The following is a 68,440-nucleotide window of genomic DNA, read 5'->3' as shown; positions in this document are numbered from 1 at the left end:
AAATGGTACATTAAACAATGGTTTCACAACCTAACTGTGTTTATAATCAGGCTACAAACTAGAGTAACTCAACTTCAATACAAAATACAACTGTTCATTGTTAATTCATGTTAGTCAATAACAAAATATCGCAGATAAAACTTGTGATTTTAATCATGTATATATTGAGTTGATTTTAAAATTAACATTAAGTATTTTTCATTGTATTTTTCAATTAATGATAACAAACGACACCTTGTTGTAAAGTGTTACCAATAATTATTTATGTTAACTCTAGAAAAACGCTTTGTTTTTCGTGGATATATTTATTATTAATTTATTTTATTATCAAATATCACAGAGAGATGGAAGGAAGTTTAAAGTTTGGCTTTACATCACGTCAAAGTTTCCCAAACTGTATAATAATCTATTTATATAATAAAACACTTACTAAAAAAGATGAAAGATTTTATTTGTTTATCTGGATGTCATGTGACCATCAGAGAACTGTCTGTGAACTTAATTATTAACCCTAAACTCTCCGTAGCTACTTAGCTGATCAAAAATAAATAAAAGTTTGAGAATCCCTGCGCTTTAACAGTCACTAGCAAAGGTTTTTGGACTGTGTGTGTTCTTGCGAAGCCATCAGCCAATCAGTGTTGTTCTGATGTCATTTCCTGTAGCTCCAGAGTGATTAGTTACATGCCATTATGGCTTAAGTGATGGGTTCAAAACTTGGCAGATTTTATACTGTGTATTTATTTCCACATCTCATTGTCACTGTTTTATGTCTTGGCAAGTTAGTGGATAATTTGTATAAATTCTCATTTGTACGTTTTGGTATGATCTGCTTACGTCCCTCTGACGGTAAAGTTTAGGAGCGCCATGCTTCCTTATTTGAAAAATCATACATTTTTATTCAATTCACATTGTAGGAATGCAAATAAAACTGCTGTGAAATTAGGTTGGAATAGTTCTGTCATTACGGACATGGTACTTACGGCTATTTTGCCCAGATCAATGCCGTAGTTTAAAGAGTTCCAGGCGCACTGTTTGAAGTTGGGTTTCCAGGGATCCTCAAACCTCTCGGTCACACACTGTCCCTTCTCGCCCTTCAGTCCGTCTCTCCCAGGGATTCCTGGGGTGCCTGGGATGCCATTTATCCCCGGGTTCCCATCCCTGCCCTGCACTCCAGGTACACCCTGCACACACATCTGGTGCTAATGACAAAAACATGAAGCACAGACGCATGAGACCATTTCTTTTCAGAGATTTTGTGCCGTTAATGAGAATGAGACTGATTCACCGTGATGCACAGACCGCTCTGGGTGGGAAAGTACAATAACCCTGTTCTTTGGGACAGACACGTTTGTGCCAAAACAGCTAAAACAAAGAAAACATTGGAGGGAGAACTGGTGTAAAATCCCCTGACCACAGTCACAGTCTGTTCACCTCATTTAAGCTCTGACACAAGACAAAGAAAAGCAGTACAGAAGTTCTGACAGAAGGAACTTATGGGGTTTAATTACTGTTTATAAAAATAAAATAATATATGATGTATATATGTATATATTGTACAATATTTAAAAAAATCATCAACGAGGCATAAAAGCCACAATGAATCCAAGTGCTGTGGTTTGTTTGCATCCGCTGAAGAAAATTGTGGAAATTACAGTTCTGTGTTTACTTAGATATTACTCAATTGTGGTTGAAAAATGAAAGTCAGCCAACCAAAAGCATCTCAAAAGGCACCAATATTGGGTCAGAGATGCCAAAGAAACATACCGAGTGCAAAGGCCATCATGATCACACTTGGCCAGTGTGGAAATGAACAGAAGATGGATTATAAGATAGATGGATCTTGATTTGCATTACATTTGTTTATTTTACATTTTGTACTGTTCATTTCTATTTTATTATAATCACAAATCATTTGCATATAGCCACAGATGTGATTTGCTAGATTTTTGGATCCGTTTATGACATTTTTAAACACATAACATGTTCACATGTTTTTTCCATTAATTGAAGTAGTGTTCCGTGAAGTCTCGTGCCTTATTTTTTTATACTTAATTAAATCGACTATTGATTTTAACAACTACTTTTCGATTACGTTACATGTGTGCATCAGGTGTTGCATAGTTTAAAGTTAAAGCACGACACACACCTCTGCTAGAATCCATTTAAAAAGTTCATCTGATAATATAAAAAAGATTTGTAAAAGATTCGAACATGACTGCAAAGCCATTGTTTAGCACAGCATTAACCGAGACTGGATCTTGATATATATTTAAATCCATGAGCAAAAATAAATAAATAAATAAATAATAATAACAATTTATAAAACGTTACAATTGCCGTAACTTATTTCATTATAAACCTTTCCATTGAATCCATTATGCTGCTTACGCCCTACAATCTTTTCTTGAATCTTTCAATCAAATGTAATCAAACTAATCATAACTAAATGATGGAAAGAGAAAAAGTAACCCTCAAATCGCAGAAAAATAAATAATATGTTACTTTAACAATGGCTTTAATTTAGTAGCCTATTTTAAACAAACTAGTAGCCTACTTTCTCCTTAAAAAAACAATAATCATAAAAACACATTTTAAAAATGGTTTGAATTGTGGACATTAAAATATTATCAGCTGGTTCGATGCTGAAAGTTTGACTTGATTTTTTTTTTTTTTTTTTTTTTTTTGAAAAAGCAAAGTTTAACGTGTGTATCTTAATTACCTTGTCAGTAAGCTCCGTGTCTCTTCGCCGGGCGGTCTTTTCTCTGACTTTTTCCGTCACACAGAATGAAAAGGTTATCCAAAAGCAAATGATTAGCGGTGTCTGTTTGGAGGCCATCACTGATGAAGTGCAGCGGTTCACGGCTCCTGCTTCGATCAGCTCCTGCTTCGATCAGCTCCGGTCGACTGATAACTGTCTCCTAACAGACAGACGGTCGGAGCTCTGCTGTGTTCCTGCAGGGGGCGCTACAGTGCGTGGAACTGGAGACAGAGGTGTGCACTTCACTATCGAGGTTTTGATAAAATAAATCACAGTCATATCTGAAACGCTATTTTATACAGATATTAGTCCTCTAATCACAAACGACTGTGACTGATCCTTCCACAACAGCGATGAGAAAAGTAACAGTTACCACGTGGCAACAAACCGATTTACACCTAAACAATAAAACTGATAAACAGGGTCCAGTTCGCTTTTCTCAGATGTTTACCATACGTGCAAAAAGCATTTAGCCTACTTTTGTTTACAGTTAGTTAGTGTTTGTTTCTACACTTGGAACAAAAAGCGATTACACTCACTGTACATTTCATCTATCCTTTACACTAAAGTAAAAAAAAAAATTAAACAATAAAAACAAACAAACAGACTTCCCATATATATATATATATATATATATATATATATATATATATATATATATATATATATATATATATATATATATATATATATATATATATATATATGTTATAATGAAAGTCTGTTTGTTTGTTTTTATTGTTTAATTTTATATATATATATATATATATATATATATATATATATATATATATATATATATATATATATATATATATATATATATATATATATATATATATATATATTCATATCCTAAATTTTTCAAATATTTATGTAAACATTTAAAATAGATTTTCAAAAATATACAAAAATTACCAAAAATATATATTGGTTGAAAATATATTTACAGAAACATATTTTGAGACATATCTTATAAAAATAGGGTTTTTTGGCCTTTTTTTCTTTTTCTTTTTTTCTTTTTTAGTAGCCTCAACCATTTTGTCCTCAATGTTCTTTTTTTTTTTTACTTTCGGAATAATGTAATTTATTTTTATTTGAAATCTTTATTCTTCATTTTTTAATCTAAAGATTCAACAATTTTAAGATAAACCCCAATCTGATTCGACCTGTTTAAAAGGCCTTTGGTCTCTCAGGGTCAAAGAAAACTGAAAACATGTGTTTCTGAACAAGTAGTCTATTCATTCTGTGCGAGGCCATATGTTTCTTTTCCCTCTCTTGACCCGGAGGCACCACAGAGACAGCGCCACAGCTCAGGTATTTCCCTGTCAACATCCCCAAACCCTGCCTCCACGCCACATATGAACACACCGCCATCGGCCATATTCATGATGTTATCTGAGGACATAGCAAGCATTTGACTCCAGGACAATTCTGTCTCAATTCACTCACTTAAGATGCGGTTACATCAGCCAAATGTAACTGGTCTCTTTGTCAGGCTTTCTTTTTTTTTTTTGGCAAACTTTCGCAAAATAAGTTACATAAATATACTGTATGTACATAAATAGATAATAATAAGTACATAATTACATACACCAATAGACATTTTAAAACACAAAAACTGGCACACACACACGCACACACACAAACACATAACATAACTAAAATAAATTAAAATGTACACTGATAATATAAAATACTAATAAAAAGTAAAAAAAAAAATAATGATGATGATTAAAAAAAATTATAATCATATATATATATATATATATATATATATATATATATATATATATATATATATATATATATATATATATATATATATCTTCATGAGCAATAAAAAAGGAACCAGTAGATGGCAGCAATGCTTTGATACAAAACTGCCAAAAAAAAAAAAAAAAAAAAAGGCACATATGCACATGCACACGGCTTTTGCAAATGTCATAATTCTCAGTAAATCTCATAAAAAAACTAAAGTTAGTTGAAGCAAAGGGCAGAAAACCTGCATATTCAACATACTTCATATAGGACTTTTTTTTTTTTTTTGGCGTTAGTGGGGTTTGTTAAGAAAAGCATTGATTGTACTTGATGGATTTGAGCAACTTTCAACTTTGGTGCGTCACTCATAGAAATTTAGGAGTCGACTCTTCTGATTTGGGACAGAACAAACACTGCTCATGTTTTCTTCAGAAAACATCAAGTCTAAAGCACACCGCACATAATCTGTCAGCACACATCATGTGGTGTGTCCATGTGTCCAGATCTCTTCGGTCCACTCACTGACTCACAATAGAGTGGGAAGCTGCTTATTAAGAAAAGTAAGGCAGCCTTGTAATATTGTTCCTATGCAACCGGCAGAGAACAGACCAGATACACAGTGTGCATTTAAATCACAGTGGCCAGTTTCAGACAGCTTGTTAGTCCCATTACAAGCAAATACAGCCACGCTCACTTCAGTTTGCTTAATTCAAAGTGACTTTGTTTGTTAAATTCAAAGCACATTACGGGTAATTAAACAAGAAAAATAAGCAAAATGGCATTAGAAAGCTCCTGGTGGTCTATTGTTTTTTAATTATTGTTAATACGAACAATGCACTTAGATAGAGTTAGCTTGTTTCCAAACTCCTGCTGAGAATAAACCCTTTCTAATTATTCTGAACTTCTCTTGATTGTGTTTTCCTTGTAGGGGACCTTTGGTAAATTATTTGCTGAAAATGCCATTTTATGTTGTTAAAGGTGTCTTACTTTGTTCTGCTCTGTGCGAAAACATAGAAAACATGAGGATTCTGAATTATTATTGATAAAGTAGAGCATATGAATATGATGTTTGGCCATGCAAACATTGACATATGACTGCTATTCGGTCGCTAAAGCTGTTAAAGTGTTCTGAGCATTTTAGTGCATTGCTTTATGGTTGCTAGGTGGTAAAAATATCACCCTCTGGATCTCTTTTATAGTTTGTTCTCTAGATATGAACCCATCACATTTCTTTTTATGGACATTTTTGTGCAAGACCTGTTATATTCAGTGTTACAGGGTTGAAATTAATGTTGATGTTTGCTGTGAATGATGCAAATATCCCGTCTGAGCCCCTGAACATAGAAATGCATGTTGGTCATCAAGCGGAGCAAAGCCATTCTGTTCTGGCAGAAAATCTAATATAAGAATATGTCCTTTTCTAAATGCTGGACGGGAGATTAATATCACAAGGACAAGATCGTTAACGTTTTAACATTGCATTTGCTTTTGTTTTGAGGGCATACATAAAGTCCAGTAAATATATACACAATGCACTGCTTCACATCATCCCGATTTCCTCAGATGAAGCATGACAGCTGTCTCTGCTGCAGGTATATGTGTATAATTGGGACAAGCGATTAGTCAACAGAAGAGACAGAGGTTGCACATGAGTGTTTTGCGTAATACTTGTTTATAGATCTGCTGTTTGAATTATTACTTGCTACTTGCTACTGACTACTTTGCAAGTTTGTTAGCGTTTGTATTTTTGATTGCACTTACAAGTCATTTGAATAACCTATCCATTTCCATCTCTGGATGTGAATGCAGCAACTGACACTTTATGCTCTACTTAAGCACTTGTCTATATGATATTTGTCCTCTCTCCTCCTGGCCAGCACGGGCTGCCCCTTCTAACCCCTGGTTATCTGATGTTCTTTGTGAGCATCGGACCAAACTCAGGGCAGCAGAGAGAAAATTGTGCAAATCCAAAGATGCGTCACACCTGAGTATGTATCGGACTTTGCTTTCATCTTTCTCTGCTGAAGTCCATACTGCCAAATCTTCAACTTTAGCAGTGCCCCAGACACACATAATCTCTTCAAAACAGTGAATTCTCTCTTCTGTCCCCCTCCACCACTTCCCACCACTTCTAGAACAGCCGATGATTTTGCCACATTCTTCAAAGACAAAACCAGAACAATATCAGTAGTTAATTCTCAGCCTCACACATACAGGACCTCAAACCAACCTCACCCACCTCTAAAACTCCCATCTTCTTCTTCTGTCCCCTCACTGAGGCTGAAGTATCAAATCTTCTCCTCTCCAGCCATCCTACAACGTGCCCTCTAGACCCAATCCCCTCACACCTCCTCCAAACAATCTCTCTTACATTTTTACCCACACACACACACATCATCAACACCTTCCCCACTGCATTCAAGGAGGCTCAGGTAACCCCACTACTCAAAAAAACCTACATTAAACATTTCACTTACAGATAGCTACAGACCTGTCCCTTTCCTTCCATTCATAGTGAAAACCCTAGAAAGAGTCGTTTTAAACCAGATATCATTGTTTCTCTCACAGAACAACAAACTGGACACTAACCAGTCAGGCTTCAAGTGAGGCCATTCTACTCTCAGTCTGGGAAGCCCTGCAGAATGAAAAAGCTTATTCCAAATCATCAGTTCTTATTCTGCTGGATCTATCTGCTGCTTTTGACACTGTCAATCATCAGATCCTTCTGCCTTCCCTGTCATCACTGGGCATCACAGGGATTCACCTTCACTGGTTTGAATCCTATCTCACTGGTAGGTCTTTCAGGGTGGCTCGGGGGTGGGAGGTATCTAAAGCACATCAACTTGTCACTGGGGTTCCTCAGGGATCAGTTCTTGGACCCCTCCTCTTTTCCATATAATTGACATCACTGTGTCCCATCAAACAGGCACATGGCTTCTCCTACCATTGCTATGCTGATGACACACAGCTCTATCTTTCATTTCATCCAGATGATCCAACGGTAGCTGCACGGATCTCAAGCTGCCAGGCGGACATCTCAGCATGGATGAAATAATATCACCTACAGCTCAACCTGGCAAAGACTGAGCTTCTTGTCTTCCCTGCCAATCCAACTCTACAGTTTGGATTTTTGTGCATGCTGCATAACATCTTGTCCAGGCCCTTTTCATTTCTTGGCTGGACTACTGCAATGCTTTTCTGTCTGGACTTCCATCAAGCACAATCAAACCTCCACAAATGATTCAGAATGTGGTGGCACGATTGGTCTTCAACAAGTCCAAAAGTGTTACACCTCTCTTTATCTCCTTGCACTGGCTACCGGTTGCAAGTTCAAGACATTGATGTTTGCATATAGAACAGCCACAAGCTCAGCACCTGCCTTCTTCCACTCACTATTACGGATCTACATCCCCTCCAGAAGTCTGAGATCCGCTAGTGAGCGACGCCTCGTGGTACCATCACAGAAAGGCTCAAAATCAATTTCCAGAACATTCTCGTTCACCATTCCTGGCTGGTGGAATGATCTTCCAACCCCTATCCAGAATGCTGAATCCCTGGCAATTTTCCAGCGACAGCTGAAAACTCATCTCTTTCCAAGCTAAATGAAATAGCTCTGTTTGCCTGTCGAAGACCATATAAAAATGCCTTGAATTTAACAACACTGTTATTGATTGCTGTCTGATGATCCTTCATATTTTGTCACTTTTCCAAATCATCCAAAAAGGAGTGCCATCAGAGTCCAAACAGCTGATAAAAACATCACATTAATCCACAAGTAATACACACCACTCCAGTCCATTAATTAACATCTTGTGAAATGAAAAGCTGCATATTTATAAGAAACAACACATCATAAAGGTATTTTAATTTCTAAAATACTGGTCCATAATGCATAGTAACATTTACTCCAGTGATAAAATCCATCTCCTGTAGTCCTCTCACATCCAAATCCACCCACATATTTGTTAAGAGCTGTTTTGCACTGTTTTCGCTTGTAAACATTGCTTGATCTATGCAGAATTCTCTCTTGATTCAGAAGACTTTTTAACTGGAAAAAGCAATATTATGGCTTATGGACTTTAATTTGAACTTAGAAACATATTAATGATTTGTTTCCTACAGACATGCATCTTTTCACTTCACAAGACATTAACCGATGGACTGGAGTGGTGTGAATTACTTGTGGATTATTGTGATGTTTTCATCAGCTGTTTGGATTCTCATTCTGACGGCGCCCATTCACTGCAGAGGATTCACTAGTGAGCAAGTGATGAAATGCTACATTTCTACAAATCTGATGCAGAAACAAACTACGTGTTAGAATAAAATTGTATCTATCAAATTGTCATTTTTGGGTGAACTATTCATTGAATTGAATTTAATTTAATTTAATTTAATTTATTTTCTGTTGATCACATTTTCTGAGATTTAGTGTTTTTCTCTATTGAGTTGGATTGTGTCCAAAAGAAACCTATACAACTATGTTCATCTTTTGGTTTACTTGGCAAGTCACGGATATTTTTCTCATGAGTAGCTTTGGAGTCATTCCAGACTGATTGACAGGGCATTGACAAAACTTCAGAATTCAGCAGTGGAAAAGGCAAGTTGTTTGAATAGAACCTTCTAAAACTTTTCCAAATCTGCTGCATTTGAACTTTTGCGTTTGTTACTCTGCAGAGGCATTCCCGCCCCCGACCTGTGCTTGTTGAGCAATAATCAGATCAGATGATGATTGTTTTAGATCAGAGAGTGTGTCAGCTTGACACATACCCTGCATATTATACTAATTGTACAAATTATACAAGTTATACAAGACTGCACAAGCTGCTACGTAAGGGGTTTATGATGACTTGCTTTAATTAGACAACCACTGTCAGCATTATGTAGCAGCTTAATTTTCAAAGCACATGGCATTTTTTTATGATAAACTTTTTTTTCTGGTTTATTTGGCTGTAGCTGATTATTGCATTGCTGATATTCAGTACATCTGTTAAGATCTTTAGCCCATAGTTTTAAACACTCAAGACATACATTACTACCTGAACTTCACAACTGTTTGCTGCCGCCCATTCTTCTCCATTATTATTTTTTGCATAAAGTAAAGCATTTCCCAAATTTTTGGGCCCCAATGAAAAGTGACTTCTGTGTAAATTGTGCATCTCTATTGACAACAGATGATGGACCTTTGTGCACATAAGAAATTGTGCTAATTGAACCACGGTTCAATAAATGTAATATTTTGAGTAACTTACATTTTAGACATTTTTTCTGCAATAGAAAGTACTAATATAAAAGCCAATGTTTCTTTGTGTGCCACAAGCAATGCATAAGAAAAGTGAATATTAACACGTGTGTATGATGCATGACAATTTAATGAGCCGTTTAACTGCTATAGTTCAGTGCATCATTGGAGAAATTTAACTAGAGGTAGCAGCTGTTTCTCAAAACCTTATTAACTTTTCTCACATCTGTCATTCAAAATGTTTTGGTTTAAGAATATAGAACTGCTGTAAATGGAATGGTTGAAATGAAATGAAAATGAAAATTCAGACCCAACAAGAGTTTGTTTCTTCATGGGAACAGATTTAGAGAAATGTAGTACTTGCTCAACAATGCATCCTCTGCAGTCAATGGGTGCCGTCAGAATGAAAGTCCAAACAGCTGATAGAAACATCACAAGTAATCCTCTAGAGCCCATCCACGCTCTTCAAAAATAGGCCTTTCATTCTCTTGATAAACTAAAGTTTACTATACTGTTTGTGAATGTTTGTAAGTTTGGGAAAGAATGAATTGTTCAGCTGTTGATAACGATGGAACTTGCGATCATAGTTTGCTAACTAAGCTTTTAGGAAACACACTCCAGAGTGATCCCAAGGTCCATATCAAACAAATCCACACCGCCCCACTCACACACTCTGGTAAAGCAGTGTGTGACTAACAGAACAAAGACTTCATTTGCTGAAAATCTGCTGCTCTATAGTACAGTTTCACTTTTATATTCTATGTTAGAAAGAAAATGTGATTTTGTTCTTTTATGTGTAGATGTTATTGGATATTTAGACATTCATCTGTTGAATGAAGCATGTCTGTGATACACTGGACTCAGATAATGCAATTCATTATGCAACAAGTTCTTGTTTTGTGTTTTAAATGCCCTATATAGTACATGCATTACCATATTTTTTGCACTTTTTCATTTCTCTGTCATTATTGATAGCTGTTTTTTATCAGACATATTCCCTTGATATACTCTATTTTCCTCTTTGTTTGCTCATTTAAAATTGGGTCTTGAACATACTATGTGGTTGCATAGCACCTTGTTTTTAGCTACTAAAAAGCACACTGCCTGATTTTGCAACCATGATATTACCATCAAAGACAAATGACTTTAATCATACAGCAAAATAAGCTGTTTTGGATTCCTACTATGATATGCTTCCCATCCATCAATTAATTTACTTTACAATGATTCTCAGATAAACTATAACCATGTCAAAGACTGCTGCTTCAACGCCTGTCACTGAAAAACTAACATTATTATCACTGAGTACCAGAAAACTGATTACATTTTGATAACATAATATTAGCAGCATATGCACATTTCAGTCAGACGCCACTCTGGCAGCTGTGAGGCCTGATTACAAGATTAATTTGGTTTCTTTTTGAAGATTATTAAATCAGCATGTGCTTATAGCTTAACTGATGGATTGGCAATTATGGTTAATACAAAACAGACCAATCAGAACACAGTTTGCTTATTCTATATCTAGACTGTAACCTTTCCAGTTCAATAGATACTCAAGTTGTCCACCACGGCGTCGGGAGTCCAAGATCTCGCAAACCTCGTAGGCAGCACCATCGTCCAGGATGAGTGGAAGGGGGGCTTCGCTACGGCTACACCAGGCCCTGTGGAGAGGGAGACAGAAGGATGGTGAGGTTTGAGGGGTGACACATGAAATGTGGGGTGGATACGATACTCAGGAGGGAGTTGTAGCTTGTAGGTGACCGGGTTGATCTGCTCTGTGATGGTGAACGGGCCAATGAATCTGGGACTCAGTTTGCGGCACGGTAGACGCAGGCGGATGTCTCTGGTTAACAGCCAGACCTTCTGTCCTGGTTGGTATGCTGGAGTTTCGGAGTGAAGGTCGGCTGTCATCCTGCGTCTACGTAGGGCCCGTTGTAGCTAATAGTGGGCCGAGTCCCAGACCCTCTGGCTCTCTCTGAACCAGTAATCGATGGATGGTACGTCTGAGGGTTCTCCTGACCAGGGAAAGAGCAGGGGCTGATAGCCGAGCACGCACTGGAATGGAGTGAGTCTGGTGGAAGGTTGAACTCGGCCCACCCCAGGAACTGGTTCCAAGAGTCATGGGGGCCATGACAACTATGTTGGTAACAACAAAACTTGCAATCATAGTTTGCTAAAAATGCTTTTGGGAAACGCACACCTGATCTCATGAGAAAACATTTTTTTTAAAGTTGCTAGTTTTGCATGAACTCCTATTTCTTTGAAAATATACAAATCTGACAAACAACAATAGTAAAGAACAGGAAATATATGTTCATACAAATGAACTATGTGCACTGGACAAAAATACCTGCTGTACGACAAAAATTTATGTTTTTTTATTGATATTAATGTGTCAATGAAGAAACTTTAACATCAATGGAACCTTTACATTCTATAAAAGATTCTTCAGAATATGCATCTGTTCACACAAAGAAAACAATGGTCCCTTTAAGAACTGATAACTGAAATGTTCTTTGGAAAACCAAAATCAATCAATCAATCAAACAAACCCTTTTCGGAACCTTTATTTTTAAGAGTGAACCTGTGTGGAAACCCTCACTGACAAGAAAATGTAACCATTTTGTCAGTTGTCAGTTTCATGTGAATACGTATGATTTGATTTGAATAAGAAAAATGTATGATTTTTAGAAGAAAAAGTAAGCATGAGGTCTTCAGTGGAGCACATCATACGGAAATGCACAAATAAAAATAAAATAAATTCACATGAATTCGTCACCAGTTTCCCAAAACATGAAAAGTTACAAACTGTGTTAGTGTGAACTTGATTCAGCAGGCTTACAAAGCTTATATAAGAAAGTAAGAGGAAGCAATCTTTTCCAAGCGGTGTAAGATATCCTACATTGGCATATTGTAGCTGGTTTCCACAGGAATCAAGACCGAGAGCAGATGAGATTAAACTGCTTTGCTCAAGGGCACAACAGCATCAATCAGAAGAAGAGCACATGGTGGGATGTAAACCTGGTTTGTCCTGTTCACTGATTCATCCTCCGTACCTGCAACCTCTAGCTTCCAAAGCTTCATCAATTAGGGCCGTGCCCATTAATCTAATATTCACTGACTCCGTGCTGTTCTGATGTCTTCTTTTCCATGGCCAATTATCCAAAAATACATCACTGTATCCCACAGATTGTTCTCTTGCAGACTGCTCTGCCACAGTCCACGAGCTCAGCAGAAACGTCACAGTCTTATCCAGAGATAGCCTAGTTAATTAGCCCTCTGTTGTCCAGAGAAGTTTTGGCACAGCTCGTCGGGGAAAACATAATAGTGGGAAGAAAACATTAAATCAGCTCCAGATATTATGTTATGGTTCTGCTGAGGCTTTGTGCTTTGAAGTGTGATTGCTGTGGCCTGCTTCACATCCATTCATTCCACTTTGCAATTTTTTGTTCTCCGTAATTTTGCTTTATTTGATGTTTGATTAATTGCAAGTTCCCTCTTATGTCATACTCCAGGGTTCCCTTACACATTTATGCACATGCACATTCTATTTACTTATTTAGGACACTTTAAAATATATAGATTGAAATGGATATATATTTATATTTAATGGGAAATATAGACTGTACTGCATGTTAGCTTATTTTATTTTGCACAAGAGCATTTAAATCCACGTCTTACTAAGAAGAAACTATGCTTCTGACCACAGACGGAGAGCCGGACGGACATCACATAAACTTTTTGGGAGAAATTCTGTAAATAAATTCACAGAATTAATGAATTAAGAGCTGAATCTTTTCATTTTTTCAATTATCTTGATTAGATTATAATGAAGAAATGTCTAAGAGTGTAAATTTCCCTGGGTCACACAAAGCAATTTTCGGTAGTGGAAAAAAAAAGAGAGAGAGATAAAGAAGAGAGAGAGTGCGTAAAAGATTCACTAAAACACACTTGTGTCTGTGACTAGTATATGAAAAAACCTAAAAACTAATTATTTTTGACAATCCTTTTGGTGACACTCGCTGCACATGAATTGTTTACAGTGGCTTTGAGACGCAGCTTTATAATTAAACTGTCAAATACACTGCCAACCGTGAAATGCCACTTGTTAACTAAAACCAACTATGGAGGAGGATGCTTTTGTATCTTTTGGATGAATGAAAACGGTTCTTTTACAAATAATTTGCCCCAGAGGGACTTTTTATTTTGGTCTGAGAGGGGGAAGCCAATGGAAGAAAGGTGACTGACAATACACCAAGAAAGAAAAGAAGAAGAAAAAAGTGGGGGGAAAGCATTAGTTTTGGCCATTTTTCTCGATGGTGGTGTTCACTTCTTTTCCTTGTGTTTTAATTAATCCCGAACCAATCTGGAGCTCAGGTAACGGGCTTCAGAGAAACCATCTGTGTAACACATCCAAGGTTGGCACTCAGTCCAGCCAGACACACTTCTTACAGCTTCTTCCACAAAAGCAGCTGATGTTCGTGCCAGATCTCAGAGTGGACAGCCATATTATTATACATCATTGATCCAACTCTCAAAAGAGATTAAACAGAGATTCCCGAGTCCTTCAAATTCATGGGTAAAAATCTATTTAGTACAGAGTTTATATATAGGCCTGTCACGACAACTACTTATGTGTATTGATTCCTGTCTGATGGAGAGTGTAACAGTGCTGGCTTATGAACTGGCGTAGATCTTTTGTGGGTAGTTAGAAGGTGATGGTCTAATGTAAATTGAATGAAAAAATAAGATGGGATAAGATTAGATGGGGTTTATATACAAAAACAACATGTTATTAAATTAAAATAGAAACAAGTATTACATAAACACCTCTTGAAGAGCAGAAATAGCTTTTTGTGAAATCTGAATAATAACCCTGTTGAGTAACCCATTAGGTTGGACCAGAAATCCATGTGAATTAGTCATTTTATTACATTTTTTGTTACTGGTTAAGGTCTAGATGACTGGTCTACCACCTATATATATATATACATACATACATACATACATACATACATACATACATACATATATATATATATATACATACATACATACATACATACATATATATATATATATAGCCATGTCAGATTTAGCTCCCTTCTGGGTAAATTTAAAATTTTAGTTTATGCATTTAGCAGATGCTTTTATCCAAAGTGACTTGTGCATTCATGGTATCAAATTTTTTATCCATCATGTGTTCCCGGAGATTCGAACCCCCAACCTTGCCCTTGACAATGCAGTGCTCTACCAATTGAGCTACAGGAACACATAGTGCAGGGTACTATACTAAAATACTATAAATACTATCCCTCTATCTATCTATCTATCTATCTATCTATCTATCTATCTATCTATCTATCTATCTATCTATCTATCTATCTATCTATCTATCTATCTATCTATCTATCTATCTATCTATCTATCTATCTATCTATCTATCTATCTATCTATCTACCTCATGCCAGTGCAGCAGCAAGTGAATGAGTCGAATAAAACTCCTGTGCTCTGGGATTTAAATGTGTGTCTCACCTTACAACTATGTTCTGAAACAACATTAAGCAATGTCATTGCCAGCAACAATGGAACAAAAATGCAGACTGACGACACCCAGCTCTATTTGTCCTCCAAGCCAAATTCTGCTCTTCTTTCTTCCTGTCTCTTGGATTGTCTGGAAGAGATTTTCACACAGTCGTCTCAAGCTGAATATGAATAAAACAGAGGTTCTTCTTGTTGGCACCAAATTCAACTTTTCAATAATTCATTTGCTTTTCACTCTCCATTGATAATTCTATAATCTCTTCATCTTCTCAGGTTGAGTCTGGCTGTCATCCTTGAAAGTACTTCCTCTTTTGAAAAGCATGTGAACAGTATGTCTGCACATATTTTGAACGTCAGCCGTCTTCGTCCTTTCCTCACATCCAGTTCCACAGTCATGCTTGTACAAGCATCCTCTTAGATCTTCTTCAGCGGTTTCCTTGTTGTCCCCTGTTCATTCGTTTATGGGGTCCGGGACGTTAAACTGTGCTGCTCCTCATCTCTGGAATTCTCTTCCACAATCTATACGAGAAAGTGAACTTTTGAGTTCTTTGAAATCGTATTCATTTAGATAAGCTTTCTCTTATCAATTTTAAATGATCTAATGTGTAAACAGCTGTTGTTTTGTTGTATTGTTGTCTTGATTTTTATGTATCTGCCCAATATACTTTGATGCTTTTTATTGCTGTCATATGTGATCTATCTTACCATATTCACCATTGTGGCGCTCAAACCGTGGCAGAGTCATGCAAAGAAACAGATGAACATATTCAGAAATGAAAGATTTATGTTGCATTTAACACAAGTTAATCCTGGTTTTAAAATGTATTATATGTAAAACGTTCAGATTTGACTTAATTTAATATATTTTGTGTAGCATTTCACCTTTGTAGACAGATATCTTCATCGGGTCAAACATTATCCAAAGTGAAGTCCATGACATCATAAAAGCAGAAGTCAAGCCAGTGTTCTATTTGACCTGTAACCATAGCGACAGTGACTAAATGTCAAAGATGGCAGCGGCCAAAACTACAAGATCTGATCTGATGCGACAGAAGTTTAATGGAGGTGCGATTTTCTTAATTAACGGACTGTAGGGTGACCATCCATTCTCTTTTTACCCAGACACGTCCTGGTCAGGATTTTTATATTGGCTAAAATATCCAGGGTATTTTATAGGGTATATAAATATATATATCCAGGGTATGTCCATAGGCTGAAGGTAATGATCGAAAAGTAGTTTGACCAATTGCATGCAGGCATTGCACATAATCGACCAATCGTGGCATGTGGGAAGATGGGATCTACAGAGAACAGTCAAAACAACATCAAAGTGACATCAAAGTACCACAAGAGCGATTCGAAAGCCGTCTGCTCTCTATAGCTCTCACAGTCTTTAGCTTCAACAAGTGTAAGAGCAGGAAAACAAAGCCAAAACCTGAACATTTTAGGTAATTTTGAAATCTTGGAAGGGACATGTGCAGGAAAAAGAGCACATTGAGAGACAGAGTTAACTTTTTTTTAAGCAAGTTCTAAAAACCTTACAAACACAGAGAATACAGCTTGTGTGCGCATACAGTGTTTATACGCAGGTGTCTCTGTGAGACGAATCTCCTGCTCGGATACATTGCAGGTAGAAAGTTATTTTAGGGGACGTTTACATTTTATGGAAAGGTTTTTGTTTTTCCTCCTTGATGAATAAAAACAATTATATTTGTTATGCTCCCTTGTCCCTTGCTACAAGCGAAGCAAACCATATACTCAGCAGCATGTGTTCATCACGTGCCCTTTAGTTCTTGTGTCACGTTCAAATAGATGTAAGCTATATGAGAGCAATTTGTATGTCAAGTGAATTTAACAGTGACATCTAAACTGTGTGCACTTTTGGCCATCGATATACTGATAAACAACTGTAAAACATCCTTTTCACAATCTCATTATGGCTGCACTTTATTTTACAGTACGTGTACTAACATGTACTTGTAGTGTACTTACAGTGTACTTATCTAAGAAAGTTCTGGTAAAACAAGGTAACTACATGGAGTAGGGTTAGGTTTAGGGGTAGGTTCAGGGTTAGTACCTAGTTGTTACATAGTTATTGAAATTACTATAATTAGTACCTAGTATGTACATGAGGAACAGGACTGTAAAATAAAGTGCTACCCTCATTATAGTTCATTTAATTTGCCTAGTAAGAACATGCAACAGTGCATACAGTACACTGAAAAACAGTAGTGTAAAAACCATTAGTGTTTGGTGTACAAACAATTTGTATCAATTATATAATTTCACAATGAATTACAAAGAAGTATCACATCGAATTAAACATGCATTTTTGAAACCGAAAAACGTAAACATTAAAACTTTTTATTTTTTCACAACTTCAAATTAATATGCCAGAAGAATTTGGGTAACACCCAGTGGTGGAATGTAACGAAGTATTTGTACTTCGTTACTGTACTTAAGTAAATTTTTACGTATCTATACTTTACTTAAGTAAAAAAAATAATGCATACTTATACTTTTACTCAAGTAGATTTTTCAGCAATTATCTGTACTTTCTACTCCACTACATTATTAAAATGCGTGTCGTTACATCCTTCCGAATCTTGCATAAAAAATTTTTTGGTCGACTGACGTTTTGGCGTTGCTGGCCAATGCACGTTGAAACAGATCGGAGATCTGATTGGCAAAAGAACTCACGCGCTCAGCACGTGTTTTGAAACAACACAAGCGGAACTGATGTAAATCGAAGATATTATAATATTTGTTTGACGTAAGTTAGTGGTAACTGTTACCCTAACAGGGCAACTTCTTTAGCTGGTTATTAGCACAGCAGGGACGATAGCTTGCTAGTACATTTCATTTTTGGAGATGAGCAAACTACTGCTATATCTGTTCATACGTAGTTGGCTAAAATAGCTGTTTGTTTTGACTCGATGAAAAAATGTTCAAACTATTTATACGGCGTCGGCTCCTAGCTTCTTTACCATACAACATTGGGTATTTATTTGACATTCACAAGTAAGCATGCAGGCAAAACTATATCTTGGTTTGATTCGATTGTGAACAATTTTGAACTATGACAGTGGTTTTTCGTCAATATCATGATATTATATATATATATATATACACAGTACAGGCCAAAAGTTTGGAAACATTACTATTTTTAATGTTTTTGACAGAAGTTTCTTCTTCTTATCAAGCCTGCATTTATTTGATCAAAAATACAGAAATAAATAATATTGTGCAGAATAAACTGGTCATACAAATTTGATTAAAGTGTTCAGAATAACACTCACCTGTGTACTTTTGAGTTTTTTTTTACTGCTCTTAATAGTACAGTAAAAATAAAATAAATTGTATGTCATAATAAAATAAATTGTACGTCATAATTGGCTTAGCCTAATTATTATTTAATGAGTAATTAGTAAATAACCAGATTTTTACAGTGTCAGTATTGCACAACAACTCTTTCCAGTACACAATAGATATTGTTTGTGATTGTTACAATTGAACAGCCCAGACATTGAGACAACTGATTGTACTTTTACTTAAAAAAATACTTTAAAGTAAATTTAAAAGTATGTACTTATGACTTTTACTTAAGTAAGATGTTGATGTAGTAATTATACTTTTACTTAAGTATATATTTTACAGGGTAGTTGTACTTTTACTTAAGTACTAAACTTAAGTACTTCCTCCACCACTGGTAACACCTTCTGTGAAGTCAGTATTCATAATACATTATAAGAGTATTATTAAGGCATTATAATGAATACATAATGTATTATAAAAACAAAAAACATATAATATGTTAGTAATCATAACAACAGATTTAATGCATTATAATATCTAATTATTTGTGGTTATAGCTTTTAAAACGATGATTTCTAAAAACACAATGCATCCACTTAACTCACATTTGATAATATTTCCCATTGATATTATAATTGATAATTGATATTCTTGCCATTGTTATCTTGTTACTGGACTTAAAGCAGACAAAGACCACTTATAAATAATAATATCAACAATGACAACAACAACAATAATAACAATAATAAATAAAAAAAGCCATAAGTTTGGTTTCTTAAACAGCCATAAGATCAGATCTCTGATCAGATGAATTAATAATATGGCACCTTTGATTTTAACTATAGTCATTGTAATATCAGTAAGATCTTAAATAAACAGTCAAGATATGAGACTTATAATCTGCTATAAATAAAGTGGTTTTAACATGGCGTTTATTGCGTGTTATAAATAACCATACTCATAAAAGCTACAACCACAAATAAGTAAGTTTTATAATGTATTATAATTATTGTTGTGATTACTTATGAGATGAAACAAAATATATATATATATATATATATATATATATATATATATATATATATATATATATATATATATATATATATATATATATATTATAATGAATTATGCATGCACTTAGAATTCCCTTAATGTGTTATAAAAACAGGCTTCATAGAAGGTGTTACTGTATTTTGCTATTTTTGTTACTTCGCATGAACATGCATCTCAGATCGTGTATAATGTTTAGTAACACTGTGTGCTGTAAATGATGCAAGTGGGAATAATGGCTGTTTTCTCTTACTGTTCAATATGTTGGAAGTGATGACCCAAATGTGGGACTTTATTTTTGAAATGTATGAATAGTGTTTAACTTTAGTAGTAAAAAAATAAATGATGAAGTGATTGGGCAAAGTTTCCATGATGACTTCAAAGTTAACTCCCGGGGACATGAAAGTTGCAGGAACTCTTTTAAAGATCTCAAATAGAATAGTTTAAAGTACAAGTTTCTGTCTCGGCTCATTCATAATCATCTGTCAGTATTCAGTCATATAAACTGACAGTCAGCCTCCTCTCCTGTCTAGCTCATCCATATTCATGCAAAGTGTGTCATGGGCCTTGGAAGATCAAACATGCTGAGCTTTTTGGTGCACCTCATAAATTTTTTTTAAAAATGCATTTCCATGCAGGTCCAGCTAATATGCATGCAACAAGCAGTCGATAGCTCTATGAACAACACAACTGGCCATACAGAGGTTCATGATTTTGTCCATTGATTTTGTATTCGTGAACGTCTCTTCCTTTTACATCACTATTTTGGGTTCACATATTATACATAACATATTCTAATCCATGGTGTATTTCCAAAATGCTCCGATGTCCCTGAAACTATTGTCTGACAGACAGACAGTACAAGCGAGAGGGACAGGAGTGTTTTGGCTCCGCTCATGTCAGTGCCAGCACCGCGAGTCTGGTGATGGAGATATGCATGCTTGTATTTCTCTCCGGCATCATCTCAGCCGTCTCTCCACTCATACACGCTCAGTTAACACTGCATTCGACTCGCCAGCAAAGACCGCTGAAGCAGCACAGCATACGGTGAATCATCTGCATAGGATAAACTCAGCTGACTGCTGCTCTGGACTAGTAAAGAGAAATAGTCATCCAAGAACCAAAAGGAGCTTAAAAATAAATTAATTAAGATCCGTTTTAAACTTAAGTATCACAGTACTCATGAAACAGTAGATGACCTATTTTCTTCAGTGAGATTCTGAATTGCTCATCCATTGGAAACTTTACCGTCCCATGAGGCCACAGGAAAGGATTTGGATGCAACCATTCCCTTACAAAGCAAAGATAGCTGGGGTTTAGTTTTTGAAGGTTGTACATACCGGTAGACCACAGCACTTGACACACAAATTTCCCAATGCTCTTTCACCTATGAAGTGCAATAAACAGTGAGGTGCAATTGTGGTCTTTTTGGTTTTCAGTTATAATGATAATGATAGTGAACAGCTAAATTACTGCATTATCTTTTTTTTTTCTTTTTTTTTCTGTACCCTCAGTGTTTGTTCCCTATAAAATTACATAGTGTTTTGTTCAAAACAAAATCTCAGTTTGGCTGAAGATAATTATTTGTCTATGTAGCTATTTTATTTTAATTATTTCATTATTATTATTTGTTTTATTAAAATCCAATACCTTGAAGGGCAAATTGTAATTGTGTTAAGAGCAGTTCTAGCTGAGGATACCATAATAACTTCTAACTATAATCTATATTCAGAGGAATAATGTACTGTTCATCAAACACCACATGAGAACACAAATAAGAATTATTTTATTGTTCTAACATTTTTAAGTATGTATTTAACAATACCATAACAATATTTCTCTTGTCCTGACTATGCAACTAATTAAAATAAGAACATTTTGCACAGTGTTGAAGTACTCTCAGTGTACAGCTTAGTCTTTATAGACTGTTTTCTTAATGCTTTTCATGTGAGTTTAGATTTAATTCTCCATAACAGCTGCCATCGTCAGCACATAAAAAGCAGCCAGGTGCTAATTACCACAAGATGCACATGAGAGTGGATAATTATAATCACAGTAATCACAGGCCAACAACAGAGTCAACAGCAGTCTGCATACTCGACACTTCATAGGGGCTGAGGAGCGTAAAAATAGACATCTAAAACAAAAATCGCACCCAAGCACTGTTAACACTTTTTCTCCATTCACATTGTCCCTGCACTTTGCTATAAATGAGAGGATTTTGTTCGTGAGATCATGCATCACTCAGCACTGAACAACGATCTGGCGTCTTCAGCGGTGAGGGGATTCGAAGCACACAGTAGCCATTGCCTTCCAGAATTCAGCAGATATGTCTATGATTCGCTATAATTAATGTCAATCTTTTGACCAGTGGATTAAAAGCCCCGCCCCTCAGCTTGACTGGATTGGTTAAATGTTTGTGACGGTAGAAAACATGGACGTATTTGAGACTGATTTTGATACACCGCAGCAACCTTCCCCTTGTCCTGGATGAAGGGGACAATCCACAGAAGGGAAACCCATGATTGGGTTAGTTTTTCCGAATTCCATTTGGGCTGGTTTTGTTTTGTTTTTGTTTTTTCAGACCTGGCAAGTTTTAAGGAGATCATTCTTAGCAATTGTGTTCTCTGATGAATTTGCACATGGTTTGTCATAGCATATCAAAAGTACCATTTCTGCTGCATAAATTTCCAAAAGAGGGCAGGCAGGGCAGAGATGAGGCTATCTCTGAGTTTAGAGTAAAAACATAAAATATATTAGAGGTGACCCCAGTCTCCTGTACACATGACATTTATAGTACATATTACCAGTGAAGGTTTTCAGACACTATGGCAACCACCATATGATTAGTTGTTGTTGTTGTTTCATATTGCGGCTGCAGCAGTGCAGTAGATGTGTCCTGCGGTGCTTTTGTGTAGTAAAGATCTGGGGCTTTTGTGTCCGAAAAATGTGTTTCCTCTTCTGTTTAGCAGGCATTAATAAGCTAGTGCTCAGGCACCTCATGAAATCCCAGCATCAATGCTGCTCTGAAGTGAAACAACCCCGCAAACATCAGGATGCACGTAACTCCGCCGTCGACTCTTTGAAGCAATGATAAATGTCGCCATGGGCAACTGAGACCATGTGCAGCTCTCTCTCAAGGGCCGCAGACTTATGAAACATCAGCTTTTCTAAACATCTCACACATTTTTATCTCAGGCAGAGAGGTCCATTTGTTACACAGTGGCCTTCGAGAATAACCAATCTTCCACTGAGACCTTGTTTTTTTCATCACTCTCTATTTTCTTTGAGTGTTGTACAGTATGTCTAGTGGACGACAGCTGACTGAATTCATTTTAGTCCTTTTGTGCATTAGAGTCTTGAAACAGCCATTAATTGTTTTCTCTTTTCATTTCTCCAGCCCACCACGTCTCATAAGCTTTCAGTGCACAGACCATTTCTGGAGTTTTGTTTCTAAGCTTTGTAGGAGACTAGTGAGTGTTTGAGGAATGGATTTTCTTTTTAGTTTTTGTTGCAGAGATTTAGCAGAATTTAAAAATGCACTTTTTCATTCCTAAAGTGGACAGCTTCTGCAAGATCCTGAATTGAGGGTGTCAAACTCAGTTTCTGGGGGGGCCGGAGCTCTGCAGAGCTTGGTTTGATCCCTGCTCCAACTAACACTTATTGTGTTGCAAAGCAAGGTGAAGGAGACAGCAGGTAAAGTCCAAAACTCTCACAGTTTAATAACAGACTTTAAACTCAGACAGATAAGCACAGGGAACCACAATTGAAGTGTTATGGTGAGCAATTAAATACAAAGAGAGATCTGGATAATTAACTAAACACAGGTGATTCGAGGTAAACAAATGAGATCAGGAAAATAACCAAATAAAGGCACACAGGAACTAAAACAAAACAGAAGACAGTAAACACAGAAACAAGGGCTGCGTTCAGCCCTGACAAAACAGTGCAAAAGTTTGTTAAACGGATTCGGTGGTGCGTTGAACACCCTGTTCTGATGACGCAAGAGTTGTAACCATGAGAAGGCCATTCTTTGTGTTCTTTTTGAAGAATTCTCAGAGCCAGATGAAATCGGTATAAATGCGTTTAATACTGCAGAACATGCTCAATGTTAGTCACCGCCCTTGCCATCCAGATTAAAAGAGAACGTCCCAATCGAGTGAAGGGATTTGTGGAAACTGTGGTTCCTATTTATTGTGATCCAACATTTGAATCGCATTTCAGGAGTGGTTTAAAAGGGTTATATGGTACTTTTTTAAAGATCATTATTTTGTGTATTCGGTGTAACAGAATATGTTGAAATGCTTTAATGTAAAAAAAAAAAAAAAACACATTAATGAAAACAATATTTTTCAAATACTTTACATTATTGTAGGTCCTCTATGCCCTGCCTCTCAAACACGTAGTTTTCTACAAAGTCCCTCCTTCTGACAAGAGCAGTCTGCTCTGATTGGCCAACTGATTGGTCTTACTCAATTCTGTTCCATTATCATCTATAGTACAACTGTTTATACAATTTATGTATTTGCATTGTATTTTATTTTTGTCTGTGTGTTGTTGTTTCTGTGCACTGGAAGCTTATGTCACTAAAACAAATTCCTTGTATGCACAAGCATTTTTGGCAATAAAGCTCTTTCTGATTCTGATAAAGAATATCTCTTTGGTTTTGAGACTTTAGTCTTTGAAACTTCACGGATCTTATCTTTGCACAATCAGCTTGTAACACTCTAAAGAGAAAACAAAAATGTAAATTGCATCATATGACCCCTTTAAATACATGTTGCGCTGATTGGGCTGACATGTTTGACACACCCACCAATCAAGAGAAAACGTATATCGAACCCTGTTACACACCATTGCACACTGTTTCCAGGAAACATGTCTTTCAACCTGGAAACTGTAGCAAAACGTTGCCCTCCACTTTGAGCTTGAACTTGCCCCAGGTGTCCATAACAACTAAAAGGGTGACACCAACACACATGCCATATATTTTTCAATTAAGCCTAAAGGACCTGATCAGTTGAATCAGGTTTGTTTGATTAGGGTTGAATCTAAACAGCTTTTATTATTAAAACTAAATTTATTTTGTACAACATTTGCAGCTGCTTTTTATCACTTAATTAGAAGCACCACAATTTGAAATGATGTCATGTTATAGGGATTACTGAACATCCTATTTAGAAGTTGATTTTAAAATGCAAAGTATTTAACATTTAAATGAAAATAAAGGTAGGTAAACAATTGCAGTTTTGCAACACTATAAGTGTGTCGCATCAGGTGCTGAAAAGTTTGAGACACACTTGTGGTCTTCATCCTCACTTAAATACCTCATAGAAGTAGTCAAGTGATCAAGTGCACAGACCGCGAGTGTGGGTATTTGGAGAAGGCATGTGCAGGGCTCGTGACTGTTTCTTAACACACTGAAATACAATTTTAAAAGGTGCATGTTACAATAATGTCATATTAAAATCTTAAAAGTGCATTTTTAAATCAAGTTTAAAAAATACTGTGTCATGCATTTTGCATGTAATTTTATATTACATCTGAAGTTATCATGCTTTTTAATGTTCTAAATTGCAACTTCATTACAAATGTGTCATTACAAAGTTTCGATGGAAATGTGTCCCCATTACAAATCAGTGCATTCCTTTACGCAGCATAAACTAGGTTCTCCAAAGTGTTTTTGCTGACTGAGGTGCTAATAGACTCAACTAAGTGCTGAGGTCATGGTCTATTGTAGATAGAGACATAATGTTACCCAGCTGAACATGTTTCTAGACTTATTCATTTTTTTCCACAACAGACTGGTACATTTTAGAAAATGCTGAATAATTCTTTAAACTTTGATTTATTATTTTCCTGTCCACAGTTATATACAATACATGCTCTTTGGGAGCTTATTAAGCTCAAAATATATGTAATCTGCTTTAATAACTAACCTTAGTAAGCATGTGCAATATCCTAATTGTACAAAAGTAGATGAATGAAGTGTACTGCCCTGAAACATGTTGCTCTCCCACATATTATGTTTCTCTTGAATTGTGTAATTAAAGGCAAATTAAAAGGTTTTTGCTGCTTTAGGATGCCAACTATACAACACTAACTTTTTTCTGTAAATTGCATAAGAAGATTTTCTGTAAATATCATTTATTTTTGGTCTGTTCCTGGCACAAAGCTATCATATGGCCTCCGCTGACATGGAATATAGAGCGTGTGTCGTATGGAGCTGTTTTATGATGCTTTTTGGAGCTTGTAAAATCAAAAGCTTTGAAAATCAAATTTGTTGGAAATTGTTACATTATAAAATACAGTACATTGCATTTAAAATGTACATTAACCGTTATTAATGCAAATACCACATTTCTTGCAAATATGGATGCATTTACATTATTAAATGAAAACTTGGTGGTTTGTACATGCATTTCTGCGTTATTAGATCTAAGGTAAGATTCTTCCCACACAAATGATCCTGACATTACTTGTGGCAATGTGTGATAAAGAGTCACATGCTTCAGGCTGTTATCATCACTTCATACTGAATGTCACTGCAGAGCTTTCAAACAGCGCTTTGTGTACCTCGTGCCCTGAAGCAGGAACGACATGCAGAAATGATGATGGCTCGACCGCGGTAAGAAACATCAAACGAAAAGTCCATAGGGAAAGAACACTCACCGAGACGGCTGCTGCTGCCACCAATGAAAGGGGAATGTTTACTCTTTTTATTACGTTGACATAACTCACATGATGTCTTCTCAGGAGAGCATTCATCTGAAGCCCAGATACAGAATGACCTTCTTATTAAGCAGTTGATCTTACTTTATTTCTAGAAAAAGCTGAAAAGGGTATTTAGGAGAAGACATTGATTGTGATAGTTGTAGTCATGCTCAGCAGGGACCTAAAAAAAAAAAAAAAAAAGACGTATTGACTTCAATACAGAATTTCATTAGAGCCTTAAATGAGATTCTGCTCTGTTAAAAGAAACAGCTGCAATTTCATCAAGTTTAGCAGACCGTTCAATTCTCAAAAGTTGAGTTTGAAGGGAAAATCCAATAGAAGAGTTTCTGAACCAGAACACTGAATGGTTGTAAACTGGTTCAAAATAAAAATCCTGACTGCACCAACAATGATGCAATCGCTTCAGTTACTTATGTAACCTCGGTTCCCCAAGAAAAGGGAATGCGTGCTGTGTTAATCATGCTATCGGGAAACTCTTGTTTACTCTGATGCTGAAGCCTGTTTTGATCACATTTGTGTATTTGCATGATCCAATGGCATTTCAACCCACTCAGCCCCGGAGGCCCATACTGAGGGCTGATATAAGCATGAGCAAATAATAAGACCCTTACCGTTACGCTGATTTACTCAACCTATCCTACTTACAAAAGATGGTTAGGTAGATTAAGTGGATGAAATCTGTGTCTGCAGAGCAGGGATCTCATTTAGAAAACTTTCTGTAGATTTCATCCTAAAAGTGTGCATTTGTACAAAATCTAGATTTTGCGTATGCACAAGAGTTTACAGATTTATAAAACCATGCCAGACCCTTTTATAAATCCCAGTCTGGGTAAGATTGTGCGCACTAAATCTCCGCCACATTTCCTCTTCGAAATCACCATACAACATCTTGTTTTTATCATGCATATCCTCACCTGCATATCATTTAAAATATGATATATGAGAAAATATGAGATATGGACTATAAATGCCATTTGTGCCATACACAAGTTTTGTTGCTAAAAATCATCGAGTATCCTCGTTGTTTTAGAATAAATATATCAAAATATCCATAAAAACAAAACACCCTTATAATAGAGCCAATCTCATTCTTTTCCACTGGCCAAATGGTATTTATATTGTTTTAAACGATTCAGATCAAATTAAATGTATGCATTCTTGCTGATAAGGTCAACAACTTTAAGCTGTTTTTAGTGGAAACTATATTTATTGCAGTGTAAATACAGTTGTCTGACTCGGAATGTCACTGACAAAGATTTTTAAAATTACCATTTTCTTAAAGCGGTATCCTTCAAATACAGTGGTATTTTTCATAATGTGAGGAGAAGCCTTCACATGACATTAACACCTCTGTATAGCTGCATTTGTACAGTAAGCTATTATCATTGGACCTATTCTAACCGGACATTGGACAGTTCGACCACTGTATTCAGCAATGTTTGCCATAATATTGAAGTAAGTGCGCATCATTGATCATTGTTATTGATAAAATATTTTCTCATAACATGAAATCTGCAGTTTAGTTTAAAGATGAATAATTGTGCACATATAGCACTGTCATTAATATATAGCATGCCACAGGAAAAGTGATCAACAACCGCATCAATTATAATTTTTTTTTAATTTCTGCATAATGACTTTATGTAATCTCAGTGCTTATCTCCAGTAATGAGAGTGGAATATTTAATGTAAAATATTCTTTTTTGATGTAAAATGTAAAAATGTATAATGTAAAAAGTCTTTCCTTCTCTTTTCTCATCCCTGGCCTCCTTCTGCTGGTTGTTTTTGTCCTACTTTCACTCTTACCCACTATCTACTCCTCATTACCATCAGCTGAATCTCATTCTCTCATCATCACACCTTTTCTCTATCTGCCTCTTTTGCCTTCGCTATATCTAGCTCTCTTTTTCGTGTCCGGGTTGTCAGATTATTGTTTAACCTAAATGCACGGAGCAGTGTAACCATGACTTCACTGTAGTTGTTTCTTGTCTTGTCTAGTCTAGTCCAGTCTTATCTCGCCAGTACGTCTGATCTCTCTGTTCAAGAGCTGCCCCGATCTCCGGCTGAAATCCTCTGTTACCATTTTGAGAAGAAGCAGTCAAGCACCCTGAGTTACCTTTTTGAATTTTTAGTTTTTTTAATCACCTTGCGGCGCATCATTATTTACTCATTAAACAAAACTGAACCTGCTATCGTCTCTGGACCCCTCTGTCTCTTTACAGAATAATCAGACCAGAAGGAACGGATCAGGCTGGGGGTCACCCTTTCGAGACCACTGTAGAGCTGCAGGGAGCATTGCTGAGGAACTCGCCGTGGCTCGCCATATGGTGGACTTGTTATCCATTCAGGGGACCGATCTTACGCAGCAACTCCACACACTTCGGAGGGACGCTTCCCAGTCCGTCCTCCAGGATTCACCCGAGCCGCGGGTGAACAACCCCCCATGTTACTCTGGTGAACCCACGGAGTGTCTGCTGCTCCTTACTCAGTGTGAGGTCGTTTTCTCACTCCAGACATCTTCCTACTCCAGAGAACACTCCCGGATAGCCTATCTCATCTCACTTCTCAAGGGAAGAGCATGCGAGTGGGAAACGGCTGTATGGAATGCAGAGGCCGAATGTGACCAGTTACATCCAGTTTAAAGAGGCGATGTTACGTGTTATTGACCGTTCTGTCCTTGGCCCAGAAGCATCTCGCACTGTGTTCACCTTACGGCAGGGATGACGCACTGTCACCGACTTTTCTGTGGAGTTCCCACTCTCACCACTTCATGTGGGTGGAACGAGCCAGCCCTGGTGACCCGTTACATTGAGGGGCTAGATGTCGAGATAAGGGACGAAGTGTAGGGCCGAGAGGTACCGACTCGCCTTGATCCTCTGATCGATTTCGTCATGTTAAATGTCGTGTCTGCTGCCTCTCCCGTGTCTTCTGTTTCTGTCTTTCAGGAGGAGCCAGGGGATTTGTCTGGAGTTCCTGTGGAGTACTTAGATCTGTGAGCGGTTTTCAGTCATTCCCGGGCCACATCTCTTCCTCCGCATCGGCCATACGATTGCAGCATAGAGCTTCTTCCGGGTACCACTCCTCCTCGCGGAAGCTCTATTCTCTCTTGATCACCGAGCGTAAGGCTCTGGAGAAATATCTCTCAGAATTGTTAGACGCGGGCACTATCGTTCCCTCCACCTCTCCTGCAGGGGCGGGGTTCTTTTTTGTGAACAAGAAAGATGGCACGCTGCACCCCTGCATAGATTACAGAGGCTTGAATGACATAACGGTTAAGAACCAGTACCCGTTACCACTTATGTCATCAGCTTTTGAGATCCTGCAGGGGGCACAGTACTTCACAAAACTGGACCTTCACAATGCATATCATCTTGTACGAATCAAGGAGGGTGACGAGTGGAAGACGGTGTTTAATACACCCCTTGGACAATTTGAATATCGTGTTCTTCCGTTCGGGCTAGTTAACGCCCCCTCCGTGTTTCAGGTTCTTGTTAATGATGTCCTTAGAGACATGTTAAACCTGTTCGTGTTCGTTTACCTTGATGATATTTTGATTTTCTCTCTGAATCTCCAAATTCATATGCAACATGTTAGACAGGTCCATCAACGACTCTTGGAGAACCGTCTTTTTGACAAGGCAGAGAAATGCACCTGTCACGCTCAATCTGTCACATTTCTTGGTTCCGTTATCTCTTACCAGGGTATTAGTATGGAGCCTGTCAAGATTCGCACTCTTACTGACTGGCCCAGGTCAGAGTCTCGTGTCACTCTTCAACGCTTTCTGGGTTTTGCTAATTTTTATTGATATTTTATTCAGAATTTCAGTCAGGTAGCAGCCCCCCTCACTGCACTTACTCCGCTAATAAGCGCCGTGTCAGAAGCCCCCGTTATGTCTGTGGACAGAGGGTTTTGTTCTCTACCACTAACCTTCCCCTTCCGTACCCCTTGCGTAAATTGGCTCCTAAATTCATTGGACCTTTTCGCGTCATTAAGGTTCTTAGCTTGATGTTCACCCCAGGGGGAGGGGTCATCAATTTCTGGTTGATTGGGGCGGTTATGGTCCTGAGGAGAGATGCTGGGTCCCCTCCCGGGACATTCTGGACTGCTCGCTTATCGATGATTTTTACTGCTCCCGTCAGTCCCCAACTCCCACACCGCAGTGCACTCCAAATCCACTTTTGCTATTTTAACGACGGAAAAACGGTTGGCACGCCCAGGCATATGGTCTAAGCGGGTTGACCCTATTCTCTTAATGAGTAATGGGTGTTTTTTGGGCGCAACGTGCAATAAACCAATCAGAGTCTCATCTTCCATTCCCTTTAAAGGCCAGTTGCACTCGTGCCATGACGGATTTGCTATTTACACGGCAGAATTTGGCAAATGCAAAGACAGAATGTCATAACATAATAACATAATTTCATATAAATAATTAAATAACAAAAAATAAATATTAAACTGTAACTATGCTTCCATTATTAGAGCTCGCTGATTGGTTTAATAAATAAATAAATTGTTTCTTTGTTTTTGTTGTTCACTTCAACACAGCAGCTGCTCATTGGTTTCTTGCCAGTTTTTTTTTTTCGCTCTATATCTGCTCTCAATTTGCGCTTATGACTGGAGTCTTACTCTAGTCTTTCTTTGTCCAATGCAAAGAAAGACTAGATTCTTGCTCCACTGACTGTCTACCCGCTGCTGAGCTCTGCCTGGATCTGGTTTCCCCATTTTGCTGAGCGGTGCCAGCCCGAGTTAATTTCTGTTCATTGCCAGTTCATTCATAAAGACAGTTAACAATCTAGCTTCTGAGTACTAAGTTATTGACACAACAATAGTGGGGTCAGTTAATTTTTTTGCAGTGGGCCGCGCAAACATAATGTGTTCGGTTGTGTGGGCCATGTGTAGAAAAATGTTGGGAACCACTGTTCTAGGGAAATGTGTGCTTCTAATTTTAACAGTTTGGACTGGACATTTTCTATTCTAACATAAAAATGCCTCTATGTATAAGGCAAGGTTCAAAAAGAAATGACTGTCTGATTCAGTCAGTGTGGAAGAACTTGACTGGTCTGCAGAAAGCCAAGTCCTAATCCCATCTGAACACCTCTGCTGTGACTTTAAAGGAAGGCATTGAGCCAAAAACTCATCACCAAACAACATATAGGTACAGTCATTTTAGACACTTTCAAAATTATTGCAAAAGAGAACATGCAATAACTAAAATTTTTCAGTACTTGAATTATGTTTCCATCTTTGTGGCCAAAGTTTTGGAAGTCTATTTTCTATTCTAAAGAAGGGGATGTTTCCTAATACTTTTGGCAATATAGTTTTTGCCACCAAAATGCATTACAAAGTGAAACGTGAAAAGTGGAAATGCTACTGATTTCATAACAGCTTTGGGTACCTATAAAATGTGTCATGGAATAAGTTGGTAATTTGTATTTTTCTGATCAACATTATTAAAATAAATGAAATGTCACCTAATAATCTGGATTTTATTATTTTGTGCATGCTTTTGTCCACAACACTTTATCATTTATGTAGAAGACCTGAAGGATATTTTTGTATTCATAACATTCTGTGTTTGCGCAGATTAGATTAGCACATTTATGGTAATGCCTGTTGCCTGGCCAGTCATGCCGGTTGGTAACATGTTGTATTACTGACACCACTTCTCCTACAGCACCTCAGCATTACTCTCACAGGTTTTGGCAATCCACCATAAATGGTGAACAATGGATGGTATCCACTCTCCCAGGCCTCCACATTCTTTTCTCTTAGCTACAATGGCCAGTTTTTTTGACACTCCTTTTGCCGCATACACACCAGGGTTCAAATTAAAGGGACAGTTCACCCAAAAAGAAAAATTATTTAATTAATGACTCTGACACTCCCTCTGAGTTTAAACAAACCAATATCCCGGAGTAATTCATGTACTCAAACAGTACACTGACTGAACTGCTGTGAAGAGAGAACTGAAGATGAACACCGAGCCGAGCCAGATAACGAACAATAGATTGACTCGTTCTCGAGTCAAGAACCGGTTGCATCGGTTTTCGGATCACCAGTAGTGATGGGAAGATCGGTTCTTTTCTGCGAACCAGTTCTTCCGGACAGTTCGATTCAATAAACCGGTTGAAGAAAACAGTTCACCGGTTCTTTTACGCTCGACGTAATAGCATCATTTGTGATGATTGCCCTTGATTCAAGCCTTCGGTTTACCCGCGCTCATAACACTAGTACAAAATCAATCACCAAAGGAATCAGTTAAGTTCAGACGCACTGTGTGTCGGTCTGCTTCACACTGAATCACACATGCGCAGTATCGTTAGCTCCTCGGTTCTCGAATCGGACGCTTCTGACAGAAACGGTTCTTGACTCGTGAACGAGTCAGTCTATTGTTCGTTATCTGGCTCGGCTCGGTGTTCATCTTCAGTTCTCTCTTCACAGCAGTTCAGTCAGTGTACTGTTTGAGTAAATGAATTACTCCGGGATATTGGTTTGTTTGAACTCAGAGGAAGTGTCAGCCACATTAAAAAAGTTAACAGCTTAAGTCATTTGTGGATTAATGCGTAATGGAGACGTGAACCGTTTCAAATGATTCAGTTCGATTTGGTGAACTGGTTCCAGAAGATCCGGTTACATCGAGTGATTCGTTTGCGAACCGGATATCACTAAACTGCAGTGAACTCTCTCACAACAGACACGGAAGAGAAGACAATGCTGAATAAAGTCCTGGTTTTTGCTATTTTTGGACCAAAATGTATTTTCGATGCTTCAAAATATTCTAACTGACCCTCTGATGTCACACTCTTTCTTACCTTTCTGGGCATGGACAGTAGACCGTACACACAGCTTCAATGGAGGGACTGAGAGCTCTCGGACTAAATCTAAAATATCTTAAACTGTGTTCCAAAGATAAAACGGAGGTCTAACTGGTTTGGAACGACATGAGGGGGAGTTATTAATGACATAATTTTCATTTTTGGGTGAACTAACCCTTTAATAGTGTTTGCTGGGTTACTGAACCTCATTTGTCCACATCCATCTGCGTTGTTGCATTATTCATAACTGAAGAACACTGTACACTCATTGACTGCAGTGAATCTGACAAACTGTTCGGTTCCTCCTCGAATAAGCTCGGACTTTCTCCTTCAGTGGCTGCAGCATCATGTTCACATCATCCCAGTATAGCATCTAGCATTTCTTGTCTCTGTCGTTTCTCAGTGTGGATTTCACTTGATATCCGAGGGGCGTTTAGACTCCTTATGGGGAAAAAAATCAATGGTACGCCATTTGGTTTAAGCCTATACGCTTATATCCATCGCCACCTGTAAGCTCTTTCATTAGCTGTGGTTTACTAAAAGCCTCAAAGGCATCAGGGCTAAAGTGGCAAGAACAGAGACATGGGTCTTTAGGGAGTTTTGTTTTATCCACAGACATCTTCCGATTTTTTCTCCTTTTCTTTTTGCTAGGAAAGCGGTGAAGACTTACATCACTTCTCTTGTTGTCCTATGACTGAAAATTACACCCAAAGGCTGCCCAATGTGGCATGGTACGAGAAACGGTTCATTTGTATTCCAGGTTGTGTTGTGGTAATAGTAACAGGTAGCACAGAAGCTCACAGAGTGCAACCATTTGACATTTGTTACCCTAAGATGAAAATGTCCCATATGCAAAGTGTGGGACGGTACATGGGCTTTGAGACAATACTGGAGGGGCCACATGTGAAGCAGGTCCAGAGGAATCACAGAGGAATTGACTGACATGAGGTTGAGCATCCTCTGGAAAGCCCTGAGCAGCATGAATGACACCACTAGCTGCTGAACTATCAGGGAGCATACTGGCATAATCCATTCCCGCATTTGGGCAGAATCGATAACTGTCCCCAGAAAGACTACTCATTGGCTGAGAGACAAAGAGCTCTTGGCTAAATAGATTTTCAACCCAAGCCGCTCCAGGTGGCTGAGCAGCAGTGACTTATGAGCAATGATTTCACAAAACCAGCCAACCGTCAAGGTAATTCAATTGTGGGTGGTGTGCATGTACAGTTCTCTCTCCACCTTCAATACCATGACTTAGGTGCCCTTGAGCAAGGCATCGAACCCCTAACTGCTCCCCGGGTGCTGCAGCATAAATGGCTGCCCACTGCTCCGTGTGTGTGTGTGTGTGTGTGTAACCCATCCAAAAACACACTTCGGATGGGTTAAATGAAGAGCACAAATTCAGAGTATGGGTCACCATACTTGGCTGAATGTCACGTCACTTTCACTTCTAAAATCAACTTTTAATCAAACCATTGTGAATGTGATTAAATCAGGCAACAGCATCAGTGTTTCCCTACAGAGTGATTAACGCAGTGGGAGAGACCGTTCTAAAGGGAACATTTTTTTATTAATTTCTTTCCCAGAGTGACTGTCAATTTCCTCTGGCTCCACTTTACACTGCCTCTTTTATCATGAAAGTCTCTTTCCTCTTATTATCATTTCATCTCCATGAATGGAATATGATTAATTAATTCATTTCATGGCTTTATTATTGTACCAGCATGAGTCTGTAAGCCCCATAATGAAATAACCTAGAACGACATTTCTGTAGAACGTAAAGCCCTAGTGTTTTTTTAAGCAATGAGCAAAGTAAATGATGCATCATAATGTGAATATATCTGTCTATCAAGTAGAAGTCTTTTGGAATTTTATGCATGGCATTTAAAGGGACAGTTTACTTAAAAATGAAAATTCTGTCATTATTTACTCACCCTCATGTTCTTCCGAACCCCTATCCATTTTTTTTTTTTTGCCAAAACTTTAAAATAGGGAAGTTTCCCTGAAGAAACTCCTAATTTGCTGCTTATTGATAGTTAGGTAGTAACGTACTACGAGGTGGTCAAAGGGATCTAGAATATGGTCATGCAGATTAATATATGCTTTATAAGTATTAATACACCGCCAATATGCTAGTAATAAGCATGCTAATAATAAACAACTAATTTATAGCGAGAATAGGTCCTTAAAATTAATTGTTACTAGTTTCTTTCTTCTGTTGAATACAAAAGGAGATATTTTTAGTAATGATGTTAACCAAACAGTTCCCATTGACTTCCGTAGTATTTTTCCCCCATATTTTAGATGTCAATGGTTACAGTCGACTGTTTGGATATGCACATTCTTCAAAATCTCATCTTTGTTAAGCAGAAGAAATCCAAACATGTAAGAAACAACTTGAGGGTGAGGAGATGTTGGCAGATTTTATTTTTATTATATTTTATTTGTTGACTTGTGCGGGGGGGGGGGGGTGGCATTAATTTCTAAAGCAAGGGATGTAATTACAGGATATTAATGTCTAAACAAAGACATCAATTTTCATAATTTATAAACTGCCAGTTGGATCAGTCAGTCCTAAAAATAAAATTGAAAAAAAAAACTGTTTTGCAGTGAACTAAAGCCAAAGCCATAGTGAGATAATACAGTACATGCCGAAATCAATGCAATCTCTCAAAGCCAGAAGGACATTTTCTCAATTTAGAATGATACATTAAAACTTTTGATACTAATAGGAAAACATGATTATATAATATAATAAGATTTTCAAATATATCCATTTTGTATAATGATGCATAAAAAGGTTTGGAGACATGTAACAATGAAAAATGGACACCAGAATGTGCTTCATTTTTATATTTTAATTATACATGCAACCAAATACATGAAAATAAGATATTGCACAACATTAACACAGACGCACAGAGCATTTATCACAGTGTGAGGAGAAAAACTGCTGTTCACTCAAATCCAAATGAATTACCAGCTGTTTCACCCAATATATATATATATATATATATATATATATATATATATATATATATATATATATATATATATATATATATATATATATATATATTGTTTTGTTTTTTTTGTGAGTGACACTGGTCTGGATTTTTTATTTATTTATTATTTTTTATTATTCATATTATAGTAAAGTAATTTGTCTGATAATTGTATGTGCAATCACTCGAGCAAATAGTTTTTTTGTTTTTTTTTGTTTTTTTTTGTGGAATTGGATTCAAGCGGTTTTCAGTGAAACAGTGAGGGGTTTAGGTAGATTGTCATTGATTCTTCATGGAGAGCCAACAGACCTGAGCAGTATAAATGAACCACAGAGAAACCGAGGACAGATCAGACAGACTGCAGGTCATTTTGACAGCACAAAACACGGTCAAGGCACATTCTATGATAACCATCCCATTTAAGAAGCGATGGCATTTCACAAAGTCAGAGACTGAACCAAAGTCAAGGGGGAAAAAATCAAGCTGACGAACAGCCAAACTGAGCATATTTACACAGTCCGAGCAACACCAGAGACTAAATACTTACACCTTTAAATTCTGACTTCAACAGAAGTGACAAGTATCATCTAAAAATACTACAGGAAACAAACTGAAACTTCTATATAAAACATTTCATAGAATGTACATAGCAAGGACAGCCTCGCATATGAAATCGAATGTACCTTTTGTAGGCTGTTGGATAAGACAGGGCTAGCTATCACATATCTTATTAACTTATTGTTCTGAGTCAAAAGCCTTTTATAGACTGTTTTCTGCAAATCTCTATAAAATCCAGTTCAAAACATTCATACTGTAAATGCAGAGGTTTATTATCAGAATTGTATCCTCCAAACTAGTGAAGTTGTCACATAATTTTAAGATTATAGAGTTATAGTTGTATACAGTTTGGAATTTAAGTCACATTTGACATTCCTTCAGTTTCTTAATACACAAAATAAAAAAAGCTACAAAAGCTTTCACTGACACACAGTAGTACCCTTTTAAAAAAGTTCACCTTGGTACCTTGTTTAAGCTTAAATGGAGCATCTTTATACCACCCTAGTGACAGCTTTTGTACCTTTTTCTCTGCGAGTGTAGGAATTTAATATTAAAAATACCCCCCAGGGAAATATTCACTGCAGCATTTAGTTTGAAAACTAGCCCAAGTCTCCTGAATATAGCAATATAATTGCATTTGGTCAACCAGGTAAAAAAAAAAACAGGTGCATGTAGTCTATCTGAACATGGTTTATAAGAATTACACATGGATTAATCGATAGAGTCCTGTGTGTAATTTAGTCCTTGTTTTATCTCTGGTTATTAGACTTTATCTTGAAAGGTCACCGAGTGACTGACTGAATGCAGAAACAGCGACAAACAACAAAACATTTGCTTTTACCTCCATCTGTACAGATGTACTTATTCAGTAGCTGTAGACAGTAAGCAGCATAATGACAAACACCAGGGACACTGATTCTCACCCTCAAACTTTACAGCACACAGACATCTATGACAAAGTTTTTATTTTTTAAAGCCAAAGAAATGAATGTCATTACATTTGAAGGGTCAGTGGCAAATACACAGAATGAGAATAACTGCAGACCCCCAACTTCAAGTACATATTCGTGCTTAGGATAATAATATATAAATTGTCAGCATATCCATAAGTGCTTCAGAATGTCAGAAATACTAACGTTGTTTTGTTTAGCTTTTTATTTTTGTGGTTGCACAGAATAATAAGGCTTTTTTTAATATCAATATATGTCTAGTTTGTTTTTGCAGCTACATAAATACACACATTATTATACAGGCACTATTACAAAACTCCTGATGCCTTCACAGACTGTTAGAAAATTGTTAGTGATATGATAGGACTTCAAATCTTAAGATTCTTTTCTTTAAGTGTACTTCATATGTTCTGTCTTGTGATTTGTGTATATATTGTATATTAACTGCTGGTATTGAATTTCATCTGCTGATTCGGTAGCTCATACTTTCTCACTTTCAATGGCAACCACAGAGAACAGCAATGTGAGTTGCATGCTATAATACAGTGTCATCTTACCTACACAGCTTTACATCAGGCTGTGTTTTGCATGATTATTCTGACAAATGATTGCACTTGTTTTTCCCACAGGCTTTGATCGACGGCTCCTGCGTGTCTCTGGAGATTTTGATATTAAATCACATTGTCTGTTGAGGATTTTATTGTTCCATACTTATACGACCTACTTAATTCTCCAACAATATTTACATTTATTATCAACAGTTATCTCATTAGGCATCCTTGTGCATTGAAGAGCTTTTGATTGACGGTCCAGCGTTCTGCAAGTTTGAGAGCGTATGCTTGATATCATCACAAAAATCATGCTTTCAAAATCAAGGGTTGAGACATTCTTCTCAAACTTTTTTAATTCTTGTGATATGATAATCCATCTCTCGTTTTTCGGGGTTTGAAACTACCTGGACATTCCAAAGACGTTCCTCAGGCTGTAGCAGCAGATGATTTCCTTCAGCGTTTTCCGCATCTCCTGACTCCTGAAGGCGTAAATGAGAGGGTCGATGACTGAGTTACACATGATGAGGATGAGGTACATGTTAAAGTGCGACATGAAGCACATGCAGTAGAGGTTTCTGGGACAGGAGATCATGAGGATGAGGTGGAGAAAGAACGGAGCCCAGCAGACGATGAAGATGCCCAGAAGGATGGTCAGGGTGACAGCCGCCTTCATGCTGGCTCTCTGGTGGATGGAGTTGTAGCCCGGCAGGGCGGCGATGCGTTTGACGTGAGATCGCGCCAGCATGAACATGTGGCTGTAGAGGGAGGCCATGAGCGCAAGCATGATGAAGAACATGGAGACCAAGCACACAATGACAGACGTGTTGTCAGAGTAGATAATGAAGACTATTCCACAGCTGGTGCAGAAGGTCCAGATTCCACCGATGATGAGCGCAGCCCGCCGCACCGTCATGATGTTGTGATATCGTAAAGCGTAAAAAATGGTGACGTAGCGATCAACGGCTATGGCTAGAAGACTACACATGGATGCCACCACAGAGATGCAGATCATAGAGTCAAAAACGTTGTCCATCTGTCTGATGAAATGGTCCTCCACCACCAGCTGGCGGTTGGTGAGTAAGTAGATGACGATGGTCTCCCAAGCGTTGGAGACGCTCACCAGCATGTCGGCCACGGCCAGGCTGCAGACGAAGAAGTACATGGGCGAGTGGAGGTTTTTGTTTTTCACTATGGCGCAGATGACCAGGATGTTCTCGAGGAGACTGATGATGCCAAGGATGAGGAACACCTCTGTGGCGATGTTGAGCTGCTCGCATGCTTTAGGCTTGGCGTGGGATGGGGTCTCGGTGGCGTTGAGGAGGTCCAAGACGGGGCTGGAGTTGGCACTGATGGCCCAAAGTGACAGGGTGGCCTCGGAAGTGTTCATCGTGGATGAGGGATTCAGTGGGAATGTTGTAGACTTTTCTTGAAGTCACTGTGTCAGTGAGCAGGGCATCTTTATCCTGCACAAAATGAAACAGATCATGTTTAAACTAGGAAGGGTATCTTTTAAAAAAAAAATTTGCAATTGATGGTTCCTTGAAGAACAATTCTATTGCAAAGTGGACAAAGGTTCTTCAGACAATGCAAATGTTATTCACACTAATAACAAATGGGCTATTTTGAGAACCGTTCACTGAAAGATTCTTTGGGGAACCAAAAATGGTGGTTCTATGAAATCACCAATCCAGACTCATTGAAAATACGTGCTTGTGACAACTTTTCTGCAACACAGATGTCATGTGCTTTACTGCACAATTCATAGCTGTTTCAGAGTGATATGTCCAGTGAGTGGTGCCAAAACATGCCTTCAATATGTAATCGTGGCCACTTTTTTATTAGGTTGGTACAGGCACGTATTGCTGTATTTTATTACATTGGTTCAGGGATATGTTGTTGCATTTTCATTATGTTGTTCAGGTACATAAATGGAGACAAATAGAGATTCTCTCTCTCAGAATTCACATCCTGTATTGGCCGGAGACCAAAGATGGAAAAGGGTTAAAATCAGTGCTCAAACCTTTTGAGACAGACCCTCTACAAGACTCTCTCTCTCTCTCTCCTTTCTTCCCTTCTTTCTATATGTGCGTTTGCTTAATTTAGTTGCCTGTTACTCACAAGTGATTGCCTATGTGTGTTGCTCAAGATTCAGAGTCCCTATAGGTTGATCTTGCTACATGCTAAGTTACTGCTAGTCTTGTATAAAGTAGGAAGCCAGGAAGATAAACTTTCCTAGAACTGATAAATGACCATACTGTCTGGATGGACAAACAGATTAAATAATTTTGATATTGATTCTGCTGCAGTTAATTCTAAGATCAAATACAAATATAATAAAATATAAATTATAACTAGTTATAATTAATATTTCCCCTTTGAGCTAATTTGCTACATCGTACTTTGTGTGCAAAGGAATACAAGTTGTCTGAATTTTACTGCCTCTAAAGTTCATTTCATCTGGGAACAGCAGCGATTTGTACGCATAGGTACGTTCTTTTTTTTTTTACCTTTTTTTGAGTTTTGAGCAGAGTCAAGTGCTTCCAGTGAGCATGGCTGGAGAATCACTGTGAAAACCCTTTTGGAATCTATTTGTGTTTTAAACTGTGAGCGGTGCTCGCTCATGCGAAGCTTGCATCCAGAATGGTAGGGTAACAGGGCATTGCTGTTCGGTTGCTAGGGTGTTCTGAGTGGTTGCTAGGTGATTGCTTGCAGGTTCAAGTGAAAAGCATCCATTCTCTGATATTCTAGATATGCCTTGAAACCTTTTATCGGTGAAAGTCTATGGGACTTTTTCCCCGTTGAACCATTTCAGCGAAAAAATGATAATCTGATCACTTTGAAAAGTAATGGCTCACTTTTCTAAGAAAAGCCTCCTGATTTGAGAAATCATTTATGTGAGTAGCAAAAAGAGTGCAGAGTGAGTTGAAACAGAAAGTTCCCTTGAACCAGAAAGCAACCAGCGCTGTGTTGTGTCTGGTGCTTTCATTGTTTACGATTATCCTTAATTATCCATCATAACCCACAGAGGAATCCTTCATTGCGAAATATTATTGTTATTATGAAATCCCTTCAATTAAATATACACAGGTATATAATTTAATGGAATTTATAATTTTTATAATTCATCCATTCACCTACGGGCAATTTAGTGCGTCCTATTCATCTATGCTTGATTTGAGTTCATCTTTTCTTTTCTTTTATTTGATCTAAATTGACGGAATGCATAAATATTTAAGTTATATAGATTATTTGTCATTACAATGTCGGGGGTTGGTGAGATTTGTTTTATGTTTATGAAAGAAGTCTCTTATGCCGCAAGTCTTCTTTTATTTGTTCAAGCACAGTAATGGTTTAAAATATTATTCTTATTTAAAATAGCTGTTTATTGTAATATATTATAAATTGTGTTTTATTCCTGTATTTTCAGCATCATTCCTCAAGTCTTCTGTGTCACATGATCCTCCAGAAATTATTCTAATATGTTGATTTGCTGCACAAGAAACATTTTCATTATTATCAATCTTAAAAACAGTTGTGCTGCTTCTAATTTTTATAAAAATGTAGTGTTTTTTCATTCTTTGATGAACGGATAGTTCAAACCAACAACGTTTATTTGAAATAGAAATCTTTTGTAAAGTTATAAATGGCTTCACTGAATAAATAAAGTAATTAAAGTGTTTGAACAGCATTACAGCTGAGATACTTTTAAAGTGGGGGATGTATTGTCCCAGGAGGGTTATTTCACCCCTGTCATGGGTAAGGAATTAATGATTTTCATGTGGTATATCATACATTGTGTAATATTTCCCCATTTAATATATTGATGCCTCATCAACTAATTTGTCACATGCTAAACTCATCTCTAAATACGTTACATGTTAGTATTAATGCACACCGTTATTCAGGAGGGCACCTTCCTCTATCCCACTATACTAAAGGGTCAGATTTATTTGTATTATTATTTATTTTTTTGCAAACCCTCTGAATATAATTCATAGTAGCACTGAAGCTCACCTTAGTATACCTCACTAAAGAGCATAAAGATCACAAAGATGAAAACCAAACTGCATGCATGTGTCTAGTTATGGAAGCTCCACTGTGTGACATTTCTTAAAAGAAAAAAGTGAATAAAGGTGTTATTTTCTAGCTTTCCTGGATGTCGCCCACAACCCGAGGACAAGCCTTTGATCACACACAGATGCAGACGATACCTAATTACTCTTATGAGTTCTTCTCTGCCACTAATTCATCATCATCTCTCTCTCTTTAATCTTTGAGACAGCTCTTTAAAAGGTAAAAAAAAAAAACATGATCACGCCTCAAGGTCTTCCAGCTACTGCACGACATGAAATCTAAGCACTACGCACATCCTCAAAAGCATATGATCATCTGTTCTGTGACAGATGGCCAGTGCGGTCTTGAAACAAGCCCATTGTTCATCAAAAACAGCCCTGCAAGTAGTGAATTACTTTTCCTGTGAAAGAGGAGATTAATTGTGGCTACTGGTGAGCATCGCTCAGGTCTCTGGATAAAGGATCCTCTGTCTGAAAGTGTGCGTCAGAAGGATTTTGCTCAGTCGTGTGTATCTGTATGCTGATGACTCTACAGTAAATGAGTCACTGTGTGACAGAACATTGACACAAGAAAGTAAGAAGTACACAGACTCACAACCAAATCAAAGGACTGTATTGACAGCTGATGGCAGGAGAGCAGTATTTAATACGTGTTGAGCGTCGGATCTGTCAAACAGAATCACAGAAATGACAAAATATGTTGAGTTACAGTCTTTCAATTTCCTACAGCATATTTCAGCATGGACTAGTTCAGTTTATGAGTGAATGAGCCTTGTATTCCATCAATAAAGACTTTTAATTTGCAACATAATTTGTATAATTCCAACGCATTTTAAATGTGTTCAAAATAATATGTTATCTACTTTTTAATGAAAGCGTATATTATGGTTTAAATGTGGTCGCAGTTACTGCTGAATATGCTTTTATGTAATTTCTATTGAAACCTGTAGGCATGTATTTAAAAAAAAAATACATTTTCATTATTACACATTTGTAATGATGAAGGCACAATTTATTGTGTATATTAACTATATTAAATATAATACAAATTAGTATGTTAGTCAACACATCAAAACAAGTGTGCTTCCTTAAACAAGACAAAAGATTATTAAAGGTGCCATATGCAGAAATTGAGGTAAAAATATCCATAACATGACCTACACGCATCAAAAGAATGAGAAGAAATAAGGGCGATGATGTCATTAAAAAAATGTCAAGTTATAGTGCTGCAGAGATATAAACCTTAATTAGCATTAGCATTACTAGCCCCGGCCCGGCAGGTGTTGTAATACCAGTTTCGGCCGTGGGAGGCGGTATGCTGGCAACATAACCACCATCCAACCTGCAATACACGAATAACTCGCAGGGCGTACCTGGACCTGATGTCAATCGTGTGGAAAGTACAGCCCACTACTTTCAGTTCAGAGAAGAGAGCGGAAGGATAGCTGAAGCCCTTGGCAAAAGACCAACACCCGCTACAGGAAAACAACCGCGCTCTCAATCACAAATCAAATCCGATAAGAATACCAGAGTAAACATCGGCACTGCTTTTAATCGCTGGAGACAACTGATGGACCTGAAAGAAATGAGCTTCGACTCCGAACTTGCAAGTTAGATGCTGTTAGTATTTCGCTAGAAGTTTGTTTTATATGTTTGTGTATTTGTTTTCGGGAAGTTATAACATAGAAATGTATCGAAGGCTGTTCGATAAACGTGCTAATGTTAGCGATGGCTAACCGTAGCTGAGTTTGATAATTAGCTAGCTGTAACTTAACGTTACCCATTTTATTATATAGGGCTGTGCATGTCTTTACTCATGTACATCTCATCAGTAAAGACGCTCCTGTAATTAGGAGTATATCTCCAGCACGTGTGTTCAGATCAGGATTGCCAGGTTTTCACAACAAATCCTGCCCAGTTGCTTCTCAAAACTAGCCCAATCTCGCTTCCAGAAGGTTCCCCGATAAAACATTGCTTCCCGGGGTTAAAATATAGGTTTTTTAGCAGGGTTGCCTTGGTATAATTCGCATTTTAGGGGCTAAATATCACGTTATTTGTATTGGGGTCACTGTGACCAGCGGACATGAAAAACAACCACAGACTTGGCAACACTGGTTGGCATTTACTACACAGCCGTAATTCACTGACAATCTACACAACATCGATGTTAAAATCGCAGGCGATTCTTTGTCGATTTTGAAAGGGATTTTGTGTTAGTTGACGGTAGACTAAGGCTCTGTGTAGTTACTGCCGCTCCACCTGAACCAGTGTTGCCAAGTCTGCGGTTGTTTTTCATGTCCGCGGTTTGAAGCAATCCCAATACCAACAGCGTGATATTTAGCCCCTAAAATGCTAATTTTACCAGGGAAACCCTTCCCAAAAATGTATATTTTAACCCCGGGAAGCAATTTTTATCAGGGAACCTCCCGGAAACGCGATTGGGCTAGTTTTGGACTAGTTTTAAGAAGCAACTGGGCAGGATTTGTTGTGAAAACCTGGCAACCCTGATCTGAACGCACATGCTGGAGATATACTTCTAATTACAGGAGCGTCTTTACAGATGAGAGGTGCATGAAAAATCGCATTCGATTTTTTGCACAGCCCTATGTATCATAACTAACCTGCTCTGTCTAGTCTGTTGGTCTCCGTGTCCTCTTTGCTTCGTGGTTTTTCTGTGCCTGAAAAAATTGATGTGTGGCGTGAAAGCGTGTGAAAAGAGTCAATTGCGTGTGTCTCACGGTGAATGCTTGAGAGTTGGCACATTAGTTCCCAAGCAGAATAAAGGACAGGTTGATTATTGCTGTTTAGCGTTTGTATTAATCTATGATGTGTCCCTGTTTGCCTACAGGGGCATAAAAAAATAATTAAAAGTGATACGTAGACCAAGGTGTCTGAGATTGTTCATTTTAAGTAAAGGATCCTAATATTTCGTCCACAACAATATTTAATGAGGTTAACTTATAACTCCTTGTGGTTAGTCTGCACGAGATCAACAAGATTGTTTGCTTTGTGGCCGCTTTAAATACAAAATAAGCATTCGATCTACGTCAGAGCGTCTGAGCGCTCACAAATTTTTCTGCAGCGTTGTGAGCAGAGCGGCAAGAGCGACTTTTGACGCTCTAGACACCGGCGGTGTGAACGCACAGTTAGGCTTCGGCTATGGCTGTAGTGTTGTTGTGAAAGTAGGGGCGGAGCATAGAGACTATGCCGTTTCTCGTTTGTTACTCTAGAGTAGACCAATTCACTTTATTGAGGCATACTGCCCCCATCTGGTATGGAATGTGGAGTATGACTTGATTTTTTTTTTTGCCAAACATTACAGATGGCACCTTTAAAACAATGGTTTAAAATGCACTTTAAAGTAAAACTTAATTTGATATTATTATAGTGTATTTCAGTGTGTTAAGAAACAGTTATGAAAATGTACCTTAGGGGCCTTTTATTTAATTAATTTTGTTATCTGTAATCATATTTTTTTATATATATATAATTTTAAGGTACATTAAAAGTGCACAATTTATGCACTTTTTCAATTGTTTAAGGCATTAATAACACTTAAAGACAAAGGATCATTAAAGATCATGAATGCCATAGTTTACATTTAAAAGGGATCCTACACATGAGGATGCACACATCATAGAAGACACAAAACAATGCAATGACTGAAGGAATATGGAAACAGTGTTATAACTGTGGAAAAGTCCTTTAAGTAAGGTCTTTTACTAAATGCACTGCAGTGGTGACTCACGCTCCCACCGTCATTAAACTTGAGTGAACTTGAGTGAGCGTGAGACAGCAACAGCGTTCAGATCAGCACTGATTTCACTCGGTACGTCTTTTAGCATCTTCATTGTTTGTGGTATAGTCTCTTTCATTTTAATGAGACTATATCAAACATCAAATTAAATGCATGTCTGACATAATGACTGTGATTTGAACAAGTAAAACCTGTTAGTTTATCCATGAAGTACCCTTTATATTGGTCCTGGAGCATGACGTACTTGACGACCAAATAATTGAAAGCTTAGCCTCATATTCTCAGAGAAAAAAGGTACAAAAGCTGTCACTGGATCAGTACCTTTTCAAAAGGTTTCTTATGTATCCCTAAAGTGCATTAAAGGTACATATTAGTACCTAAATGGTATAAAATGAAAAGGTACTGCTCCAGTGACAGATTTTGTACCTTGAGAGTGTATAATGCAGATTTTATTCTCATCTGATGGACGAGGTACATATCGAGGCGGAGGACTGTATAAGCGGCCAGCAACATTACACAAAGAACAACTGTGGATATATAATGTGTCTGTGGGAATATTTCATTTGCAAACTTATACAACAATGTCAGGTGAAATCTATTAAAAATCGCTAAATCCTTTCAGGTCCCTGGTGGCAGAAGAGAAAATCTGCGATCGATTCTAGCCTAGTGCAAACACTTTAATATCGAGATTTGATTTGATTTCAAAGGATTTCGTGTTGTTGTTGTTGTTTTTCTAAAAATGCGCCATCAGTAGATGAAAGAAAAGCCTATCACTCCCATTAGAATCATTTCCACATGACTAGTGGGTCTAGTTCCCAGCATGCTTTGCACTGTGCTGAAATTGAGCGTAATTTTATTTTGTTTTTCAGTATTAATGATTTAAAAGTGCTTCAGTTGTTTTTGTGATTACCATTGAGGAGAAACTTTGATTTTAACATAGTTTAGCTATAGTTATTATCTAGCTTATTCTAACTAATTCTCTCTTATTATATTAAATGGGACTTAATTGGATCTATTAAGTTGGTTCAACAAAACATCATTTGTTTTAATGGACTTGTTTTATTCTTGTCGTATGGACCCCAATTAATTGAGTGGAAATGTTTTCTTAATTAATCAAGTTCATTGAGCAAACTGTTTTGAATGTGTGCGTCTAACCCAGGCCATTACATGCTTTTAAGAGTCCTCTAAAACAGATACTGTTCGAGTTCATGATTGATTATGAGCGTCAGTGCTGGCATTTTCCAGAGGGGAATAACAGGGCCACGCTGACCAGCAAAACCTCCATCACAGAAGAAGAAGAAGAAGAAGCTACTGATAATAAACCACATCTGATTCAACATATCTGTGTATGTTCTAACTAAATTCATTACCTGACACGCTTCAAATGTCCAACGGGAGTTGGAGGTTTTCAAAGAAACTTTACATTTTATTGTGTTAAATGTGCTTTATAAATAAAGGTTGTTGTTGTTGTTGAATTTGGGGAAAGCATATTTTTGGTGCTACATGCAGAACACTTTTAGGAAGAAACCAGATAAGATCCATGGCTGTGAATAAAATATTTCTGCCCTAAATTTCAGTCTGAATCCTTATAAGAAGGTAAAAATAGTTGACAGTTTCAGGCTCCTCATTAGAAAGTAGCGTTTTGACAGCAAACATATTTTATATTCGCACCACTGTCGACTTTCTCTCTCCTTGTGTGTTTCTGACCTATAGCTTGTACCTCAGAGACCATCACCTGCATTCAGACTCATCACGCATTAATTCAGCTCCTCTAGAGTTCCTATGACAGTAATCGATTTGATTTATTGACACACAAACACATTGTTTTGCAGGGGGATCTCTTTGGTGCGTTCTGCTGTGTAGTGCGTGTGTATCACAGAAACCTCTGGAACCCACTCAAAGACTGCAACTGATCTGCCAGCATTGTGCATTTCTCAATGCAATTAATCAAATTCAGATACAGAATCCTTTTATGATATTATGGCCTATTCTTAGGGTTGAGACATTTCTGCTTGTAATAATACACCTTTCCGCTGTTAAACAATGGCAGCGAGTGCATGCTGACTGCAGTGCACTGGAAGACGAGTCGCTGACCTCAAACGCAGGTGAATCCTGATGAATAAAGATTGTTTTTTTACGAGCAAAACTTTTATGATTTGTAGACAGAAGCAGACACGGTCGTTCCTGTTATTGTTAGGGTTTGAACACAGGCAATAAACGTTGTTCATTTTAACTTGATGGAGCCTTAAAAGGGTTGCAAAAAAATATTTATAACATGTAACAAGGACACCTTAAAATAAAGTGTTACCAACTCTTCATATAAAATTATTTCTAACTGCATTTAATACAAATGCAAACTATAGCTGAATGATTTTGTAATGATTTTAAAAAGGGATAGCGATTTCTGTCATTTGGTCAGTAATGCTTTATAATATTAAATCATCAAAACAATTGCTAATACTATACTTACTGTTGCTTGTGCTGTTGTTTTCCCGCCAAAAATGATGTCACTTCCTAGAGGATGATGTCAGTGAGTAACTGGATTTTGTTAGGAAAGAGAAGAAAGAAAAAAACATCTTCTGTTTTGAATGACTGATTATAAGAATGGGACAGGAAATATTTTATTATTATTGTTGTTGTTGTTATTATATAAGAGATCTGATTTTAAATTCTCAGTCTTTTTGTGTCACTTTTTTTGTTTTATTAAAGCATAAACCACTTGAGGCTCAACATTGAAGCAACTTTACTCGAGATAAGGAGTTTTCTTTGAGAAAACTAATATGATTTACAATTTTTTAAATAATGTTTTACAGAAATATTTTAATATATTAAGTTGTAGACAGAAATATGAGTATATTCTGTATAATGACCCTTATAATTACATATAATTCACAAAGGTACAAATTAATGTGTGAATTTTAGCTTGATGTCACCTTAAATTAACTTCACCACACATGGAGCAGACACACACACACACACACACACACACAGCAGATGTATCATATGAGAAGTTATAATAACTGGTCTGTGCATCATCTGTTTCAGATCATCGTGGTCACAGAGTTATGAAAGCGCTGAGGTGTCCTCACATTTAGTGCCGTATTCTTGTGGTGCGCTGCTGCCACAAACACTGAGCTCTTTTACAGATCACTGAGGGTTCTTTTTTTTTTTTTTTTTTTTTGCATGGTGCCTCAGAATATGTCACAATGAATGTGTTTATTGTCTGTTGTGTGTTGTTGGGGGAAAACATGTGCAGAACAGCTTGATTTCTAAACAGAGCTTCAAAATGTCCTGGTGTGACACTTCCTGAATAAAACATGTTGGGAGAACCTTGTGTTCCTCGGGTCTAATGACGCTGAGACCTCGTTTCTGAGTTCTGAGTCTTGTTTACTTTTTTACAATCCTTAACCTCAGTTTATGATCTTGAATCCAGAATGAAAATAAAGCCAGAAATAAAGAATAGATGAAACACAGCCATGCACGCAACTTTAAGTCTTTACAACGAGCATGCAAAAATGCTAATTAGGATACACTTCTATTCTACATGATATCCAAAACAATTTAAGTGGTGTTCTCATGAGTTTTCACTCTTGAATTTCAAATAACCTTACAGCTTGAGTTTAATTCTATTGTTTGACTAGCTGCTTCCTGCTGCTATACAAGAAATTATTTGTCTACTTTTGAAGCAATTGATAGCAAAATTATGGAAGAAATAGTGCAGAACCTAAAATCGTCAACCTGCTATCTTGACACACTTCCCGCCACGTTTTTCAAAAGTGTGCTTAACTGCTTAGAAGCAGATCTTTTAGAAGTGGTGAATGCCTCACTTCTTTCTGGGACATTTCCAAACTCCATGAAAACTGCAGTTGTTAAGCCCCTCCTGAAAAAGAGTAATCTTGATAACGCCATTTTGAGCAATTATAGACCAATATCTAATCTTCCTTTTATAGGCAAAATTATAGAAAAGGTAGTTTTTAATCAGCTGAACAAATACTTAAACTCAAATGAATACCTGGACAATTTTAAATCTGGTTTCCGACCGCATCACAGCACAGAGACAGCACTCATTAAGATAATAAATGATATTCGCTTAAATTCTGACTCGGTGCTGGTATTGTTAGATTTCAGTGCTGGGTTTGACACTGTCGATCATAACATACTACTAGAGATACTGGAAAACTGGGTCAGGCTTTCTGGGATGGTACTCAAATGGTTCAGATCATACTTAGAAGGGAGAGGCTATTATGTGAGTCTAGGAGAGCATAAGTCTAAGTGGACGTCCATGACATGTGGGGTCCCACAAGGCTCAATTCTTGCACCAATCTTGTTTAGCCTGTATATGCTTCCACTAAGTCAAATAATGAGAAAGAACCAAATTGCCTATCACAGCTATGCTGATGATACCCAGATTTACCTAACCTTATCTCCAAATGACTACAGCCCCATTGACTCCCTCTGCCAATGCATTGATGAAATTAATAGTTGGATGTGCCAGAACTTTCTTCAGTTAAACAAGGAAAAAAACTGAAGTCATTGCATTTGGAAACAAAGATGAAGTGTTTAAGGTGAATGCATAAAACAACTAAAAATCAAGTCAGGAATCTTGGTCTGATTCTGGAGACAGATCTCAGTTTCAGTAGTCATGTCAACGCAGTAACTAAATCAGCATACTATCATCTAAAAACATTGCAAGAATTAGATGTTTAGATTTCAGTCAAGACTAAGAGAAACTTGTTCATGCCTTTATCACCAGCAGGGTGGACTACTGTAATGGTCTCCTCACCGGCCTTCACAAGAAGACCTTAGACAGCTGCAGCTCATCCAGAACGCTGCTGCCAGGATTCTGACTACAACCAGAAAATCTGAGCATATCACACCAGACCTCAGGTCCTTACACTGGCTTCCAGTTACATTCAGGATTGATTTTAAAGTACTTTTACTCGTCTATAAATCACTCAATGAGCTAGAACCGAACTATATTGCAGATATGTTCACTGAATATAAACCTAACAGACCACTCAGATCATTAGGATCGAGTCAGATAGAAATACCAAGGGTTCACACAAAACAAGGGGTGAACCTTTAGTTACTTTTAGTGCCGCCTGCAGTTGAAATCAGCTTCCAGAAGAGATCAAATGTGCTAAAACACTAGTCACATTTAAATCTAGATTCAAAACTCATCTGTTTAGCTGTGCATTTATTGAATGAGCACTGTGCGATGTCCAAACCGATTGCACTGTATTTTACATATTCACTGTATTTTATTTAAAATCATTTTCTATTTTTAACTGTTTTAAATAAATTTTAAATAAGTCAATTTTTAAATAGTTTCCAAAGTTTTAAAATTTTTATTTTTGTTATTATTTTTCTTCATGATTATTTTACTTTCTTTTATGTAAAGAACTTTGAATTACCATTGTGTATGAACCTGGCTTTAGAGTTAGATTGACAATATAGCATGTGCTATTAAATTATAATAATAATAAAAAAAAACTAAAATTAAAAACTAAAATTTTCAGTATCATTTTACACACATTTGCACATTTGCTTCTTTTAAATACTACTTATTGTGGAAATTATATATTTAAAAAAATTATAGATTTAAGTGTGAACTGAATGTAATTTAATTTCATGTTTACTGCAGTTCAGTAAAATTGTATTATATAGTTAACATGTTTACTAAATGCTATTAACTGAACTAAAGTGCTTCTTAAATAGGACTTATATTTTAGTCATGTATCAAAATAAGTGCACGTCATTAAAACACCACAGAATGTTATTAAAACATAACGATTTAAAATGTACTTTAAAGTAAAACTGTTTCGTGAATTTTTCCTATATGGATTTTTTTCTATAAAAGGCTGTTTATTAACAGGTTCTTTTATGACATCTTACCCAATAAAGTGTGACAACATGCTGATATTGTGGATCTCTGTACAGGCACGTGCACAGGTAGGGCTCAACCTGTGCAGAGCACATGCCCTTTTTGCCCTTACACTCCGAAGTGCCCTTTTTTTTGGTGGTTTTTTTTTTTTTTTTCAATGCTATTGGTCACCATTTACGTCTGTATGTCTGTTTTACAAATATTTAGCAAATTAAAGTTCTTAAAACGAGCTTGTGTAAATCTAATTCGATTCTCAAGCTGTCAGTAAGCTGATAACTCCGCCCCCTCTATATTCATTGAATCAACTGAAGTTCCACAGCAGCCGCACAGTAGACAACAGCTGAGCTGAACAGTTTTGCGAAGGGTAAATAAATATCTTGTTTTTTGAATAAGTACTACTAAACACTATGTCTATAAAGGCTCATATTTTATTTATTGGATGTCTGTCTGACTGGCTGAGACATGTGGGACGCATAGACAGTAAAAGAAAGGTGGGACGTCGCCTGAGAGAGAGGGCTAGCATGTGCCATCTAGTCATAGCCAATACATAGCCAACACTTAAATAGCCTGTGCAGATAGTAGCATTTCATCTTATATAAAATGCGATTTTGGCCAAATGCATTTTACCACAGGAAAAACTGAGCGCTCCGTCTATATAGCTAAAAAAACTAGTTTGTAACCTGTAGATGAAAATGTAATGTGATCCCGGCAGCGGCAGGCGCCGTCGCCGTTTTAATGACGGACAAAAAAAATAAATAACATTTACACGCATTCGCTGGTCAAAAACGATATATTGATAACAACAACATATAATTTGTTTTTACCATCGGAAAATCATAACAAGTTTCGTACTGGAATTTACACAAAGCAGCGAGTGATCCTCGTCACCTAGATAACTATGTTTCTAAGAAATTTCTTCTTTGATTTATGATTGCTGATACAGTTAATTTTTTAACATTTAGGATAATCATGTTATGGTATACTCTCTGTATACTCTCTGTATAAAATGTTGTAAAACATGGTTTTACTACAGTAATGTAGTAGTAACTAAAAAAGATTACAGAAGATCACTGTGAAATCTTTATATTTTATCATGCAGAATGTAATTCATGATTCATTCCAAGGCTTCGTTTATTTGATCCAAAATACAGCAAAAACAGTAATATAGTGTAATATTTTTACAATTTTAAATAACTGTTTTCTATTTGAATATATTTTAAAATGTAATTTATTTTTGTGATCAAAGCTGAATTTTCAGCATCATTACTCCAGTTCAGTACTCTTCAGTGTCACGTGATCCTTCAGAAATGCTTTTCACTGCAACTGTACTTTTCACACTATTTTTATTTATTTTTTCATTGCTGGCTTATTTTAGGGAAAGTGTAGTGAATAGGAGACCTTCAGGAAACCAACATCCCTGGTCCACCACAGTATCAAATTTTTGCCAGGTAGGCGGAAACATGTTGGATATGTTATAGTAACGGTATGGCTATAGTTTCTTATAATCTGGAATTGAGTTGTACTGTAGTGTTGGACATAATTACTTAAATTATATTTCAAAAAAGTTAGTCAAAAATACTTGACTCATTGCTCACCTTCCCCTCTTCTCAATGTCATTCATAAAAATGTTAACCAAATAATACAAATTAGCTTATGAAACCAAACAGAATAGCTAAAAAAGAGAATATATATAATTGATATAAAAAAAGGGAGGGGGTGCCCTTTTTCAGTTTCAGCACATGCCCCTCAAAAGGTCTGTGCACGGCCCTGTCTCTGTATATATCTGTATATAGTACAAAATTATACCGGAGCCTGGATAAATCCAGAAGTGTTGAAGAACAAGTATGAGAAAAAGATGCAATATACTCCAATAAGTCATTGCTAATATTTACCTTTTAAAACAGGTTCAGGTTCAAGTTTCTTTATTACTTTATTACTTGGTTTGCATTGTATGACTTCATACATCTTAACACACATTTAACAAACAACAAAGACAGTGAACAGCAAAATATATATGATAAAACTGCTCCAAATTCACATCATCTCTTGAAAAATTGCTACCACTTGTTCAATTAAGTAACAGATGCTGGAACAAAGTTGTTTTTATATCTCTCAGTTCTGCACTGTGGGAATATAAACCTTCATCCAGAATGAAGAAGCAGGAATTCACTGCACGAAGGAGTTGTCCTTTAAGATCTCTGTAACTGTCTGACATACAGAGACCCTCAGCTAAGCTGTGACTCCCAGTCAACCTAACCATTTAACAAGAATTCATCTTCTAGAATTCAAAACCAAGACTCGACTCTTGAGTTTTCTTTAACAAAACAAAACACACAAAGCTTAATGATTTGTGTCAAAGTCCAGTTCTATGTCAATAATTGTCCCAAGATATTAATAAGATTTCACACATTCTATGCATGATTTTATAGTTGAGAAAGTGCATATAACAGTAAGATAATCTCGCATTCATAGAAAAAGCTACAAGCTACATTTGCAACAGTGTGCTACAAACCAATCATCCCACAATCATTTAAAAAAATATCTTAGACACATATTTTGGCCATTTTTGTTACATAACACTGAACAACAAGTCTTTACACACAGTATGTGGTGTTTATCAGTGTTGTGATGCAGATCTGTGTTGATTCCCCAGGGTTCATTAAAGAAGGAAGCGACTGTGGATTTAAACCCCACTCCAAATAAACAACCTCCTAAAGCTACATGAATATTTATTGCTTTTTCTTAAATAAGCTCAGAGGACCTTTTTGACCTTCAGTCAAGCCTATCATTCCTGCTGTGGTTTGTGTCCATGCACACACACACACACACACACACACACACACAGAGAGAGAGAGAGAGAGAGAGAAAGAGAAAGAGAGAGAGAGAGATGTGGCATGATCTGCACACACACCCACGCAGCACTGACTCAATCCCACGAATACACTCTGCAATGCCTAACACTGGATGTGTCTCAAACCCCATGATCCACCTACCAGCATTTCTGACATCAGAGGTGCTTTCCAAGTCAGTAAATCTCACATAAATCTATTTATTTATAACAAAGACAATACAAAAAGCACATAAATAGCACAGATACACATACACACACACACGGCTGAACTGACTCGCATCACATCTGTCATATAATGGTGGAGAATATCCTGTCTATTAGCACTCAAAGCCAAATGACAGATCATTTGTACCATTTCATTCAATTAACCAAAAAAAAAAAGAAAAAAAAGAAGTCCCTCTGCAGCAGGGGCATAGCCACAAATGTTAAATATTACATAAAAAATATCTCTTATTACAACAAACAAAGTGCAACATGATGTAAATAAGAGATTCATTGCGTAGTGTAGAGAGTTTCATTGATTTTAATGAAACTTCATAAGACTACCATAAGATCAGTGACAACTAGTTAGTCATTTTAAAGGGAGCGATCCTTGTGCCATAGCAATGAAAGGGACAAAAATCTAGGTTAAAATAGATTTGCATTAAGGTTAAAGCACCCTCACCCAGATTTGATTCTGGAACTGCACTTGCCCTGCTGTCATTAATACAGAATGTCGAGGAAAAGTTCATTTATTTCAGTAATTCAACTCAAAGTGTGAAACTCATGTATTAAATAAAGTCAATGCACACAGACTGAAGTAGTTTAAGTCTTTGGCTCTTTTAATTGTGATGATTTTGGCTCACATTTAACATGTTAGAAGCCTTCTGCATGTTTTTTCAACAACTTTCAAAAAGTGGTAGGGACATGTTCCACCCATCCCACCCACAAATGACGCCTACGCAGCACAAAGGTTCAAAAAACAATACTTCTAAAATATTAATGTTAATTAGGGTTGACATTAATGTTAATTTTCAAAATGTACCAACTTTCTTCCTTTCTTCCAAGTTGTATCTGAATAAACACTGTAACTAGCACTTATTGTAAAGCATTATCTCAGTCTGAGACAGTCAAATGCATCTGTCAGTTTATATTCAGCAGAGTAAACATCAAGGACCATAGATATGTGCGCGGCTGCAAATGTGCAATTTGTTGTGAAGAAGAGTATCCAGCACAACTTTTATGTGTTTGAAAGTTTAGCGGATCAAACGCTGAACCAATGCTAACATGATGCTTCAAACGTGCTTGGCTCAGAAGTTTCTGATAGATAAAATCCATCATCCGCTGGGGGCCTGGTTTCATATCCATAAGGTACGGATTCAGTGCAAAGACTTAAACTTTTTTTTTTTTTTTTAAAGAATTGATCTGATTTATTTTTGTCTCAGTATTTTCAAATTCAACTCCACAAGAATTGAAGTTAAAACATCTTCATGATGGATTTGTTTCTTACAAGCATGCACCTTTTTAGATTAAGTTACAAAGATTGTATTTAGAGATTGTATTGTTTTATAAAAACCGATTGAAATATATATTTTCTTCAATACTGTTTGTGACTTGTTCATATTCTGCACTATATTATGCTTCCAGCGTGTCACACGTTTTCAAAAGTGAAGAGAACCAGTGTTGCATATCCTACTGTACCATTCCACTCCTACATTACTACTTCAGCCAAATCTTTAAGTGTCAGAAATAGTAAGAGTGCATCCACTGAAACAGGTCCAGCGATTCACCGTCTGCTCAATCGATAGGACTGAGTCTTTGGCGCATAGGAAAAGACAGCTCGCCAGGTTTTGAGACATCGCCACAGTCACGCCGTCAACACCCTTAGTTTTAGCCAAAAGTTTTCTAACCAATACTGAATTCAGTCTTCGAAAACAGCAATCGATCTCTGAACATAATGAGTCTAAGCAAACCATCTATTCAAAATCGCGAGAGATGGAGCAATCACGCACCAAAAATATCCGGTTTATAAGCTTTACTCAACATGGGAACAAAAGCAGCAGAAAACCATAAAATATCATTAGCTCACATACGACAGAAGTTTGTCGTATTATTTGCTAGCTTATACTAAGTCGCCTGTTGGAAAAATAAATCTGGTGTGACTTTATTTATATTAGTAAACTACAAAAAATACACTCCAGCAGTTCCTTCTTATGCTACATCTATAGGAATGTATGTCATGTGGTTGTTGTTGTTTTGTTCACGTTTGAAAATTTTAGAAATAGCATTTTTTGTGGTTATATGGCAGGAAACTGTACTTGCTGTGGATTGAGTCTTGTTGAATGAACGCTGAATGAGATTTCAGCACTAGATCGCGGACAGCGCCGATCTGCGTCGGCACTTAATCAGCAAATTAATTAATAGACGATGAATTAAAGCCGACACGCAGAGTCCTCACGGTTAACAAGCTTGATAAACACAGTTGGCAATTCAGCATCTTCCACTGCTCATGCAAACGAAATAGTTGTGCTTTTAGCTTTTGACATAGTAGAAACAATGAATAAACGAGTAAATATTCTTTATTACACTGCATCAAACGAATACAGCTGCATATCTGTCAGAATAATGGTGCATACGTGTCGGAGGGACGTAGCGTACTTTATTAAGGCACGGCAGAAATGACAAAGCTGAAGTTTAGTAATGTACTCACTCGTTTGGAACAGGAGTGCTGAATCTGTTCACTGCTGAGAATCTCAAAGACTGTGCATTTCCCTCAGTCCGGAGGCGTTTATTCGCGCTGGAGGAGGATGTTTGAGGATCTCCAGCTCTGCAGCTTCAGATGAATATATAGGATCGGGAACAGTGACAGCTCCACCTCCAGAGCTCCCTCACACTACAGGAACCAGGCTTCATTAAACACTGGAATCCAACTCAAATCTCTGTTTTCTATATTGTAAGACCAGAATGCTTGCAATTTTTTGTGAAATATATCATATTAATTTATACGCAGTTCACACACAGGTCTGAGCCATTGCTGCTAAAGATGCATGTAAAGCATTATATAGGCTACTCACCCTGTACTAGTCAAAATGTCAAATAAAACTATAAGGTCACTGAAAAATAATGAATAGTTTACCTTGAGGATTTTAGTCTGTGTTATAATATTATTTATTTTTTTAATAATTTTATATAATTTTATTATTATTATTATTATTTATTTATGATTGCATATGATTGGGATCCTCTGCAGTGAATGGGTGCCGTCAGAATCAGAGTCCAGACAGCTGATAAAAACATCACAATAATCCACACCACTCCAGTCCATCAGTTAATGTCTTGTGAAGTGAAAATATGCATATTTCTAAGAAACAAATCCATCAAGGTGTCTTTAACTTTAAATATTCAAGTCAATAATCCATAATAACACTTCCTCCAGCAAAAAGGTAATTCCTTTTTTGTCTCTCACATAAAAATCCACCCACATATTTTTTCAGAACTGTTTTGGACTGTTTTGCATTTGCATTTATATCTACAGATGCTTTTCAAAGCGACTAACAACTGAATTATTTTATTTTATTATTTCAGTGATTGATTTGTGCATATTTCTCTACTCCTGATTCAGAAGAAATTACTTTTCCACTGAAAAATAACATAATATTATTATTAAGAGAGGAGTTGTATTTAAGCTGGAACATTTAAAAGTTAAAAACATTTTGATTGAATTGTTTTTTTGTTTTTTTTGTTTTGTACAAACACCCAGACATTAAATGATGGACTGGAGAATTCATCTACATTCATCAAACTCATCTACATCTTGAATGGCCTAAGAATGGGTAAATTTTTGGGGTGAACTATTCCTTTAATGTTAAGGATCAGAATCAGAATTGTCTTTATTTCCAGGTACTTTGGGTGTATGCTTACAAGGGATTTGCCTTGATGTATTTATGCTAACCAAGACAATATATTAGCTGTACATTTGTGAGTGATGTGTAAAAGTGGGGCAGTGTAGATGTTCACAATTGAAGACGTTTAACTGTACATTAATTGGTTTCAAATAGCGCAAGATGTACAAAATGTGCCACCGCAAAAGCTCACAGTTTGAATTAAGTGAATTTAATATGTGCTGTCCATGGGGGCAAATGAGAAACTTTGATGGGTCATGGGGGAAAAAAGTTTATTATGGTGTGAGGTTCTGGTCTTGAGTGGGGTGACTCAAAAAGGTTGTGTCCAGTGTAAGAAAGGCCAGTCACAATTTTAACCGCCTGCTTCAGGGTCCTGGAAATGTACAGGTCCTGTAGAGATGGCAGGTTGCATCCAATGACCTTCTCAGCCCAGCGAATGACATGATATACTCTTTGGAGTGAGTATAAGGACTCAGCAGTGGAGGTCACGTTTATATAGAGGAGAGGAGAGGAGAAAGAGCACAGCCTTGGAGGGAGCGAGTACTGACGGTTCAGTTGTCAGATACGTTTTCTCACATGGTGTCTCCTATCAGACAGGAAGCCTATGATCCGCATACAGGTAGAATCAGGCACATTCAGCTGGGAAAATGATGTCTGTCAACACTTGAGTTAACCAAGCAGCACAGTACTTCATGGTGGATGGAGTCTGGGCATTCTAAGGCTGATGACACATGGGGCAACTTCTTAAGCAATTTTCCCAGGCAACTTTTTTTTTTGTTTTGTTTTTATTTATTTTTTTTGCAAAATTGCTTGGGCACTTTTTTTAGGCATTGAGTTTGGGTAACAAATTTCTATCTGGATACTTTTGCATTCTGCTATTAATTACTTCATTTGTTTTTCTTTCATTAAATATAGTTTACTGTAGACTTTGTTGCTGAGTTTAATATATTGCATTCAATCAACTGGCAAAAATACATCAGATCTGCAAAAATGTTAATTTAATCTAATTAGTTTACACTGTTGAAGATTAAACCTAAATATGGCTTACTTAGTCTCTTTTATTAATCTCATGTTTAACTAGGTTACTAAAAAATATTTTTTGGCTCTTTTTAGGTCATCCCGATTCATCTGATGAGTGAAAGCGCAGCATCAGGATCAACATGTGAGAAATACACTTAAACTGAACCCATGACTGTTTTTATAAATGGGAACAAGAGGCACATTGAGAAGGCAGTATCAGGGCGATCTCTGTTAACAGATTGCACATAACTGTGAGAGACAATTACTGATGACAGAAGCTAAAAAACAAGGGTTGTCTCTAGGGGTATTGATTATCAACACTTATAAGTGTAGGACTAAACGTAAATTGTGATTACGGTTCTCAACAGAGCGTCAGCTAATGAGAAACTTGTAATGGCAGTCACAAGTTTGTTCTTTTTACATTTTCTTGCTCATCATGGATGAGTAAATAACTCCTTTCAGAGTTTAATTGCTATGTAAGAATTTCTCTAAATCAACCGCTGTGCCTCTAAAGTACTTCAGAAAATGATTATTTGGAATTTTCATAATGGAATAAACGTTTATGTAACACTTTTAAAGATTATAAGGTGTTAGGTTCTCTTTGATAAATGAATTTTGGGCTCTATACGTGGTGGGAATGTATGGATTGGAGAAATCTTGTCTAATGTCCTTCTTCTGTTTGAAGACATTTTTCCAGATGAATGTCTTTATATTTTCATTTGCTGCTACACAGAACATCTTCCCATCAGAGATGGCATGTGATATGGTGGTTTTTATATTATATCTGAAAATATTTGATGAAAATGGCAATGTTCGAAGCTCTCTTGAAGTTTTTGGAGGCACTGGTGAAGTTATTTTTAGGGTTCCCTAGGGCAGGCAGACAATTTCCTCCATCAATAACTTCAATTTCCTTTGGATTTGATTAATCCCCTTTATCTCCAAGAGAAGCACAAGACTAAACAACTGCAAATGGTCTTGAGATGAGATTATATAGCATATTAATGTATGGTGTAACTTAAATATAGGTTCTGTTCTGTGATACAATCACTGGCTGTCTGTCTCTGACAATTGCCTGAATATGAAGTAAAAGTTTTCATAAGTGCAACCAAGTGCTAGTGTTTTTGGCCAACACTGCTTGTCATAGTATTCTTGTATTTTGAATATTTATGGTAACTATGCTTGTAAAGTCACACAGACACACTTTGGTGTGCCTTGCAATAAATCACACATTGGAAAATTAAAACCAATTACATTTCTTATACAAATTAGAAACTGATCTTCACATTACAGAGTTTAAAATATTAAAGAGACCAAAATATAAATATAATACTGATAAAGACTGCAAGACACACTTACAGAATTTCTTTTTGAAGCCATTCATCAATCCATTTTCCAAACTTCTTTTCCACGAAAAGGTACAGTTTTTTTAATTGTTCTCAAAAATAAATTACAATGCTGCTGTTTTAAACATGATACACTGTGAAACAAAATTAATTCATCACAGAGCAACCTAACACCTTATAATCTTTAAAAGTGTTACATAAACGTTTATTCCATTATGAAAATTCCAAATAATCATTTTCTGAAGTACTTTAGAGGCACAGCGGTTGATTTAGAGAAATTCGTACATAGGAATTAAACTCTAAAAGGAGTTATTTACTCATCCATGATGAGCAAGAAAATGTAAAAAGAACAAACTTGTGACTGCCATTACAAGTTTCTCATTAGCTGACGCTCTGTTGAGAACCGTAATCACAATTTACGTTTAGTCCTACACTTAAAAGTGTTGATAATCAATACCCCTAAGACAACCCTTGTTTTTTAGCTTCTGTCATCAGTAATTGTCTCTCACAGTTATGAGGAATCTGTTAACAGAGATCGCCCTGATACTGCCTTCTCAATGTGCCTAATAATTAATTAAACTACAGAATTCAGTATCAAATGAGTTGGTTTAACATGAGTTTTATGTAGTATTTATTTTAATTTTTTATAATCTGTAACTCAATGCCCCTGTATCCTGGATAAAATCAATGACTTTTGTTCCAGCTAGTATGACCTTCTCATTGTGGATGTGTCTCAGTGCTGTGACACTGATCTAGTGAAAGGCATCATTATTAATGTGGCATCAGGCACTAGATCATTAAACATGCACTGCTGGGTTGATGAATTTTCCTGAACATAAAATAAATGAAGCAAAGCTGCGGTCTGAACCTACATATCACGGACAACACTTATTAATGGGCGGCCCCTAACCGCACACTGAGTCTGGATGTGTGATGTGTCGTGATGTGCTCTTAATCAAAACCAATCGCTTTAATGAAGTACTTAGGGTGTATGCAAGACAGTTTCTTAGATTTAATTTGTGCTAAACTAGCTGCCAGACGTGCGGTCTTCCGGTTCACAAAGCTGATGTTGCCTACAAATGCACTGAAAAGAGAAGCAAACAGTCTACATTATAATAAGATGTCTGTGACATAAGAAAAATGCATGATAAGAGAGTACAACAACAAAGAGTTCATAACCTGCCCTATCAAAATTCTTTCATTTAAAAAACTTTCATTTATAAATCATTAACAAAACAAAGATCATTAGTATATATATTCACATAGCTAGAAATATGAGATTGTTAATATTTACTAATGAACTTCAATACAAATGTGACACTAGAGCACAGTCTTACAGTAAGTCGCTGGCGTATATTTGTAGCAATAGACAATTAAAGTCAGAGTCAAAATGATTGATATTTTTTCTATGACAAAAATCATTAGAATATTAAGTAAAGATCATGTTCCATGAAGATATTTAGTAAATTTCCCTCAGTAAATATATCAAAACTTAATCTTTGATTAGTTCAGTAATATGCATTTCTAAGAATTCATTTGGACAACTTCGAAGGTGATTTTCTCTGTATTTATTTATTTTATTTTTTCCAATAATCGTATCTCTGAGAAATATTATCCGATCCTAATAAAACATACATCAATGTAAAGCTTATTTATTCAGCTTTCAGATGATGTATAACTCTCAATTTTGAAAAATTGACACTTAAGACTGGTTTTGTGGTACAGGGTCACAAATAAGCAGAAAACCAAAATATGTAAAATGGTTATACAAAATCAATAAATCAAGTGTTCAGGTCTGTCAGTTGACCCGTAACCCTCTCACACTGACCCCAGGTCAGTGGGTCATTCTTATTGCTGAGCCCCAACCACCCAGTACAATCTGGCAACTGCATAGAAACACTACAAAACAACCCACAACAGCCAGAGTGCTGTTTCTGCTTGACAATGTTAAGATTAACTGCACACAGGAGTCAAGTGATGCTTCTGGTTGATCTCCTTATATCTCCTTATTTTTTTCCATAACTTTCACAAAGCCCCGGGAGCATTTAAAGTTAAGACTGCCATATATATGGTCGGATCTATGCATGGATCTAAATAAATCTTCTTCTTTTTGTTTTATGATGTTTTGTTTCATTAGTATTCCAAGCTGCTGATGTTCTTTGCAGACCATGCATTATTACGATGGTACTGAGCCAACGTATGAAGCACTTTAACACAACAAACTAGTGCATTAGAGAATAATATGGAAGAGTAACACTGTTATTGTTTCTAATGAAATCACTTTCTTTTTTCTCTCTCCATTAAGTGTCTGCTGCTTTCCCATGTTTAGTGCCATATGCACTTAAACACAAAAGGTCAATTGCACATTATTAAGAATTATAAACAAACTTCAGATGCTAAGTCCACATTTAAAAGATAAGGACCCTTACGTTTTTAAACATAGTTAATTTCCTATATAGCAAAATTAATTACAATTCATATTGACAGAAGAAAATCTGTGTTGACCATGAGGCATGCGCAGAATTATTTGATGGAAACTTGTTCATCACCAAGCCCACATTGTGAGTAATTGGCTTCTCATGAAGGAAACCAAAAGAATCCCAAAGGAAGTTGATGGAATCACTTCACTGTATTACAACAGCATCAGCACAGCAGAATATTATCAGTGTAATTAATTAGTTGCCCTGCTGACCACTTATTAAAAGCTTGACAGTGGGCTGGGAATACAAGAACATGTGAATGCTGATGAAGCATTGGAATAATTGCTGCTTTTATAAGAGCTGTTTTTATATATGTGAAGGAGAGAATATGCTGTTGCCCTTCTGTTTTCTGAAGATTATTTTCTATGTACTTTCACCTCTTTAAGAGATGACGGGAGGTACCTCTGAACCACTTAACAAAGCTGAAACTCTGGATGCATGTGTAATAAGCAAATTATATAATAATAATAATCCTTTCATGACATTAAATTAAATGTACAGTACTGCTTTGTAGTTTTTATTTTCATCATATGACCACCGTGAGAAGAGTTGTAGAACGGGTTCTTGTAGAATAATGTGCATTAGTCTATAGAAGATGCTGTCATGAACACTTGCTCATACAATATGTATATGGGCTGAAGAGATAATCAGAAAAATAAATTCTGACAGCATTTATGCATCCTCCTCTCACTTCAAAACTTGTGTTTGGAAAACAATTGAGTATATTTTGAAGCATGCTGCTAACAAACAGTTTTGGTGAGTATTGGCTTCCATTTGATTCCATTCCATAAGAGCTTTTCATACTGTGCTTAACCATCATTAATATTCATATATTAATAATCATACTCTAGATTTAATACTGTCACATGGAATTGATGTTGATGGTGTTTAAATTATCCAGCCAAGTGATGATATCACAGATCATTTTCTAGTCTCGTGTAAACTTCATATAGCTAAACCTATCAATTCTACTCCATTCGACTACCATCACTTGTACCACAAAAGACTGCTTTGTAAGTAATCTTCCTGATTTATCTTGATTCCTTAGCCCATCCAAAAACTCGGAACAACTTGATGATTTAACAAAAAATATGGACTCTCTCTTTTCTAGCATTTTAAATACGGTTGGTTCTTACGCTTAGAAGATTAAGGAAAACAGTCTGACACCACGGTATAATGAGCACACTCGCACCCTAAAGAGAGCAGCCCGAAAAATGGAGCGCAGCTTGAGGAAAACAAAACTAGAAGTATTTTGTATTGCTTTGTGGGAAAGTAAACTATCCTAAAGAAAAACCATTCAGCCGTCAGCTACAGTGCAAGTTTTATTTGTATACCGCTTTTTACGATACAAATCATTGCAAAGCATCTTTACAGAAAATTAAGTTTCTACAATATTTAGTAGTAGCTTATAAGTGGTGATCAATTTATGTCCATATAACAGGAATTTTCAAATCCTCCTCTGACTATTATTCATTCATCATTGTCAGTAGGATATTTTCTCAAAACCTTCAATATGCCTGTTATTAAGCCTCTCATCAAAAAAATAAAAATAAAACACATCTAGACCCCAAAGAACTAGTTAATTACAGACCGATCTCAAATCTTTCTTTTCAGTTCAAGATATTAGAAAAGGTGGTATCCTTACAATTATACCCCTTCTTAGAGAGAAATGCTATCTGTCTGCAACTGGATCTTAGTGCTGCATTCAAAACTATTGCCCACAACATTTTCTTGAATAGACTAGAAAACTTTGCTGGCATTAATGGAAGTGCATTAGCATGGTACAATGGCAAATCGTACTTATCCTACCACCATCAATGCATTGCAGTGAATGAAGAGGTATCATATTAATCACAAGTACAGTATGGAGTACCTCAAGGCTCAGTAGAAGGACTGTTACTTTTCACACTTTAAACATTACCCTTGGTAGATATCATCAGGAAACACAGTGTAAGCTGTTGTGTGGATTATACTCAACTTTATATTTTTTCGTGGCCCAGAGAAACATACAAATTTGAAAAGTTAATGGTTTACATAGTCGATATAAAAACCTGGATGAGTCATTTCTTACTGCTAAATTCTGACAAAAAAAAAAACAAGTTTTAATTATAATAAGCATGTAATTAATGCTAAAAACTCTGCATGTGATGAACTAGAACACGGTCTTAGACTTGATGGCTGTTCTGTCAATTCTTCTTCACACTTTGTATGGCCTATGATCTCAATGTCAAATGCAGAAATGTTAATTCATGACTTCATGACCTCAAGGTTAGATTATTGTAATGCTTTATTGGGTGGTTGTTCTGCATGCTTTATAAACAAACTCCAGCTGGTGGACAACTTGAGTATCTAGTGGACTGGGAAGGATACGGTCCAGGGGAATGCTCATGGGTCCCACGCAATGACATCCTGGATCCGAACCTACTAGACACCTTCCACTCCAATCACCCTGAAAGACTGGCTCCACAAGGTAGAGGACGTCCACCACATTGACTGGGTCCCCGGGCCCTCAGGAGTGGGCCATGGGGAGAGGGACACTGTAACAGACGTGCCAGGCTCTAACACCAACCTATCACAGTGCACATCCTCACCGGAATACTAATCACACACACCTGCTCATCATCCACCTGCAATCAACCCACTCCCATAAAAACTACACACACTCACTCAGTCACCGTCTGGTATCATTCGAAACAAGGTCTATACCTGCCTGCTTACTCTAAGGACTAACCCATTACTCCGCTTACCTCTCTCTAGTGTCTCCCAGTCTCCATCGTGTGCCTGTTTATGTCCTCTACCTCCAGCATCCTGTGTTCACATTCTCCGGATCCCTTCTACTCTCCAGCACTAGACCCTCACTGAAATCAATGATTAACTGCTTTTTTGCATTATTGACACACTGTTGTCCTATGTAATGCTGTTCAGTTTCTTTATCACAATCTGTATTGTTAAAAGCGCTAAATAAAGGTGACTTGACTTAACCCTGGGTTACTGTTGTTCTAAGCCCCTCATATAGCTATGTTTCACACTTGTAATTCAGAATTATTTGCTTTTTACTCACTGCTCCATATTTATTTATTTTTTATTCTGTCACCATTTTACTCACCTTTAAGTTGTTCCACTTTAACTTGTATGAGCATCTTTCTTCTGCTGAATGTGGACACTCATGGGAACCAGCAACTGTTTGATTACCAACATTCTTCAAAATATGTTTATGTAAACAGAAGAAAGACAACTGGACAACTTAAGGATGGGTAAATGCATGATTAATTGTTAACACTTTCTAAATAGCTTCTATTAAGTGTGACAAAACAACTTCATAGTCATGGATATTTACAATAGACAGACAGTTTAGGTATTTGGAAACTGATAGAGTATCAGATAATCATATTCAGAAGCATAAATAATAGAAGGAAATTGGTTGGAACCATTTGCTATGATCGATTTCACTGTAATTAGCGTGTGTCCGTTTTCTCAAGACTGGAGCTCTCATGTGTCCTTAAGGTCTGCAGAGGATTCATCAGACCCTCGTGAAAGAACATCTCAGTACACCACCACTTAATGCAAACTGATAAAGCCTGCAGGCAAAATCCAGACAGTGAAGGTGACTCACAAGTAATCCAGTGTAACTCCAGTCAGCTGACTGAAGATGAGGAGGAGGAGTGGAAATAGGGACTTTCCTTTTTCTGCATTCTGAGAAACGATTGAGGACTTATGTTTTGATCTCCATGGAAATCATGTTGTCCTTTTTAGAGGACATCTGTTTGGATTGCATGCCACAAAATTACAAATTTTACAGAATAGTTTTTGGCACATCCCATTCTCGGCTTAAAAAATGGCTGACATCACAATTGAGCAAATGGTATTGAATAAGACTGAATCAGAAGGTCTGTTGTTGTATAATTGTCTTGTACTGGGTAGTTTTGTTCATTTATTCAGAAAATGCTTTGAGCTAGAGCTTTGACATTTTGTTGTAAAAAACCTTTGACGTCAGCAGCCATTAGCCATGACAGAGAAATGTATAATTTTAGATTATAATAACACTCATGAAAGCCAGTGTTACTTTAAAAACACCAAGACCTGGTTATTTTATTGAAGGGATGTTTTAATTGTAAAAGTGAAATAAAAAAGCTCTGTAATGTGATTAGATTAAACAATGCATTCACAATGCAGTCATATAGCAATAAGATTAAACTCAACACGAAATATCCTTGCATAACTGTTACATCAAGAGAAAAAAAAAATTGTAATAATGCTACTTAATAGGTCAGATATGTCTCAGAAATAACTTTTTTGTAACTTTTAACTTGAGATTATCTCAGAACCACAAAAAACTAAATTACACTTGTACAGACATGTGAGTGCTGTTCTGTATTAATTTGAACACTTTCGTGAGCATTCTTCTACTGAGCATTAAATTACAAACACCTTTTTCAAAATTGTTTTATTGCAGATGATGAATAAAAAAATAAATGCTTCTTGCAGTACCTTAAATTTCTTAATCCCGAGAAAGCAATTGCTTTACCACTATTTTGCCTTTAGCTAGACATTTCATTCTTTAGGATTCAGGAAATGTAGCTGGGCTAATGAAAATGTCTGTTAAATGGTGAGTGTGGAAGGACGAAATGTGTGTTGCTGTAATTGGTTTTCTGAAACTCAAGACACAAACATGCCACAGTAAAAAGCAGTGTTGGCACATGTGAGCGAATCTCTTGGAAGACACTTTCATCCATTGCATTCAGGGAAAACTATATTTTTTAAAACTGTACTTACAGATAATATCATATTAGTGAAATAAAAAGCCACTTAAATGTACATATAGAAAATTCCCTTTCATTACTATTTCTAAACACACTTGAGT

The 68,440-nt window shown here is 36.8% G+C and overlaps 2 protein-coding genes and 1 long non-coding RNA gene across 5 annotated transcripts in view; all 3 read right to left on the bottom strand.

The window, feature by feature from the left end:
• The window catches only part of cthrc1a (collagen triple helix repeat containing 1a), a 14,466-nt gene extending 11,452 nt beyond the window's left edge, over window positions 1-3,014 (bottom strand). The window contains exons 1-2 of one of the 2 annotated variants that reach the window (XM_026240981.1): window positions 2,711-3,014; window positions 981-1,199 (exon numbers count right to left, since the gene is read on the bottom strand). In XM_026240981.1, coding sequence (XP_026096766.1) covers window positions 981-1,199; window positions 2,711-2,836 — 345 coding nt within the window. In that variant the 5' untranslated portion in view covers window positions 2,837-3,014. The remainder of the gene's footprint in view (window positions 1-980; window positions 1,200-2,710) is intronic. The other variant, XM_026240982.1, reaches the window with a different exon arrangement.
• A 10,861-nt stretch (window positions 3,015-13,875) lies between these two features.
• LOC113068292 (uncharacterized) lies at window positions 13,876-16,228 on the bottom strand. Its single transcript, XR_003279503.1, has 3 exons — window positions 16,014-16,228; window positions 15,300-15,827; window positions 13,876-14,487 (listed from the first exon to the last, which is right to left on the bottom strand). It is a non-coding gene; the product is annotated as an uncharacterized LOC113068292 (long non-coding RNA).
• A 20,083-nt stretch (window positions 16,229-36,311) lies between these two features.
• Window positions 36,312-57,652, bottom strand: LOC113068290 (melanocortin receptor 5-like). 2 transcript variants are annotated; one of them, XM_026240979.1, is made up of 3 exons: window positions 57,545-57,652; window positions 48,591-48,658; window positions 36,312-39,753 (listed from the first exon to the last, which is right to left on the bottom strand). In XM_026240979.1, exon 3 carries the CDS (start codon window positions 39,675-39,677, stop codon window positions 38,691-38,693), a length of 987 nt encoding a protein of 328 aa, XP_026096764.1. In that variant the 5' UTR covers window positions 39,678-39,753; window positions 48,591-48,658; window positions 57,545-57,652; the 3' UTR covers window positions 36,312-38,690. The 2 variants fall into 2 exon arrangements, with proteins under 2 accessions (XP_026096764.1, XP_026096763.1); XM_026240978.1 differs by lacking the exon at window positions 48,591-48,658.
• Between the last annotated feature and the right edge of the window lie 10,788 nt (window positions 57,653-68,440).

This window comes from Carassius auratus, linkage group LG44F (genome assembly GCF_003368295.1).
Source record: "Carassius auratus strain Wakin linkage group LG44F, ASM336829v1, whole genome shotgun sequence".
Classification (NCBI taxonomy): domain Eukaryota; kingdom Metazoa; phylum Chordata; class Actinopteri; order Cypriniformes; family Cyprinidae; genus Carassius; species Carassius auratus.
This window is presented reverse-complemented; position numbering and strand designations above follow the sequence as displayed.

Excerpts from the sequence above, each read along its gene's own strand:
- LOC113068290 (XM_026240979.1), bottom strand. The coding sequence starts at position 39,677 with ATGAACACTTCCGAGGCCACCCTGTCACTTTGGGCCATCAGTGCCAAC.